This window comes from Lissotriton vulgaris, chromosome 12 (genome assembly GCF_964263255.1).
Source record: "Lissotriton vulgaris chromosome 12, aLisVul1.2, whole genome shotgun sequence".
Taxonomy (NCBI): Eukaryota; Metazoa; Chordata; class Amphibia; order Caudata; family Salamandridae; genus Lissotriton; species Lissotriton vulgaris.
In genome coordinates this window covers 86339083-86411171 of record NC_141700.1, presented here as the reverse complement: position 1 = coordinate 86411171, position 72089 = coordinate 86339083, and the positions used below count along the sequence as shown (strand labels likewise).

Here is a 72089-nt window from a genome sequence, read left to right as displayed (position 1 = left end):
ATATTTACCCCCAAATTCATCAAAGTCCCGTTTTGCGGGTCCTTAATAGCGATTATTAAGGAATCGCTATTAAAGACTCGCAAAACGGGATTCATGTAGGAATCGCAATGATTATAGCGATTTCTACTGCCTCCTTATTTGCGATTCGCTAATTGCTAATCGCAAATAAGGAATAGCTTTCCCATTCATTCCTATGCCCATAGGAATGAATGGGGAGTCATTCCTTATTTGCGATTAGCAATTAGCGAATCGCAAATAAGGAAGCGATTTCAAGGGTGCCAGGGTGTCCAAAGGACACCCTGCAGCACCCCTGAAATGCTCATGTACACTGGTGTTGCGCACACACACATGTCCAAAGGACATGTGTGTGTGTAACATTCAACTACGAAAAATGCACTAAAGTGCATTTTTCTAAGTTTTCGCTATTTACCACAAAGTCAGACTTCGCGGTAAATAGCGGCCCCAGATTGTGAATTCGCAATTTTTAAATGCTTCATGAATTGCATTTAAGGAATCTCTAATTGAGATTCCTTAAATGCAATTATTCGCAAATTTACGATTTCTACAAATGCGATTTTTGCATTTGGGATGATGAATCCCAAATGCAAAAATAGCGCTCGCAAAGGGCCAGATTCTCAATATCTGGCCCTTTGCGAGCCGTTTTCCGCTTGATGAATCTGGCCCTTAGATTCCAATTAAATCAAGAAAAGTGTGAGAGAGCGATAAATAGTTAAAAACATTCAAAGAGTATGATAAAGCACTCACCACTGCCCTAACTGTTTTCCAAAAAGCTTGAGAATCCCTAGCTTGGCAGGCAGCCACTAGGTTGTCCCTCTTCTCAACCCTTGAATCAGCCTTTCTAGTTTTTAAGACAAATTTGTAATCGCCTACACCACTCAAATACTGTTGGGATCAAATACTATTCGTTTGAAAAAACACGTTGTCTGGCACCAGTCTTGCACTGTCATTTCTGATTCTCACATGAGATTAATCTTTGTAGGGGCGTATCTATCAGTAGTAGAATAGGTGCAGTTGCACCAGGGTCTCAGACACCCCTGCTGTGCCACTACTTTTTAGCATGTGTTCAAAATGTCCCTCATGGCAGAAGAAGCCTCACTGTAGACATATGTATACCCATGCTCCCTGTACATTCACACTCTTCTCACCACCACTTATATAAAACATGCCCCCTTAATGTCCCCCTAGATTCACACACTTTTCATCACCCTTTATATGAAGCAGCCATCTCAAATGTCCCAGTACATTCACACAACTCTTCTATGAAACAAACACCCCTTAATGTCCCTGTAGATGCACACACTTCTCACCATCCCTTATATGAAGCAGACACCCCTAAGGATGCTTAAGAGACATTTCACATTTCGTGTCAGAAAGAGGAGATCAAACTAATCCATGCTCCTTTAGCCTCACATCAAATGACAAGTATGTGCCTCGAAAATGAGAGGCAATCAAAAGCTACAAAAGTAGTATTCCATTTTGTTGCTGAAGTATAAAACAAGTCAGTTTGTGCTTGAATTTTTCTTTTTGATTCTTTTCTTTCTTCTTTAGGCAGACAGATAAATGCAGCCAACGCGTTTCGCCCAACACATAGGCTTCTTCAGGGCAGTGTTTATTAAATGGCTATGGTTGTGTGTTGCATGAATGACCCCGTCACACCGAGATTTATAAACGTCTGTTTCATGCTAATTTGAGACCCATGGTCACTTAGGGTGAGATGAGACTCTGCAATGTAATGAACAAACCAGCGCGAGAGCATATAGTAAATACAACTCTCATTCGGTTACAAAGGGTTGTTTAAGATGGTTCCCACGGATCGGAGCCACTCCTGATTTTCATAATAATCTCTAATTATGCACGACTTCCATGTAGAGTTCATTGTGCTCACATTCATCGAAAGTAGAAATTCCGGATATCTTGCATGGCTAGCACCTTCATCTTTTTAGATTTGAAAACAATGACCTACAGAATGCAAAGTGCTAACTAGTTAAACATTTTACGTTTCAGAACCGTGGGGAAAAATGAGGCTAACCTTTCTGTTCCTTCTCAGCATCATGGGAGCTGTTTCCGAAGGCACAAGTAAGTGTTGTTAAAGCAGTGAAGGTGCAGCGGTGGAGGTTTGTGGGGTGTTACTGAAGGGGGCACAATTCTTGATCTAAAGCCTCTAAGCTGTCCTACCTTGCACCCTGGAGTACGACTACATTGGGTAGACATTTCACCTCCTTTTGGTACTCCTCATCTCTTGGAGCTGGGCTGTTCTTATTGGGGCAGGATCAAGACTGATTTACATATTGCTGGGTACAAATGGAGGTGGTATGGTGGATGAAAAACAATAGACTGGGATGGGGCCTGACCGATTGCCCATATTCCATTCATTACTTCTTGTTGTCACACGGGTGTAGGCCATTTCATAACAGTGTGGCAGGTGAGTGGAGACAGTACGTCAGTCGATGGGAGTTGTTGAAGATGCAGGTCAGTGGACGCGAGAGAAGAAAATGTGGGTCAGTGATGGGGGAGCGGAGTAGGTTAATGGAGAGGAGAAAGGGCAGGTCAGTGGAGCAGGTGCGTGACGACATATCAGTGAGGGTACAAGTCACCGAAGGTGGGGCGAGGGTGCAGGTCAGTGGACAGGAGAGGATGTGGATCAGGGATGGGGATGGTGTAGGTCACTGAAGAGGAGAAGGGGCAGGTGAGCGCAGTGGAGGAGAGAAGATGCTTGTCATGAGGTTGCAGAATTGTCAGTGGATGGAGTAGTGCGGATCAATGGAGGGTAGAGGATGTGGGTCAGGGAAGGCAGATGATCCTTGGATCGGAGAAGGAGCAGGTCAGGGGAGTGGAGTGAAGAAGGCCCATGTCAGTAGATAGTAGATTCCACTGGCCATCGCAGGGGGGTTGCAGGCCACAGGAGGAGTTGTTGAGGGTGCAGGTCACTGGAGAACGTATGAGGGTGGATGTCACTCGAGGAAAAATAGGTAGTCAATGGCACCTAGAAAATCAAACATTTCGCACCAATCTTTCAAAACACAGCATTGAATATACATCTCATCCAAAGCGATACAGTGTGTGTCAACCAATACTCGCACTCAGAGTGTCCCGTTACCTTCGGTGGAAAAGACTGATGGGAATAAACTAACGCCAGGAATCTTCTTCCTACAGAGTTAAGACGTGCACATAAGAGCCTCAAATTCTGCCAATAATTGCATAGCTTGCTCTTCTATTTTTTTCAATCTTGCCACTTCACTTGTCATTATTTCCTTCTCTCAGCCTTCCTTCTAAAATGTTTTTGCTCATTAATTGCAAAAATACTGTCTGGTATGTAGAGTATAAAAATGCCTGTGGTATAACATTCCGGTGAAAACTGAAGATGGACCTAGCATAATGCAGTGTATAGCAAGTCTGATAAATTCTTCTCTTGAGTCATAAAGTATTACTAACACCCACAAGACCAGTCTCGCTGAAGATATTCCGCTAACATATTTTTACCCTATTCAATGGAAAAAACTTTTAATGTCTTGATCTGTATTACCCCTATTTCTATTTTAATATTTCTCTAGTCCTACAATTTTAAAACCAAACAAACTTAGCAGAGACTGCCTTCATTTACAAAAAGAATGTATATTTCAGCTTCTAAAATGAGGGCAGTTGTCGTTCAGTGTACACGGTTATACTTTCTTATTCCACAAAGAGCTTGCATGAAGGGAAAAGGCCCAACCACTGCTCTAACTCTCTTTGTCGGTGGTGCAGTGAGAAATATCTTACCAACAGTTCTGAGTTCTCTCTCAGGACAGAAGATGGTGAGCCTGCTCCTGAGATATTTTATGGCCTGAGACACTCAGTCAATTATGGGATAGTGTGAGAATATGAAATGTTGACCTACCTCGAACAGGTGTGGTGCATTTATCGGATTGTTACAATGCTCAATTTTGTAATAGTTATTCTAATAACTAAAACAAGCAAACTCATATTATTTTGAGGTGGAGGACAGAGAAGAAGCCCTAGGGCACACATGGTTTACCAATAATATTACAGATTCACGATTACCCCAAAATGTTTTCTTTGCCTTTGGTGGCTATTTCAGTACCACACACTTTACATCCTGGGTGTGTCTCCTTTCCTTTTTTAAAACTGCATCAATACACAGTATTAGAAATGCAAGCTTAGCTGATTGAAGTTTCCCTTTTGACACCATCCTGCTGGATGCACTTCCAGAGGAAATTAACTGCAATTGAGAAGAGCTAACGGGAATGGAGGAACTCCTGATGAATTCCCAAGGGCATTACCGAGGCCAAGAAGGGAGTTGTTACAGCTCTACCTCGAGACTCTGGGACTGGAAATCTGCTAAAAAGGAGTACCTGTTCTAGCCTCTTTATGCCCCCCCTCAAGGAAACAGGGGTCATGGTCCTATAGTGAAGCCATCTTCTATCTGTTGAATCACTTTCCAGTAGCTGAGAGTGAAGAAGGCCCTTAGAAAATGTGGTGGCCTGCCATGTCGAAACATGTTGACTAGTTATAACTAGAGGTTTCTCTGTCTCTCTTTCTTAAATCTCTCCCCTGTGCATAGGAAGTGTATGAGGTACTGCAGACATATAGTGCTGGTGCTGATGAGAAATCTCAGGAACCAGTTGGAACTTGACATTTTGCTGTGGTTCTGATCTGGATTTATGAGGATTAATGTTGCAACTTGAACCGACTGGTATCGTTGGAACCAGTCAGACGTTTGTAATCTTTTGATGTCCGAAAAGGTGTCAAAACTTATAAAAATGTTATGACTTTATTGTAATTTGTAAAAGACAGGGCAAAGTTGCCTGTTTTACCCACAACAAATGCATTTTAGGTGTAATCAGTTTAGTGTTTTTTTCCTTTTTGACTCTATTGCAGGTAGGAAGTTAATGCAAGACCGCATTAAGCCATTTTAGCTACAGTTTCCGTCGAAACCTCTCTCAGGATTTTCCACCTCCATATTTTTGGGAGATTACAGATGAATTGTTTGACCAAGGTGGACCACCAAGAATTACGTGTATGGGGTCCATCAGAAATAGGTGGCAAAGTGTGTTGACTTCTAATCACCTGCACCTGATAAACTAATATTGGATTTTCCCATTCTTGTTTGTTTTCAATTGAGCACTTTTTGTTCTTGCTATGGGTCTAATCTATTTATCTTATTTTCTTTACTCGTGCCATTGTAAGCATTTTATTGATTTCTTACTTGTGGTTCACTGATAGAATATAAATAGTAAAAATAGCAATAATAAAAATATTAAAGTAAAAATGTAGTTAGTAAAAATATCGACTCTCTACACTTAAACAGTATGTACAAAAATATTGAATCAAAAATATCGAAGTTAAAAATATAGATGTAAATAATATCGATTAAAAAATATAATTGAAATAAAATAATACATATTAGAAATATAAAATATTAATATTATCTTCAACAAAATAAATGACATGCAATATACATTTTAACTAAATATAAAATATAAATCTAATTTGAAAAAAAATAAACACAAACATAATAATTTATGCATATACATGTATTTACTTTAAAAAATAAACTATTATCTTTATTTAATTTTTAACCTTTTAAATTAGCTAAAGAAAAAATATATACATATATCAATCAGTAAAAAAGATTCAGAATTAATTATAACATGAAACTATTCAAACAAAAATAAAACGTACATTTCACAACACAATAAATACAACAGTAGAGAAAATGTTGGATAGCGGAGGTGTAAAAATTACTATTCCCACTCCAGTGAGTGCAACAGTAGGGAAAGTGCTGGATAGCGGAAAGGTAAAAATGACTATTTGCACTTCAAAGAGTGCAACAGTAGGGAAAGTATTGGGTAGCGGGGGGGGGAAACTTACTATTACCACTCCATTGAGTGCAACAGTAGGAAAATGATTAGATAGCAGAGGGGAAAAAATACTATTCTCACTCCAGTGAGTGCAACAGTAGGGAAAATATTGGATAGCGGAGGGGTAAAAATGACTATTCCCACTCCAGTGAGTGCAACAGTAGAGAAAGTATTGGATAGCAGATGGGTGAAACATACTATGCCCACTCCAGTGAGTGCATCAGTAGGGAAAGTGCTGAATAGTGGAAGGGTAAACATTACTATTCCCACTCCAGTGAGTGAAACAGTAGGGAAAGTGCTTACTATTCCCACTCCAGTAAGTAAAACAGTAAGGAAAGTGCTGGATAGTGGAGGGATAAAATATACTATTTCCACTCCAGTGAGTACAACTGTAGGGAAAGTATTGGATAGCAGAAAAACAAAAATTACTAATAACATTTCAACAATTTAAAAAATATACATATTCTTATAAACAAATAATCAATTTAAAAATATACCATTAAATATATTAAACATATAAAAAGAACACATATAATGTTAATTACATATAAAAACCTACAAATATATGAAAAAATAATAAATACATTTACAAACAATATTTATTTAAAAGAAACTACTATTCACAAACAAACAAATTATTTAAAACATAAATGTATTTATTTAACTTCCTACCCTATAACACCACACCAATAAAAAAAGGCATCAACATTTTTAATAACATGTATTTCCATAGTTAACATATTTAAAAATGCATTTAAAATATATCATAATAAAAAAATATATTTAATATTCATTAATTACACATTCTTTAACACTATAATATCCACATCACACACCTAAATTAACTACAGAAGTACTATTAATAATTACTAATTATTTGATTTAAATAAAATAACAAATTATTAATAATTCATCAATAAAAACTAAATCACTTACCACCATTTACACCTATAAACACCACAACACACACCTAAAATTAATTACATAACTACCATAATTAATTATGAATTACATCATTTAAATTAATTAACAACTAATTGTCAAACAATTATTAATACATTAATTTACACATTTAACACTCAAACACCACAATTATACACATATAAATTATTCAATACATGTTATTCAATTTAAATTATTTTAATAACTTCTATAAATAATCAATAAAATATATATGATTAAAATACTTCCCACCCTATTCCCCTATAAACCCACAACCTGCTATGGAACTAATAACGCAAAAATCAATACAAATAATATTTAATAACTACTATAAATAATCAATAAAATGTATATAATTAAATTACTTCCCACCCTATTCCCCTATAACCCCACAACCCGCTACGGAACTAAAAACACAAAATTCCATTAAAAAGAAATCATTAACTATTAAAATTTTAACACATATAATAAAAATACAGATAATTCTTATACAAAAACAAACATCGCATACATATAAAATATATATACAAAAATACATAACATTAATAAAAATCGATATTTTTAACAACTATATATTAACAAATGATATTTAACAGTTTGATATTTTTTACATCGATATTACTTACCTAAAATCGATATACTAGACCACAATATTTTTTCTGTTGATATTTCAGACCCTCGATATTTTTACCTCGATATTTATGCAAATCTCTATTTTTACATCGATATTTTGTCTCTGCACCCTTACTTGTTTATCAAATTCTAAGTTATGTGTTTCTTAGCTGTACTGCCACGTCGGTTTGTTATTTCACATGTACCCAAGAAAGTCTCGTTTTAAGAGACCGGCTACACTAGGAGACCTTGGGATTCATCATAGAGGTCAGTCAAAATGTTTGGGGTTCAGTTACTGCTCATGTCAAGATTGTAACCTACCTATCCTAGTGAAATGATCTGGTTTCCTACAAACACGCATTGCTGTTGCCCTTAATCTGTGAATCAACACAGACCACAAGTTAATGGTATCTGTGCTGCTGATTTAGTGACACAAATTAAATTGTATACGATTGGATCAATAAGTAGTGTGTCTTTTTAGCTCATGAATATTACGTTATTACAAATGGTAACACAACAACACATTTTAAATTAAAGGTTGTTGTCCAATAGATAGTATTTCTCATAATGTAATGACTTCTTTTTTTATCTCTCAGGGTCTTCAAATTTGGGCTCTCTTTGGCATTATTGGAATTTTATAGGAATGCATTGTAGGCAAAAGTGATGAGTTAAAAAACAATGTATAGGGAGGGACAGCTTTCTCTTTCTTCCGCCATCTCAGAATCTATGTGTATTAAAAGTGAGCCTGTTCATTTTGATCTCTGTGCAACCCTCTGTTTGTGTGGAGATGGGAATTCGAAGGAATGAAAAGTTGACCTCACCTGGCATTTTATAGGTGCAAAAAATGATTTCCCCCATACAGTCTCAAGTGGTCAATCTCTCTGACATTTAATGAGAGAAATCCCCGGTTTTCACCTGGACATGTAGAATGTGGTGCAGGAGGCACCAAATGATGCTTCTTACGCCCAACGTTTAGAGTTTGAACTTGGAAAATGATGTGCCTAGAAGCAAATACCGCACCAATGTTCTCCCTCGCTTGTGATCAGGGCTTTAGTCGGCTGCAACTGTGTAAATTTACCGTATTCCATTACACTGCTTTGTTGTTAATTTATCTAGAGGTCTTTGAAGTATCTGAAATGAAACCTGCTTTTGTTATTCAAATGGGTGTATGTTTCCATTCCCTCTTCCATCTTGGATACCACCCACACTGTACCTCCTGTTAGCCACCTCGGTATTAAGAGCCTTATCATGATGGCGGTCAGTCGGACCGCCGACTGCTATCGCAGTGGTCAGGAGTCCATCTGACACACAGTCAGCGGTCTGACCGCCACATTAGGATGCAACCGCTGGGCTGACAGTCGGAAAGTGCTCCTTTACACGGCGGCTTGAGTTGTGGCCCAAGCCACAGAGTTAAAGAGCACTTCGTGCATACCCGTGCACCGTGTGCCATGCACCATGTGGTGCATGGCGCATGGTGCATGAAGGTGCGTGCGGGCACTACATGTGCCCCCAGGGCCACTTTACAGAGGCCCACGATGGCCGGGGACCCTGTTTGAGGCCACCAAAATCCTTTTCCAACGGCCTTTTCATCTTTTCATGGCGGTTTTCCCAACACGAAAAGGCTGTCGGAAAGGGATATTGAAATCCTGAGGCGTTGCCTGCCTCAGCACCGCCTCCATTCGGATTATGATTCCAATCGCCATCCCGTCAGGATCAGATGATCCTGTCAGAAGCGGCAGTCTTCCCCCGACCGCTTAGGGTCTGACAACCTGCATTGAAATGCTGCGGTCGGACCAGAGGCTTGTCGTCGGTCATACTAACGGCCTGTCGGCAGTCGCACCGCCACTGATGGCCTGTCAGTGTACGGTCCGTCTGACATCATAATAAGGCCTTAAGTGTCAGAATGTGACACATTGCAGTGATCCAAGACACAAAAAATATAGAATAAATAAAAAGATATATTAACATATAATAATTGGATAAATAAATTCAAGCATAAATACATTTATGGTTAAAGTGTTATCAATTAAATCAATCAATACACATAGAATATGTACATAAATAAATGTATACATACATATAATACTGGACAAATAAATTGATACATACATAAACTCAATAAGAAATGTATTTGAATAAATGACTCCCATACTTCCATACCATCATCCCTCTTTCAAGGAACAGTACATTCTTAATGCCTCTTTTCTTTTGTTACAGACATGGATGGCCAGGTATTTCTTTTCGCAAGTCGATCTTCCACCAACTACGTGACACTGAAACAACACGTGACCTCGCTGAAAGGTTTTACCGCCTGCCTACGTACATTCACAGAGCTAACGCAGGATTACAGCTACCTTTCTTGCAACAGCCCTACTCAAGACAACAATATTCTACTTTTTAACAGGAATTCTAAGGAAAATCCATTTTCGGTCATTGTGGGTGGCGCGGACACAATCTTCAGAGCTACAAGCCCCGCATTGGACAGAATCCCCCACATATGTGGCACCTGGGATTCATTCACAGGGGTGGTCCAGATGTTTCTCAATGGAAAGCCACTTGCCAGGAAAGTCAATAAAAAAGGCTACACCATTCGGGGTCCTCTAAAATGTATTCTTGGCCAAGAGCAGGACTCTTTCGGAGGAAGCTTTGACATAAACCAGTCTTTAGCGGGTGAAATTGATAATGTGCATGTGTGGGATTATGTTTTGTCACCCGCAGATATACACCAGGTTTTTATGAATAACAAGCACTTAAATGGCAATGTCATCAGCTGGCGGAACCTGTGGTATGACATCACAGGAAATGTGCTGGTGGCGCCGGTACAACAGAATAGTTGTGATAACCAGGCGTGTTAAGAAAGTTCCCCAAGATGTGGCGCAAACCAGTGGCTGTAGGCCATTTTTATAAACATTTACTCTTGGAAACAGACTCATTTAGACTAACCTGTCACTAAGATCTAGCCCCTAGGGTAGTATGGGTGGAACACCAGACAGGCACAGTGCCTCACATTCACAGGGACTCCTAGTACTTCCCTTTCTCTTAATAATTTCATCTGACTTGATATGTACAGTACTCTAAAGTACCAAGAAGTGGCTCGACAGTGTGTTCAAAATATCCCCAAAAATAAATAATTAGATAAATGAAAAAAGAAAAATGCATGAAACATTTACGGATACACTGACCAGGCAGGTGGACTCCAAAATTGGGCTCCTCTGCCCTAGCCCACGAGGGGTTTCTTTGCCCAATGCCTGCCAGCAGAGTCCAGATGTTGTGTTATTTCTTATTTGTATAACTCATTGTCCCATAGGAGCCTTGGCGATGACAGAAATAAACACATTCCCTTCAGAAACAATAACACCGCATGACAAGGGAGGAGAGCCAACTATGTTTGTTAAATGCACATTTACATTTGAATGTGATGGGTTTGTTAGATTTCCTGTTCCTAGGACATGATTAACCATATTAATTTAAGGAATGTGATGCAGAATAAAATAATTATGGGGTTCTATGTCAAGAGGAGTGGCGTTATAAAAGATGGTTCCACACCGGGTTTGTCTGAAAAACATGACATTCTGATACAAAATTGTTTTCTTTCTGCATTTAACTGATTGAGTACTTTTGATCATTGTTGTTATTGAAATGTAATATGCTTTCTGTGAAGTATAATGCTGAATTAATTGTTTGTATGCCATCTTGTATACCACAAACCTAGCTGAGCACCATTCGGAGTCAAAGGCAAAGATATGGTCAGCATGGGATTGTGCTGATTGTCACCAGAGATGGCGAGCTTGTCATTCATTCAAAATAAAAACTCCAGTTGGTAGCCTTTGTTGCATCCTTTATAATAATGTTGTATTGATCAATGTTAAAACATGGAATGTAGGGATAGAATGTTTAGAGTCAATGCAGCAGGACATTTTGGTTCAGAAAGTTGATGTCCACCTGTCGAAGTGGGCGGGCCTCTGCTGAAGTGTTGTTACACCATCAATACATCTTGATACCATCCATGGGCCGTATTACACAAGTGCCCCGGGGGTGCTTTGGGTATTTGCGCCCTCTTTCTCGCCCCCCGGGGCACTTTGGAAGTACAGAAGGGGCCACAAATGCTCGTGCAGCCCCTTCCGGAATACCGATAGTGCTGGCGCACATAAAGTGCCAGCGCTATCATAAACGGGCGTTCCCTCATTGGCATGGGGGAGTGACCCAATGCAATTGAGGGAATTCCTTTGCCTCTGCCCCCGTGCCGTATTATAGACGCGGACACAGAGGCAAAGAAGGTGTCAGGAGGGACATTACCAGTGTTCCCCCACACGGCAGCCCTCTGGAGGGGGTAAAGGGGTCCCATGGACCCCCAGACATCCCCTTGCTGGCGGGTGCAGTCACTCATTGCACCCTCCTGCAAGGGTATCTCTCACCTCTTAAAAGTGGAGGCGGGTTGCTGCCTGCACTGTAAAACAAGGAGCGGCTTCAAGCTGTCCCTAGTGCATCGCGAGTTCACAGCTGCCCCGGGGGCAGCGCATTCATCCTAATTCGGTGCATCTTCCTTGTTTGCACCAGGCCCACCATTTAAAAGGTGCACCCGGCACAAACAAGGAAAATGCGTCACGTGTACGATGGCCCCAAGTCTTGCAAACTGAAGTTATTTTCATGTGTAACAAGGTTTATGTGCCACCAGCATTCTCTCCCTACATGTGATTTCTGGTTGTAAACCTGAAGCAACTGGTACCGTGTCTAACTCTAGACAACCAATTGATTGCGATCAACATGCTACAAACATCCTGTTGTTCTACCTCTTGGGAGTGGAAGACATTGCTGAAATTGATCACTGGTAATTCAGCGAGGTCAAGGTCAAGCCAGGAAGCATGCATCCTGATACACATGGTAACTTCCAAACATACATGTTATGAAACTGTGTTCTAAAGAACATCCAGCAAGAGAGAGCTGGATGTCGCTCGGTGTGCCGGCGTCGTGGTGCAGCCACCATCAAAGTAGATCAAGGCTTTTCACTTGCCTGACAGCGATGCACGGGTCCCCTGGAGTTAGCTTTCTAAGTATTGGCTGGAAAATCTAAAGATTGTCTTCTAGATGCAGTGGTCCCAGTATCTAGATTTGGGGAGTACATTGGATGCACCTTCTACTGACATGGCCTCACCCGTTAAGTCACATTGATCAAGGCTACTGGAACATGACTGGACTGAAGTAATAACAAACTAGTTCTTTTGATTTCGGCCACTTAGACACTGTTGAATGACCCAACATACTGCTGACAAGAGTGGCTACTTTATTTAGGTTTCTTTACAAATTTCCATTTCATCTCAGGAAGTGGAGAGACTATTGTTCCAAATGGCCCGTGGTTGGTTTCCGAGATAAAATCATCTCCCACGATAGGAAGATGTTCATTGGAAGTTGTTACCGTCTATGGTGTCAAATGGAGGACTTTTTAAAGATGTGCGGCATCAAACACCCTCCCACTCTCTTTTATCACATTGGGTGAAAGTTGGCAGCTGATCACCAGAGTGGCATGGGTTGGAAATATGAGATTTGGAGTTTATTGTGAAATGACAGAACCACACAACACTTGACCGTGCGTAAATCAGGGTTTTTGCTGTTGCCTGGTCATGCTCCTTGTTGGAAGGCGTGCCCGGCTTGGATGTTCTGAATTTCCATTGTTTGAAAGGAAAAGAAAAAATCCACTGGGTTTAAAGAGTCTGATTTTGATACTTCGCTTACAAAAGCAGATTAAAAAAGGTGCACTTTTAATTAGAAGAAATCTGAAGCAGGTTTGCATCCTAATGTGTGTTTTATTGAAATTAGCTCATTATGTGAGTAAGAGGAATAGGGCAGAGGCCCGATACTTCCAAGCCTCACAATATATTTCTAAATAGATTATAACTTGTATGGTAATATTTTTGGTATATGTATTGTACTCTTTCATAAGAAGGCAAGGATATCAGTTTTACTTTTAATGTGAAAGAAATAAAGAAAGCCAGAAATGAAAGACTTAAGATTATTTTAAGTCTGAGAGAGCAGTGACCAGACTGCATCACACATGGGGGTCAGCTTTCATTCCTTCCGGCAGTCGTAAAACTGTCGTAAGTATGGGAAAACTGTAGTAAATCAGCGCAACAGTGTTTTATTTATACTTACACAGGCTGTCAGTGGACAGTGTGAATGTGTCTTTCTACCATGGATTAACTGGAGAATTTGATTTCACATGTTCCTGTTTTTTGATAGCGCTTACACCAGCAGATCTGACCACAACAAAATATTTTCCCAAAGCCTAGTATTCAAAATCTTGACCCATATAAATATCTTCCTACAATAGAAACGTGAACTTTGAGTCATGTCTAGCTTTAATTGTTGAGTGGAAAGACATTACAGTAAAGTGAGAAATATGAACCAATTATTAATGCATTAATCATGATATAACGAAGGAAATTGAAATATTTCATGGCAGGTCTGTGTCTCTAAAAATGTTTTGAGAGTGAGGAGGAGTCAGTCGCACTTCAGCTGACTTGAGGGTCTTGGTGCCAACCAGAGCTCCGTTTGAGCGCGTTGCGCAATGCATATTATGCTGAAGTCGCGTGATACTCGCTGAAAAGATGCTCCAACACCCCATCAAGGGTAGCAAGCACTATATAAATGCAAACTTGTCCCCCTTCTATTCCTCCACTATCCTTCTCGATCCAAATAACTGACTAAAATCCACCACTCAAATGACTTCATATTTCACTATACTAATTCACCACTAATCCTTTATGGGTTCCGGAGTAGCGTGCTAATCGCCGAAAAAGTGCTGCAACACCTCATCAAGAGTAGTAAGCGCTATATAAATGCAATTAGAATACAATACAATAGTTCCTCTGCCTCACACTGCCACACCTTTTCGTCATCCTTTTTTCTAAATTTCTTTTTTTATTGGAGGTCCTGGCAGCTGCAATTTGCTGCCAGGCTGCTCCAATTGGAAAAAAACAAATTGGTGCACATTTAACTTATGTTTTCTTTACTGCTAATAGATTGGTAGCCACCAAATTGGCCACCCCACAAAGGTCAATACAAAAATTGTCAGCCATGTCTTGTCAGATGTGTGAGCATGCATGGTTATGCATGTAGACGTATAAGTTATCACGCGGGGACACCATGCAATAGCATTGGCAAAGCCAATAGGTTGGCAGTGTAAACCACAAGAGGTGACCTGTTGGCTTTGCCACTGCTTGGTAAATCTTGGGAATTGAGGTGGAAGGATACTTGCAAGTCTTGCAGACGTTTATTCCAGTGATGTGGGTTTACAGAGAGAAGGACTAGCATCAGGCTGCCCCACATGGAGGCTAAGACAAGCCAAGTTTTTGAAAGCTAAATCTTCCGGGCCAGTCAAAGATTTAAACTGACGGAAGTGCTCCTTTAAGTTGGCAGCACAGTTGAGTAGAAGAGCATACATCATCAAAATCCGATTATTGCTACACGAATCAAGAGTTCTGTCAACGGCCTTCCTTCAAGACACCCGAACGTCCCAAAATGTCCCTTCCTCAATGTTTAAGAACTGGATTGCGAAATATATGGCCCTTTGCCGCTGACACTTGGGCGAATCGGATTGGTTGATTTGTGTCACGTGCATCTCACATGGGGGCAATAAAACGCAGGTGCTGCTACTGTCCAGTCAACAACTTTCTGACAAAAAGTGGGTTTTCAACGACGGTTGCTTCGCATCTGACATGTACGTTTTCATACATCATCAATCGCCCCATTACTATGTCTTCTGTAGCAGTAGCCTTTACATAGCGCTTCCTACTTTCTTGTTGTGTGCCAAGGACTCTGCCACTGTATTACATCAACATTAAAACCCACAAAATATATATCAGTCAGAAAAGGTTACTTTACTTGCCAGATGAGATATATATTCATGAATTTCTCTCTGATTGGGAAGATTGAGCATTTAATAACCAGCACTGCCCAAATCGATAAAGATAATCACAAGACATAGCAATCTTGTCAATGCGTGGTGCGGCTGAAAACACTTGAAGCCACCCAGCCGGCCAGCCGGCCCTTGTGCGCTTATTGGTTTATGAGGACAGTTATTGCGACAGCTATTAAACCAGGGGAGGATGGACTGGCGGGAAACGCTGCAATGGAAATTTTCCTCTGCAACACTGGACTTCCTGGTGGCTAATACAGTGAATACAGGTGGGAGCGATCCCCGGTCGAACAGGCATTAGCAAGTTTGCCGTCCATTCTTTATTGGAACAGTGGCAGGACAGTTGTTTTATTGCCATGTGAGGAGATTGTTAAACGCAGATCGTTCAACTATAGGGTGACCAACTTGCAATTGGTGCAAATTCAGGACGGTGAGTGTAAGAATTCAGGACAAAGGGTCGAAATTCAGGACACAAATTCAGGACAGGAGGTCAAAATTCAGGACAAAACTTCAGGAGAATTGGATACGTTTTACAGACACATCAGAGGTCGCGCAATAGTATAGAAGTAAGCCCAGCCATATCCAAACATATTCAACAATTTGCAAACCTATCCATCATGTATCCTTCCATCTATCATTTCACTCATCCAACCCCTCATCCATCCTTTCACTCATCCATCCATTATCCATCCACCCTTCCACCCTATCCATCTACACTCATCCATCCACTCTTCTACCCAACCATCCATTCACTCATTCATCCAGCCATTTACCCTTTCACCCATCCAGCCATCCTTTCACTTACTCATCCATCCACCCAGTCACTCATCCTTCCACCCTTCCACTCTATCAGTCATCCATCCATCCTTCCTTTCTCTCTCCATCGACCCTTTCACTTAGCAATCCTTCCTTCCTTCCATCCACCCACCCATCCATCTACTGATCCACTCATGAATCCATGCATTGACCCTATCACTCATCCATCCTTTCTCTCATCCATTTATCCTTTTACTCATCTATTCATCCTTTTGTCCATCTACCCTCCCTTTCACTCACTCATCCATCCTTACATCCACCCTTTCACTCATTCGTCCATCCATTCACCCTAGCATTTATCAATTCATCAATCCATCCATCATTTCACTTATCCATCCACCCACTCACTCACTCATCATCATCCACCTTTTCACTCATCTATCCTTTCACTCATCCATCCACCCTTTTACCCATCCAGCTACCCTTCCATCCATACATCCAGCTATTTACCTTTTCTCTCTTCCATCCTTCCAATCACTCATCAAACCATCCACCCTCTCTCATTATCCATCTATTCAATCTTTCATTCATCCATTCATTCTTTCACTAATTCATCTTGCCATCCACTCATCCCTTCACTTACTCACTTGCCCACCTTTTCATATTAATTTTGAGCTGAGCCTTTTTGACAAGAGGCCCTTCAAGAACTTCACCCTCGCTGCAGGGGCCGTTCCAGGACTGGGACAGAAGCCACCCAGGGCAGAGACAGGATCCACCACAGGAGGGGGAACAGGATCCACCAGGGTGGGCACAGGGGGGGCATGCAGTATTCTAGTATAATCTTGGTCTCTTCCAGGGTGGGATAGGGCTCCTCACCCCCTCCTGGACAAGACAACGAGAAGACAGGCTCTTTCCAAAAAGCTAGTTTTACCATACCCCACTGTGATGTACAGTACTTACAGGACATACTCCAAGAGAACTGATTTAACTGGTTGTCCTCCATACTTGGTTAATCAGTGTGGGTGCGATTGTGCCATTTCTTAACTTTATTACATCAAGACTGCATGTTAGAAGAAAGGAGGTTTGTTTACAATTTAGTGACAGTATTTAAGCTCTGTGAAGAGAACCAGTGCTGCGCAGTGTAAACAGGGCCGGTTCTAGGATGTTTGGGGCCCTGGGCAGAAATGGAATGTGTGAAGCCCTCCTAAATCGCAGAGACATGGCGCATCCAGGGCTGTTTGCATCTGAATAGATGCCCCTGCTCCTGAAGCTGCCGCCCCTCCTCTCAGTCACCTTCAAGCACCTCTTAACAGCTCATCAAGGGCTGGAGGTGTGAGGGTTGTCATCCCGCTGTGCCTCTCCAATGCTGCTGGGTATCTGAGCTTTGGTACTGCATTGGAGTCTGTTACACCCGACCTCAGCATCATTGGAGTCAAGAAGGGAGGTGGGCGGAAGCTGTGCCGGCTTTAGGGTGGTGCGACCCGCACCCGGTTAAAATTACGGACAAATGGCGTTCGTTAAAGAATCCTTCACGGACAACGGACAGGCGGCCGAAATTACGGACTGTCCGTGAAATTTACAGACGGTTGGTCACCCTATTCAACTAGGTTTTTAGGGCTAACTGTGGTCTTACAGTCCCCCGGCTGCAGGTAATAAATGACCCCTTCACCTTTGCACGTGCAAATCCCTATTCTGTGATGGCCTCCCCATTGATTTCATGACAGCCTGTGATCTAAAGGGGGCGAGGGAGGGTGGGCACCTCTATTTAATTAGATCATGGGGTCCTGTGCAGGTTGAATGGTTTAGAGCGAGACTGCCAAAGGAAAGCAATCATAAACTAATGGTGAAACAACTAATATATGCAGTATCTAATCGGAGAGGCGCACGTTTCTCTAAATCAAGGCGTTATTTCTTCATTGCACTGGGTTGTGATTGATGGGCCTACGTATGTTCTGGAAATAACTAGGTCGAAGTGGTTTTATTAATCAGAAGAGCTGTGAGAATTCCTGCCAACTCTCACTGAAGCTATTGCTCTTCAGCACCGGACAAAATTACACAGAAAATAGCGAGTTGCTTTTTCTTGTGCACAGCGCATCTGAATTCCATTAATGCTCCGATTTCCCTTCTCGGCCCTTAAAAATGAAGCTGTTTCCCACTCTCACAAAATGTTCGATAAGAAAGTTAACACGTTTATTGTTCTTTCTGCATCCCTTACGTTTCCGTTTGCTTGGTGACAGAGCAAAAGTCCTAAACTAGTAAAGACGAGTGTAATGCTGTGTGGCCATCAGCAGGATATCGGGTAGCCCTTAGCTGATGAAAGGCCCAAAAAATGCGAGACACGGCCGTGAAAAGTGTGAGGCAGGGGGGCGGGGGAGCGGATCCCTTTGAAGCACGGCCTCGCAGCCGTGAAAGTGAAACAGCCTGAGGCCGAGCGCACGCTGGGGGATGCCTGTGGGAGGGAGGCTGATGGATTTGATGAGGATGCACTTTCCGCTCGAGTAATCCAAAGGCACTGTCCAAAATCTGCGATGGTTTCAGAGCTTGAATGGCCCACTATACTCTTGTCTATTTATTCTTTACGGAATATAATAGACGAGACCTAAAAATATTGCATCATGTGAGGTAGGGGTGGGGCATAGGAGGGGGCAGCGCTTCATGCCGAGACCGTCTGAGAGGCTCCTTGCCTCCTCCTCACTGTGACCACCTCTCTTCAAAATAAAATGCTTGCTAAAGCTGCCATCAATATCCTGGGCTGTTTTCACACCTTTTAATGGACATGGGCTGGTTAGGGCCTCGGAAGCCGAACTGGAAACCCATTCCGTTTCCGGCTCACTTTCTGTGTCACCGGGTTTTACTAGGTTCTCACTCGCTGACTGTGATGGGAGTCGATATAGTATGATGCACAGTGACACAGTGTTAGTTGGCAGGTTCCAAAAACCCACACCACCTCTGGCCAGTTTCTTCTAATTGCCTGAGATGGATTTACAGTGTAGCTGCAACAAATGATGGACGGAAGGCTGAAAGATTCAAACATTCTTCCCCAGTCAAGAGATCTGGGTTAAATCCATCGTTATTTTGCGCACTATGCCACCCCAGTTTGGACCCAGCCATATTGGCTGACGAGGGCTGAAAACCCGAAACCGGTCCTAGGTTGCTTGTCTCCAATCCAGGGAGGACCTGGACTGGCAGTTCGAGCTGGACTGTTCCAATAAGGCACAGGGTCAAGACTGTTTTGCATATGGCTGGGTCCAAACTGGAATGGCATGTTGAGCAAAAAAACGATGGATTTAGCCCCTGATCTCTGTACTGAAGTGAATGTATGACATTGTTCTGCATTGTGTCCATCAATTGCTCTTTTTGGATTTACCAACACCGTGTAAGGCAGTGCTCTGCTGGCATCTTGGCTTGGCCTTTTATGGTTGGGTAGGTTTGCCCCTTTCTCAAAAAAAAAGAGCGGCCATTTGTTCTGGTTTTGGGATTCTGGATGCAACAGACACTGGTCAACACACATGAATTTTTGCAAAATCAAGGCATACCTTTTAATGTGGCAATTCTGCCTCTGTTCTAAAAATCATCCACAAATGGTTCACACACCTACAAAAAAAGTTTCAGTGATTTCTTAAGGGAATTATTAAATATGTCCAGATGGCAACTCAAGGAACAGGGCAGGCTAAAATCATCAATTATCGTAATTCTAGCGACTGCGCAATAAAATGGGAGGTGCAGTCTGTGAGAGTTTAGTGTACACAGGACTTTACCATAGTCTTTCTTTCAATGTGCTTCTCAGCCCCGAACCTTCTTTACACTCGATTGCAGAGATCTTAACCTGATCCAGTTTCCCAGTGCTTAATTTGTAAATAAATAAGTGCCAGGGCTCTCGTCAGGCGGCCACTGAAGCTTGCACCACACATCGCCCCGTCGACAGCTACCAATGATAGTAACAGCACAACTATCAACCATCACACTCTTACAACTGTGACAATTCGAACAATTCCAGGCTCCCAAAGCCATTGGGAGGCAGGTAATAATAATTTTGAATATATATTGAATTAACACTTGACTGTTGTTGTGGTCCTATCAGACAGCACCACCTTGTGGCAGAGTGTCACAAGCGCCGGTGTTGAAATTCAAGTTCTGGTGCCGAGCACCACAAGACAGCGGCTCACATTAAGCACTGCAGTTTCAGCCAGTTGATCCAGTCCGTTACAGTTTCCCAGACATCTCATATTAAAATGTTTGCTTTTCTCATGCAAAGGATAGGTTTGGAAGTACAAGGATGCAGACAAAAAGCCAAGGGACCAGGTAATGTATCCACTGCTGTAAAATGAAACCAAATACTTCTGCTTTTTCCATAATAAAGAATGATGTAAAAAGGATATGGCACAGTCTTTATTACATTGATGACAAGGTATTTTAGTAAAGTGAGGGGTCTACCTCTTCTATGGGTAACACTCAAATTAACATGAAGTTATGCAATAGTAGCATCTGTCATTTATGTCACTTAGTAAAATCAAATATAGAAACCCACATTATTATCATATATCAATATTTGCATCTTGTCTGGAATTTAAGAAAAGATTTCAGAAACAATGGCACATCTTTGAAATATCTATTGCTTATGAAACATTATCACTGTGATACACACTTTATAGCAAAGAAATAATCTGATCCATGAATAATGGGGTTACAAAATGGGCCAAGTTAGTTTTTACTATGTTTGTTGGTTTTAAGAATAAGAATGGAGAAACATTGTTTTGCCTCTCACTCAGGTTTAACAATCACTTATTTAAAATGGAGCAAGATGCATTTGTCTTCCTCCTTCTTATGAAAAATGCAGGTAAAATAGAGAAACTCAGGGCCTGCTTTAGGTTTGGAGAACAGGGTATTCTGTTGGAAACATAATGGAGTATCTTGCAAAAATTTGTGGTTGGATGGATGGACCTTAATTATTCCGGTGGCGTAGCCCCATTGGCTCTGTTGACGGAATAGTTTGTCCGAACGCCTGACGGAGCGGCAGTCATCTACTGAAAGATATTACACCGCAAGCCCTAACTTCAGTGGACAGTGTAATGTCTTTTTTATCCTGTCCGTGACCATTAAAACAAAAAAAGTTTGTTTTTTAAAAACTGAAAAAGTTTAAAACTTTTGTGGATTGCCGTCAAAACCAATGGGAGCCACTCACCAAATGTTTAGTGCAGTGAAAGCCACTGGGACCACTGGGTTAGGGGTCATTTCTAAATATGGAAGGCAGTTGTCTGTCAGGGAGGTGGTGGTAATGTCCTCCGCTACTCTAACGGACTGTACACAGCCCGCCAAACTCTAGATCCGCCCAATAGTCCGCCTCTTTTTTGTGTCTTGGTGCTTTAACCTTACTTACTATGGACTTGCAACTTACTCAAGGGAGATAATTTACTTCATCTTTTGCACTAATGCTGGCTTTACGTGGGAGCGCATGAACTATACGCACCTCAACAGTTGCCTAGTGGAAATACTGAATTAAAACATTTATTGGCAAAGTAACAAAAACAGCATTTTTGACTGTTTGTTATTTAATGTTTTAGGATCTAATTCAGAGTTTGGTTGAAGCGATACTCAGTAACAAACATGACCTTATCCTCTCTGCTGTATTATGAGTGCCATGGAAGAATACTTGCGGTACGGAGGACAGGATACCCGGGCTACGTTTGTGAAGGAATATCCCACCCACTGAACTCCAAATCAGCCCCTTTGATACTCTAAGTGTAGTAATTCCACAGAAAAAAAACTCAAGTAATGTTGCCTGCTTTACAAGACCAAACAATTCATAATCAGAGACATGGCTTTACTTTGAATATGTCTAGGTATTTTACTAGGTCGTTAAAGGTATTACTGCACTAAACGTGTAAAGAGAAAGTAAACCTTATAAACATAGCGGGAAAACAATTGAAAGAGGGCAGGGGTTGACCGACGAGAATGAAATATTGATCTAAGTGGGTGTGTTTCAGTCCAAAAAGCATGTCAGTGTATTTCTTTCACAATGTTCACAGGGACTCTTCAACTCTAGGCAATATTAACTAACCTTCATTGGCAAAGCTCAAAGCAGTACTGATACTCAATATAAATAGGTATATATTTTTTGCCCAACTGCAGTAATTTAACGCCATGAGTAGGTGACGTCCTATTCCTACTCCCATCCCTCAAGTTATGGAAGCCCCGGTTCTGCTAAAGGCACATGGTCTCAGGTAGCCAATCAAGTTATTCCAACTGTCAAGTAATTTCCCCAAAAATATATTTAGATTTAAAATGGATTAAATGGGTTCAACAACTACATCGTCTATTAACTCATAGGTCAAGTTTCTCCAATTCAGGATATTTTCTGGATACAAGGGTCTGGATGAATATATGAGCCCTTGGATTTCATCTCTTGACAAAACATGGTCCCACACGGAGACTTCATATATTTCACCAACGTATTGGTCTTCAGAGGGTAGCTTAGTCCTTCTCATCCCAAGCTTAATGCGTGGATTCCCCTGAATGACATATCCTTTGCTCAAGCCTTTCCTTGGTAAATGCAGCCTGTCCACCCAGAGCCGCGCGGTTCCATGTGCAGATTCCCAGCTGAAGCACAGATTCACCGCCCGGTTGATGACTTCCGTTGGGTAGAATTCTGCCCACTCGTCTCCCACAATCAGGATGTATGACTTGGAGTTGCTTTTCAAAACAGTGATCTCAGAGTTATAAGGTGGATCGGATCTGAACTCGAATAGGCTGTAACCCTTTGATGTGTCGGTGAAGGTACTTATACATAGTGTGAAACTGTGCAGCGCTTCCTCCTTCAGCGGCTTCAGGGCCACGTGGGATCGACCAGTATCCTTTCGGAAAACAAAGGCATCTCCAGTCATGTCTGTAAGGAAATAATTAGACAGTAACTATCAGGCAGGTAAGGTTCTACTGTATTACACAATTCTTGCTTTCTAAAGTGTATTGGTTTAGCTAAAAAGGGTAGGGATACTTGTGAGAGCAGGTGAAGACAGTGAATCACTGATTGGTCAACATTACATCCTACATCACTATCCGCAATCCAGGAACCACTCTTGTGTGCTGGGGAATTCCATTTAGGAAGCTCGGGCTCCGCACCGACCGGTCTAGGCGCCTCATGAATCCCAGATCCTACCCGGCTACAAAGTATCAGTTATATTGTAATAATTCAAGGAGATTTGCTACATGATTTGTAACAAATGTTTGTTAAAATTGAAACATACCATTACAGCCTTGAATATCCAGTTGTCGATTACAAATGCAAAAAAAAAAACAAAGGCTGGGGAGTATAGATGGTCGGCATAGAAAAAGAAACAAGTGAATCATTAGATCCACAAAATTCTAAAGGCTGCAAGAAAATGGGTTGGATCTTCATAAATGCAGGCAGCTAAAACCAGAAGTTTGGTTGCATCGAGCAGGCGCTCTAGATTATTAAAGCAGGTTTGGGTGAGTAAGGAAGGGGGTCTGGGAAAGAAAGGAAATTGGAGGATTATCTACTCAAGCCAGAAAAGTAGGTTGAATGAAGAATGTTTAACTGAGTAAGGTGGTAGGTTTGGAGGAATATCGCAATAGGTTTGGGTGGGTAAAGCAGGATGTTTCGCTGAATAAAGCAGGAGGCCAGGCTAATAAATAGGATATTTTACTAAATAAGCCATGAGGTTTGGCTGCATGAAGCAGAGTATATGTCTAAATAACGCAAGTTTGGCTAAACAAAGCCGTGGGTTTGGCTGAATAAAGCAAGAGGTTTGGCTGGTTTGGCAGATAAAAGACAAAATACATATTGCTGATGAGAGCAGAAGGATTGCCTTATTAATGCAGTAGGATTGGCTGTTAAAATATGGCTTCAGGTGAGTAACGCAAGAAAGTTCCTACAATGATACAGGATTTTCGGTGAATAGAGTTTTATGACTAAAATGATTGGTTTGACAGAATGAATTGAAATCTTGGGCTGAATGAATCACACCAGTTTTGCTTCAATAAAGAAGGTGTTTTGACATATTTATAAAGAAGGCCTGGCTTAATAAATCTTGGGATGTTTGACTAAATAAAGTGGAAGATTTCACTGATTAAAGTTGGAAGCTGAAATTCATAACCTAGACGATTGACTACATTTATTTTTCTAATCTTTTGCAAGAATTGAGAATTTTCATAAGAAACTGTTTACATAGTATCAGGACCACAGTTCATATGATTATAAACAGATGAAGAGTTTTCATGGTGGGAGGTTAGACTCTTTCTGGCAAGTCTAGACTCAAGCATTCCAATAGATGCTAAATACAACAATACATAATTGTAGGAAGCTGGCCCTGTATATACTATACCAAAGTAAGGTATTGTGTGCACAGAGTCCAGTGGAACCACAAAGATAGGCAGAACTAAAAGTAGATAGTACCTTAATCTCTATTAGTGGTAGTGTATGTAGGCGAGCAGTTTTCTCAGAGGGTAGTCTTAAGCATTTATTGTACACACGCAGGCAAGAAAGGATTTCACACACTCAAACACTGAACTCAGACACATTTGTATGTATAAAAATATTATTTAGTTGTATTTTATTTTCTAGAACCAAGCCAGGCCTGGTACAGGTAAGTGTAATTGTACTTTGCAAGAATAATGCAGTTAAATACAGTTTGAATGCAGTTGAATGCAATGGGATTGTTTACAGGTAAGTCATTTGTTTGTAAAGCAGTTTGAATTACTTTGTATGATACTTATCAGATTACTTTGTGTGTTACTTTTCAGATTACTTTTTAAGGTACTGTCTCTACTTAATGTGATATGCCTAGATATCACACTTCGACATTTCCTAGAGGAAAGGTAATTAAATCAGTTTTTGAACATTTGCAGTTTCTTAGGGTTTCATACAAACCAACTCCACAGATAATTTTCACAAGAAAGCAGTTAAATGCATTCCTATAGGAGAAAACAATGTTATCGACATAACGGTAAGTACTTAGGCATTGGTTTTCTGGGGTTAGAACCTGGGTTTCCCCAGGGTCGAGATGCATTCTCAAAGCACCCTCAGCTACACTAGGGAGGCCGGGTGCAGAGTGCTGAGGCACAGTGTTATCCAATAGGGGATAGGGGGACTCCATTGGTGGCCGCTCACGAGCAGGCCACAATGTTGTGGGAGTAAAGCTCCTGGTGTTAGGCTCAGAGCAAAGTGGGATCTGATTTAGCACACAAAGTGCACTCACAGTGGCGCAAGGGCGGCCGGGGGCAGGGCGCTGGTTTGGCGTTGGGTGCCCTGTTGATTTCAATGGCCATTCTCCGGTTGGAACAAACACTGCAGGCTCGGGGACGAAGATCTTCTGTAGGCGACCATCAGTTGGTGAAGTAAGTTGGGATCAATTGGGATGTTGGGACAGTGTTGGTTAGGCCACTCAAGGCCGTGGGACGCCGGGTGCAGGGGTGTATTTTGTGGTTGTGTTTTCCTTACCAGCTCCGGTCGCAGTCGGGGTGGATCCTCCAGAAAGGGGCTGCTGGCGTCGATTGGAGACTTGAGGCAGGTCAGGGATCACCATATCCCAGGTCAGGATTGACAGGAGACCTCCTTGTGGTGTTGGGTCCCTCGAACCCAGGCCGTGGGCGCCGGGTGCAGAGTGGTGCAGACTCGTGGATTTGGCCAGAGCCAGAGTCTGTTGGTGAGCCGATCCTGTGCTCACAGGAGACAAAGTCTAGTTTGGGAAGGTAGGACAGGTCCTGCAGGTTCTTGGGGGCAGCTGGCTGCAGGACACACCAGGATTTAACTGGAGCAGGTTGAGGTCGGACAGGCCGGTAGGGCAGGGGCCAAGTTAGTTGGTGTTCTCCGCTTCTTCTTCAGCATGAATCTTAGGTCCTTCTTCTTATTGTTTATTCTGAGGAGGCAAGGTTCAGGACTGCCCCTAAATACTAAATTTAGGGGCGTTGCAGGTAGGTACAGGTCGGGACCAATGAGTCCCTTCCTGGGGGTGGGTACACCCCCTATTATGCCCCTCTCCAGTGGCCGGGGAAATAAGCCTCACTCTTGTTGGCTGGGTCCCCCATCTGCAAGATGGCGGAGACTGAGAGTTGTGCTTCACCTCGCCTCCACAACCTGAGGGGTGGGGTTGGCAAAGGTGGCCACAACTCTCCTCCTAACTTGGTTTTTGTTAGACGGGACCTGGAGGGTCGGCCGAGGACAAGGGGAGAGGCCTCCGGGGAGAGCCGTCTCCAGCGATCTTACAGACGAGTAACTTCCCCCCCACAGATGGACACCACACAAAGATAAAGTTTAACGTTCTTTATAAGCAAATCTTGAAGTACGGTAGTATGGTTCAAGGAGGTCAGGACACAGGGGTCCCCTCGATTCTAGTCTCCTAGAAGGGTAAGGGGGTAGCGGGACAGTCTTGTTACCAATCTTGCAGGAATGATGGTTAGCTCACAATCCAGGTCCCGAGAAGGTCGAAGGTAGCAACGGGCCGCGGCAGCGCCAGCAGGTCCCGACGAAGGTGGTGGTTGCAAGGGGCCGCGGCAGCGCCAGCAGGTCCCGACGAGAACGTAGGTTACAAAGGGCCGCACCAGCAGGTCCCAACGAGGATGAAGGTTGCAGAAGGCCGCGGCAGCGCCAGCAGGCAGGACGACAGTTCACAAGGCAGGGCTGCGGCAGCGCCAACAGTCCGTCAAGGATGAGTTCTTCACAGTGTCTCTCGACTCCAGGATACAACTGTCTTCCTGCTCTGGAGCTGCCCCAGTTATAGGTCTGGCGCCCTTTGATGTCCGGACCCTCGCACTTGGAGGTCAGGAGGTCCGGGATGAGGGAGTCCAGACACCCAGCAGAGGGTGGAGCCAGCGCCCGGGGAGGCTGGGGGCGATCGGCACCTGGCGGGGGAGAGCCATCGACACTTCTTTCTCCTATTGACCTGCCAAGTGGTCCGTTCACCTCCTGGGTGGATGGTGGTGCCGGGATGGCGGCTGGGCCCGGGCAATGGTGCTGACGGTGGCCCGGGCCGATGATACAGCGATGCTCGGGGGCAGGCGTCCCGTAGGGGACGGGTTGCGGGTTGCTGCTGTGGGTAGCACCTGGAGAGCCAGTGTCCGGGCTCCGTCATGCGGGGGGGGGGAGCGAGCCCTGCCTGGGGCCTGTCCAACAGTTTTCCCACGGATTCACCCACCCAAAGTTGGGGTCAGAACCGGTGGGGGCTAGTTGCTGGGAGCAGCAAATGGCTGAGGTAGCTCCCAAAGGCGGCAAGCCTTTGAAGCTTCCCTTTCGTGGACCTTGCCCATCCTGGGGGAGGAGGCTTGGTACCACGTCCCAGTATGGGCTTTGTTTCAGGACCCCGCGAGTGGCAGGCTCTCGACCCAGGGGTCCAGAAACATGTCTGTTGGTGGCAACTTGTGAGCAGCCACTCAGCCAGAACACTAGAATTAGGTAGTTTTTCAGGGGGCATCTCTAAGATGCCCTATGAGTGCATTTTTCATTGAATCCCACACTGGCATCAGTGTGGGTTTAATGTGCTGAGAAGTTTAATACCAAACTTCCCAGTTTTCAGTAATGCCATTAGGGTGCTGAGGAGTTTGTAATGACAAGCTCCCAGCACCATATACTCTTTATGGCATTACTGCACTTGCAATGTCTAAGAATTGACGTAGACACTGTAGGGGTACAGGGCTCGTGCACCTGTATTGAGGTACTGGGTTTTCTCGGAACCGATACTACTACAATAACCCAGCGGTGTCAGGGCAACACCCAAAGACCCCGGATTCCCCTGTCTTGGCAAACAGAGACACGGGATACTGCTTGATGACGTCAAAGACCAAAGTTTATTGGTTGCAACCAGGGACAGAGGTCTACGAAGTACACACGGGTAGTTCGACAGAGACTGCACCACCTCAATGAACGAAACTCGGTCTTTTATGCCGAAAATTACACCTCTGGCAACATTACAATTTACATTTGGTGCATACAAAACTGACCAATGGACAAGTAGCATTTCAAAAAGTAGCGAATCACAACAGTCAAAGTTAATCCCACTTTCCGTTGTCCAGCCCACCAAAACGATCGCACATATGCTAAGTTTCCTGTTCGATCAGGCCGGACAAACCCACCATAAAACCTTCAACTCAGATCGATGAACATGTCGTAAAGGAAAGGCAGAGACAGATGGAAAGGAGATAGAGGAGTGGGAACGGTGTGCCATAAAGTCAAGGCACGTCCTGCTCTTTGATCTTTATCAGGCCAGCTGCTGAACAAGGAACTGGCTCAGCGGGATTCGCCCCAGGCGAGGAGTCAGTTCGGCCAGGTCAACCAGAAGTCAACTAAGGCGTACGTGTCAAGGACACGTTCGGCCATAATCATAGGGCCTATGTTAGGGCAACCATACAAGATGGCTGCCACATACAAGATGGAACCCGAGGGTTCAAACTAAATCCTCAAATGCAGAGTGTTCGTGTATCGATTCATACGAAAACACTCAGACATGTTACACTCGCCATTTGCGGTCTGTAGAGACCAAAATCGTCCATTTCCGACGATCTTTATAAATCGGGTTTCGGAACTATCGAACCCAATTCGGACCACGGAACCACAGACCCTCCTTTTGCTCTATCATAGGCAATAAACCCAGACCCATTTTAATCTGAATCCGGATCTATATTCATCAAGTCATCGATATGCTGTTGTAGCATCATCTTACTACTATGCATTTCTCTCCGGACAGGTTTCCGTACGCACAAAGTAGCACAAAGGCCACAAATAGCCGGAGCACACTGTACACAGATACAAAACATGAACAGAATCGCTAAAACCACACCAATGACCATCAGGATCTTCCAACCCCAAGTGGATATCAATCCCCATAACCATCCCATCAAAGACCAATCCCGTTTGTCCAGATGGACAGAATCGGAGATTTTTTGCAATTTGGAAATGGCGTGGAGGACTGACGGAGCATTGTCAGGAATAAAAACGCAGCAGCTCGATTGAATCAATCTACATACTCCCCCTAAATCTGCCAGAATAACGTCTAGGGCAACTCTATTCTGAAGCGTCATAAGTCTATCCGACTGGAGCTCAGCAGTTAAGTTACCAAGGGCACCGGCAGTCTCAACTATGGTGGATTCAACCACTCTCGTAAACTGACGAATGTTCCTACTGTTAGCCATAGGTCCCCAAAACGGCAGAAAACCCTTGAAGAAATCACCCAATTCTTGTCCTGCAGTGTCTTCTTGGCTAAAGACACCTCTAGCAATTCTCATCTTGTGATAATCTGCCACAGCTGTAAAAGTGGGGGGTAACAGAAAGGAAACAAAACATGTGCTCGAAAAGTCGGCGGGCAACCATGTATACGCTTTGTCATAGCAAACAAAATAAGTACCCTTAGCAGCTAAGAACGCTGGGGAAGACTGAGACGGAAACACATAAGTCTCAGCGCAAACACTCTTCCCTAACTGAGCCTTTGGATTCTTACCGTTGCCCTGCAGACAATAGTAGCCCTTATGGGGTACTATCCAGATCGGTAGGGGACTTTTCGCTCGCTGGTTAATACTCAGACTAACTCCATATCCAGTTACGTTCCAACCACTATATGGTTGCCTCTCATCTTTCGGAATAGTCTCTACTGCATTAGTCCCTTTAATCATGTCGACTATGCCTCTAGCTATAGGACTATTCTTCGGATTATCTCTCGGTGAACGTAAGGGGTCAACACTGTGGGCATATATGAACATGGTTCTATAAGCTCAAATTGAACCATTCAACCTAAAGGGCAAGACCAAATAAGGAATTCCTTTATCGGTTGTATGAGGCATCAAACCACAAATCCAGCAGTTTGTTGTATTGATCACTAACTGATGCTGGTGCAAAAGCTGTATGAAGGAATTATTAGCGAATTCCTTACGCCTGACTACCTCATATTCAGGCAAAGGGTGGAAAGAATGAGAGGAAACAGTAGGTGAAGGTGTAGATTGCACAGTGGAATTAGACGTCATTTTAAAAACAAATGCTACATAACCAATTATGAAAATTACGAAACTTAGTAGCAAAAATATGCATGATATCAAAAAGCATTTCTTCGACATTATTTTGCAAAAGCGTTTTCTAAAACTCAGTGTCTGCACAGGTCTCTCCAACTCAAAGAAATCCATCCTAAACTAAAGTAGCTGCCCGCGGTGGTTGGTTGATTCTGCTTGAGAGTGCCTCTGCTGCACCCAGGAAGACTGCCTCGGACCAACAGAACCCGGGACCTAGTGTCTCAGGCTTACACTCCCAAGACTGGTAGCAACCGCGACCCTAGCAGCAAGAACCGGATGGCAGTTCAGAAAAACAAAAATACGTAGATCCTTGGTGGAGAGTTAACCTGCAAACAGTAAAAAAAATCAACTTTATTAATTTTATTTGTCCTTAGTTCTCGATCTCAAATTGTATCTATTTCTTCCAGGTAACTCTTGATCAGCAAACAAAAGATGAGGCTCAGTAGTGTCCAATCGATATGCAGGAGGTATTGACGCTTGCAAAAGATGGTTACTTTCCTGTTCTGAGTTAGTCCCATTAAAACGAGCATCACTGAACGTTACAAATTTCAGAACAGTTTCAGTTTCAGAATCTGCAAGACCATCTTGAACCCACTTGTCATAAGGCAAAGGTAAGGGTGCTTTCTTCGTGTGGGAGCCGTGTATCCAGTGACGCTTCCCACGTACTCGCACCGCAGATCTCGTCGACAATAGGACCTGGAAGGGTCCAGTCCAGCGGGGCTGATTGTTCTTCGTACGCTGAAAGTTCCTAATGAAGACCCACGATCCAGGTTCGATCGCGTGGCCTGGATCTTCTGTAGCTTGTGGGAGAGAGCTGTATACCTGTTGGCGTAAAACACTCATTTTAGTTATCAATTCACACAAGTAATCAAGCAAAACAGGGTATTCGAGGTTGCTAAACCTCATCGGACTTGGTACGCCCCAAATATTCGCCGGGCGACCAAACACGACCTCATACGGACTCAAACCCATTTGCGAATGCACAGTAATTTGGGTGGACTAAAGTGCTAATGGCAAAGCATCTGGCCATTGTAAACCAGTGCTCTCTTGGATTTTGGCCAACTTTAGTTTCAGAGTGCCATTATAGCACTCGACTAAACCAGCTGATTGGGGATGATTTGCAGCGTGGAATTTCTGCCTAATTCCGAGACCATCACACACTCTCTTCATCACATGACCCACAAACTCACTTCCGTTATCACTCCAAATGATTCTCGGCTAACCAAATCTAGGGAAAAACTCTTTTATCAAAGCTTTTGCGGTGGACAAAGCACTGTTGTCCTTAAGGGGGTAAGCTTCTACCCATCTAGAAAAAGAGCAAGCAACCACTAACACATACTTTAAGTTGTTGCATCTTTCCATATGGATAAAATCTAGCTGCAAGGCCTCAAACGGATACGTAGGAGGAGCAAAATGACCAGCTGGTGTTGGTGTTCCCTTGCCAGGATTATGCATCAAACACACCATACAATTCTTGACCAAATTCTCTGCACATCTGGGTATTCCCACATTCTGCCAAACCGGAGCCAACAACTTGCAAATCCCTTTCACACTAATGTGTGCCAATCCATGCGCCATTGTAACAACTGGAAGCACATACGCGTTTGGCAGCAACCATCTTTGATGTTCTGACAAATCAGTCCAACAACCATTCGAATCCAACCTACCCTTAATCTCTCTCCATTCATCCAACTCTTTCTCTGTTGCCTCACTCTGAATAATCTTCACGCTCTCAATAGTGTCTTCGCACATGCTCTTCTCTGGAACCCATCTCGCAGGACCAACAACATACATTCGACTCGTCACATTCCTAGCAGTTTCTTTCGCAACTTCATCCGCAAACGCATTACCACGACCAACATCATCCGTGATTTTCTTATGGGCACTGCATTTTACGATCGCTATTTGCAAAGGTAGCGTAAGAGATTCAAGAAGTTCATTCACCAGCTGCCCATGCTGGATCTTTGTCCCATGCGATGTCAAAAATCCACGTTCACGCCACAATCGTCCAAAGCTATGAGCCACTCCAAAAGCATACTGACTATCAGTATACACATTCACTTGTTTCCCTTTCACCAACACACATGCTCTCGTAAGTGCAATTAATTCCGCCGCTTGTGCCGAGTTGTGTGGGATACATGCAGCTTCGACAACTGTATGTAAAGTTGTCACGGCATATGCTGCAGTGGTATCACCGTTTGGTAATTTAAAACATGAGCCGTCAACCCACAAAGCATCATTACAATCAGGAAGAGGAGTATCTCTTAAATCTATCCTCCCTTTCGTCTCTTCTTCTGTTCTCAAGAAACAATCGTGTTGCTCTTCGCTATCATCGTCTGTCTCAAGCGAAATCGGCAACAATGTAGCCGGATTTAGGGTATTGCACCTCTTGATGTGCACATGGCTCGCTAACAACGTAAGCTCATACCCTGACAACCGAGCACTAGTCAAGTGCTGTGTCTTCGTCCGATTCAACAAGGTATCCACTGCATGTGGAACCATGACCACTAACGTATTGTCCATAACTAAACCAGCAGATTGTCGAATCGAAACAGCCGCTGCTGCAGTTGCTCTCAAGCAAATCGGCAACGCTCTAGCCACAGGATCTAATGTTGATAAAAAGTACGCACATGGGCGTTGCTTCCCGCCAAATTGCTGAGTCAAAACCGATAATGCACATCCCTCTCTCTCATGAACATATAATGTGAAAGGCTTGCTGTAGTCGGGAGTACCCAACACAGGAGCCGAACACATCGCGTTTCGTAGTTCAGAAAAACTCTTTTGGCATTCCTCAGTCCAAGGAATCGGATTTGGAGTATCCTTAACCGTAAGAGCTATCAAAGGTTTCGCTAAAAGGGAAAAATTTGGGATCCACTGTCTGCAGTACGACGTAATACCCAAAAACGCACGTACTTCTCTCTGTGTCGTAGGGACACTCATTCTCGCAATAGTCTGGATTCTTTCTGGGGTCAGTTTCCTTCCCTCCTTCGATAAGAGGTGACCTAAATAGGTAACTTCTTGGCGACAGAATTGCAATTTCGAGAGAGAAACTTTATGATGGCATTCAGACAAATGAGACAACAAGGACACAGTGGCATCCTTACATATATCTTCTGTATCGGCAGCGACCAACAGATCGTCAACATACTGGATAAGGGCCGCACCATCAGGAAGAGCTAGCAAGTCAAGTTGCGTCTTCAAAGCTTGACTATAGATAGATGGACTCTCGCAATAGCCTTGAGGAGCGCGCTTAAAGCGGAAACTTTGTCCTCTTAAAGAGAATCCAAAAATATCTCTACTCTCTATGGCAATCGGGATGCTGAAGCAAGCATTCTTCAAGTCAATCACCGAAAACCAGGTAGCAGAAGCTGGAATCAATGTCAATAATGCAGTAATGTCGGGTACAACAGGGAATTGTGGAACAACAATTTTGTTCACTTCACGAAGGTCGATAACAAACCTATATACAGGAGGCTGTGAAGAATCAGTTCTCTTCAAGACAGGCAAAACCGGACTATTACACACATTTCCTCGAGTCTCTTCCTTGTCAATCAGATCATAAATGATCGCCAAAAGTGCTCGTTCACCATCACTTGAAATACGATATTGCGGAATGCGTGGTAACTGAGCATTCACCTTCAACGTCACAACATAAGGAGGAATGTCTAACAGGCCCACATCATTTGGACCCGTAGCCCATAATGAATCTGGTAGCGAAGACAATTCAGGTGGTAGACAATCTTTCGAAACATATATCGGGGAAATCACATTCTCACCCAAAGTAAGATGTACTCCTGACGGAGAACAGTACAAAGTCGCATATAATCTCTTCAACAGGTCAAGGCCTAGCAAGTTCTCATTACAACCTGTAGTCAAAAGAAGGGGTGCTTCAAACCTACGAGGACCAACAGAAAGAGGCAATGGAACGGAAATCGGATTCATAACGGGGGCGCCAGAAAAACCTATAGAAACATTATTAAAGCCAGACAAGGGTGCGCCAGGGAGTTTGGAATGCATAATAGAACTCTTTGTAGCACCAGTGTCTAGCAGAAAAGGCTCTGACACACCTGATGCAATCACTTCCACGTAAGGTCCACTCTGATCTAACGGAACTGAAACAACTCCCTCTCTTTGTCCGTGGCTGTCCTAACAATCACTACCTTGCTCTTCGTCACCTTCAGCATAGTAATCATCTACGTAGTACTGTGTAGACCTACCAGGCAGATTCTGCTGTTGATCAAAACTGTTCATTGAATTCTGCGGAGGCAAAGGGCGCGCGTTTTGTCCGCGACCTCTACCTCTAGGCGCTTGTTGAGCACCTCGACCTCTAACACCTGGAGCACTATTAGCATGTTGCAACAAAACCGGGCAACTATTCTTGTAATGGCCCTCTTCTCTACAATACGCACACTGATTAGGACCATACTGAATACGCTGTTGTTGAGGAGTCTCGTCTCTTTGCGAGTTCCTTGAATACTGTGGTGATTGCTGATAATCACGCTGATTATTAACACGAGGTGGATAAGCTTGTTGTAGAAGAACCTTAGTCTTCAATTCCTTAGTCTTCTTATCCGCTCTCTCTAACTCATCCTAACGTCTATTTTCGTAGTACTGAGCCGTAGCAAGAATCTGCGCCGAAGTAGAAACAGGCCAAGCACTCTTGGAATCCTTCAACTTAGTACACAACTCAGGAAGAAGATTGTGCACGAATTTATCAACAAACAATCTCTGGCCACCTTCAGTAGCAATATCTTGACCACTATGATCAACAAACGTTTCCTCGAAACGCGAGAAAAAGTCTGAAACAGACTCGTCTTTCTTCTGCTTACAAGCTGACAATTTGTCCCAATTAACGCGGACTTCAGGCATTAAAGTCTTCATGAAAGTGATAATTCTACCAGGAAGTTCGGCAATAACATCTTCAGGCTTAGCACCTCCAACTTGTCTATCGTTTGCTGCAACAAGGTTCACCCATGAACCGCCTAATTCATTGTCATGATCTGTATATCGAAAAACATTCCAGATGGACTGTGGGACAACATTCCCAAACAACATATCTATATCCGCCAAATTCATGACGCACGAACTCACAGTTTGCGTAAGTTCTTTATAATATCCAGCAGGATTCTTTCGCGGATCTGGTAAAGTCTGCTTAAGTGCTAGAACTTCTGCACGCTTCCATGGAATATGAACCCATACTCGCTGAAAGTGCGCAATAACAGGTGGATTAACAGTAGCATCAGCAGGTCTCCATATCGGAGGAACCTCTCGCATCGGATATTGACGCGCATGTCTCCTAACTGACAAATCTGGCTCAAACAGCCGATCAGTAGGGACATCGCTTCGCAACGACAGTAACGTCGACACCGCTTTCTCGATGTCGTGTAGAGTCACAATCGTCCCTTTAGCAAACTCTGAACGCAATCGAGACAATACTACAGGAACTCTATCCAATTCGTCCATCTATTGTTCATGGAGGAACGCACACATAAGCTCGAAAACATAACGCTGCTTTGGTGCTTCCCATTGTCGGAAAACATCCATAATACCTTCTAGGTCATACTGGGACCTATACGTCACCCATCTACGTGCCATATGGTCCAAAACCACTCGCTCATCTGTATCAAACAATTGGCTACGCGACTGTCTACGCTCACTCACAGGAGACATAACCATTTGTCCCAACAAAGGAGTTAGGAAATTAGAAAAGGCAGTGGTCACCCGCTGTCTAGGAGAAGGAACAGTCGAAAAGACAAGAGGAGACGAAACAGTAGTGGTAGGATTCATAGTCGGAACGGGCATAGAGGCAGTAGTAGCAGGAAAAGGCAAAGTTGGTAACCCTTGAGAAGGCTGCGCATAAGGAACAACAGCCAACGAAGAAACTGGCTGTGGAGGAATAACAGGAGGCAAAGCAATAGGTGCTTGCGCGGCCACAATCGGTTGTGGTGGTGCCGTAGCATCCTGCGCATAAGGTGGTGGTGAATTTAACAAATGCGACATCAAAGGGTCTTTCTCAAGCTCCTTACCGTCTTTCTGCTCTTTAGCCGGCAAGACTGGGTAGCATCTGTCTACCGCTAACTTCCTCACTCTAAGCATCTGCTCGCTGTTTTTCTCTTCTTCATCATTTCTGTATGCAACGGCAGCTTGCACCATTGACATACCCTTTCTAATCTTCTTCGCTAACTTAATTTCTTTCTGTTTGGCTTCTTTGCGCCATATGCGGAAAGAGTCAAACATTGCCGGCCGGGCTTTCTTCTTGAACAACCTCACTTCAAGGTTATCTAAGACTTCTGACTCAAAACTACCATAACGGGGCCACTGTAGGACACCGTCATCCTTCGTATATTTTACCCAAATCTCATTGTAGCTAATAGGACCTACTCCATGTTTCACATACAACTCGTATGTAGGAGTTCCTATCGGAGGAACCGGACACGAATCCTCTAACCGGGAATCCCTCAACGTACCACAACTAAACAAATTCCTAAGACTGCTAAAACCAGGCATCTTGCTCACTAGTCTAGCTTCAAACAACAAGGGTAATCTAAAATCGATAAGCTCGTGAATACACGAATCCCTTGGCTTTGGGGCCTGCAGGTACCAAATCAAAGCTATCCACTAAAGGATACAAAACAAACTAAGAACTAGGAGACTTATACTTAACTGAGTTGTCGATGGCGTCACTAGAAGACCCGTCAATCGTCTCTCTCTACAAACGTCTAAGGCTCCAAAACAGGGCGACAGTCAGGGCAGCAGCCCTTCGTAGCCGTCGGGACGCGGGAAACCTTGCAGCAAACACCTTCGGAACCACGTCGACATACAGGGGTCGCTGAAGTGGCTGGCCAACCTCCGGAATTTTCTCACGAAGCTCCTCACGAACCTCTGGCTTGGACCGGTACCGCTGAAGTCGCCCAACGTTGGGCGCCAATTGAGGTACTGGGTTTTCTCGGAACCGTTACTACTACAATAACCCAGCGGTGTCAGGGTAACACCCAAAGACCCCGGATTCCCCTGTCTTGGCAAACAGAGACACGGGATACTTCTTGATGACGTCAAAGACCAAAGTTTATTGGTTGCAACCAGGGACAGAGGTCTACGAAGTACACACGGGTAGTTCGACAGAGACTACACCACCTCAATGAGCGAAACTCGGTCTTTTATGCCGAAAATTACGCCTCTGGCAACATTACAATTTACATTTGGTGCATGCAAAACTGACCAATGGACAAGTAGCATTTCAAAAAGTAGCGAATCACAATAGTCAAAGTTAATCCCACTTTCCGTTGTCCAGCTCACCAAAACGATCGCACATATGCTAAGTTTCCTGTTCGATCAGGCCGGACAAACCCACCATAAAACCTTCAACTCAGATCGATGAACATGTCGTAAAGGAAAGGCAGAGACAGATGGAAAGGAGATAGAGGAGTGGGAACGGTGTGCCATAAAGTCAAGGCATGTCCTGCTCTTTGATCTTTATCAGGCCAGCTGCTGAACAAGGAACTGGCTCAGCGGGATTCGCCCCAGGCGAGGAGTCAGTTCGGCCAGGTCAACCAGAAGTCAACTAAGGCGTACGTGTCAAAGACTCGTTCGGCCATAATCATAGGGCAACCATACAAGATGGCTGCCACATACAAGATGGAACCCGAGGGTTCAAACTAAATCCTCAAATGCAAAGTGTTCTCCTATATCGATTCATACGAAAACACTCAGACACGTTACACTCGCCATTTGCGGTCTGTAGAGACCAAAATCGTCCATTTCCGACGATCTTTATAAATCGGGATTTGGAACTATCTAACCCAATTCGGACCACGGAACCACAGTACCCTCACCTCTGGTATAGTGCACCCTGCCAGACGGGAGACTGATCTATGCCAGGGCAGTGGTTTGTGGGCATGGCACACAGAGATGTGTGCTATGTCGACTCTTCACTTTGTTCTGCACCAAAACACGCAGCCTGCAATGCCAGTGTGTGTGTATGTAAAGGTACAGGACTTTTGAGGGTGGCACAATAAGTGCTGCAGCCCTTAGAGGCCTTCCCTGGCCACTGTACCCTTGCTACCTATGGTACCAATTCCATGGGGCTTACATGTGTCCAGAGTTGCCAATTGGGTTTTGCAACAGTACAGTTTAGGGAAAGAACATAGGCACTGGTTACCTGGTTGGCAGGAACCCAGGGCACACTCAGTCAAAGTACATCAATATTAGGCAAAAAGTGGGAGGCAACCATGCAAAAAGGGGCACTTTCCTACAATAATATAAAAACATATCTTCATTAAATGGTGTTACGTGGCATGAGTGTACGGATGATTGAACAAGGACTAGTCAATTAGTCTTTGAAGCTGAATGTTTAAGAGACATTAAGGGGCTGATTAAGATGTCGTTAGGAAAGGCTCCTGGATGGGATTCGGTATTTCAGAATCCGATTCGGAACCCTTGTTTACGACTGATTCGTACAGATTTCCCATCGACCGATTACCATGTCCGGAAACTGAACCTGCAGTCCGAATCGGTTCTGAAAGGTATTGGGTCAGTCCGAGTCTTTTGGAGCCGAATCGTGCAGCTCTATGTGCACCGTTTCCGGACAAGCAATTATGATGGCTGATTCGGACAACCGTTCCGATTCAGTTTGCCCGAGATGAACCGGCTTTCGGAATCAGTCTTTGAGGGACCATTGCGTGCCCCCCTTCACCCAGAAGCGTCCGAATTTAGCCCGTTGGGGTACCAAAGGGACCCCCTCTTCCCAACCATGCACAATGTGGCAGGCACCAATGGGTGCCCGTCACAGGGTGCAAGGTTTTCCCCAACCACCTATTTTTCCAATGGGAGCCTGTGTTATTGTTCATTATACAGCCTCCCATTGAAGTTAATGCGATTTCGGCCTAACGATATTGGGAAGCATCGTAATCGGTCGTCCGGTCAAGCAGGACCCGATTCGTTCCTAGAGGAGTCAGGAACAGATTTGCTTGGTACAACTTCCTAACGACATAGTAATCAGCCCCTAAGTTGAAGACAATACGTTGGAGAGTTGGTGGATTGAAAACTGTGCTAGAATTAGAGATGGTGAAGACAGAATGGACATTAAATAGATGAGAAAATTGGATAAAAAAATAAAACTATCTCTCTACTTGCATCCTTGCAGTAGTAGCAGTTCAAAGTGACATTAGCAATTTATATCTATGTACAAAACACTGATGGAGTAGAAATCTAGGTGCAAGGAGGTCTTGAGAAGTGAGACCTGAGGCAAGCAGATCCCATGATTGGCTTAGGGCAAACTCATGGATATGGGCCCCATGAGATGACAGTTTGCGGCACCGTAGGTAATCAAAGCTGGAGGATCTTCTCACTCAAGATGGTGGGTGCTTGTTTGACTAACAACAGGCATGTGCGGAGCAATGATAGCTGCCGTGGAACGCGGGTGCCTGGATGTCAAAAACACTAGGTATAGCAGACCAGGGCTTTATATTAGAAAGCAGGTAGACTAATGTGTGTTTTTTCACAATGCTTATCGTGACAGCTTAGGAATACCACCCTGTAACTCGAGGACCGGTCGTTTGGTTTAAAAGGGTACGAGGCATCGATCGGACAGAATATCGAGGACAGAATATCAAAAATAGAATATCGAGGACAGAATATCAGAAATAGAATATCGAGGACAGAATATCAGAAATAGAATATTGAGGACAGAATACCAATAATAGAATATCGTGGACAGAATATCAAAAATAGAACACCGAAGACAGAATACCAAAAATAAAACCAAAATCCACATATATGTACCTACGAGGTACCTATATCTTCAAGGTACATAGATGTGGAGTTAGGAATAGCAAATCTATACTTTCCTATATGCACTTACCTTTCAATATTGTGTCCCTCGATATTCTGTCCTCGCTATTAGTGTGCCACTATATTGTTGATGTTGATATTCACAAATACAATAGTCTTTTGCACCCTGGGCGCCTCAATCAAAAATGTATACTTTCAAATATTTTTTAAAAAATTGTTAGCATGTAATACTTGCTTAATGGATTCCAACTCAGCCATTATTATAGATGTTTTATATTCAACGGTGCCCAGGTTGTTCATGGAGTTTTGTGCTTTAGGGGGTGATTATGTCTGTGTAGTTTTTTTCTGGAAGGTTGCATTGTGGCATTGTGTGTGGGGGTTATTTGAAACAGTTTTGTTTATCTGCCGCCTCTCTTGCTTTTAGTTTAAAGTACGATATGTGCTTTAGGGTTTTAGTTGCTAAAGTACTGGGGGAGTGAATAAGTAACCTCCAAACCTGTAGTGTCTAGCCAACATGCAGAACATCTATAGGACCACATGGCGCTACTAGGACCGGAGACGGCCTGGATTGTCTTATGGTGTAGGTGCCGGCCCCATCCACAGTGTGATAGAATTGCACATTGGGGTCTAGACCACTGTCTGGTTGGAGCGGTCGGTTCTACAGACAGTGCTTAATCTGAGCCGGTGGTTTACGGTACTCAGCCCCAGCACTTAACGGGCAACATAAGCACTTATGACAGGTGTCGCTGTTTGTCCAATTGAGAGATGAGATCATTAGTTGTTTATTTATTCAATATATATTTAAAACTACCTATACCTGCCACCCAATCCATTCATATCGCTATGGGGTATGGAATAGTGTGAATGTTCACTCTTGTAGGAATATGACTGTGAGTAGTTTTGTTGGTACTGTCATTGGCAGCGCTGGTGGGGGTAATGGGTGCTGCAGGCTGTAGTGGCCTATCTGACGAATGCTTTGGCAATTATTATTTTTTTACTCAATAAGCGATGCCTACAGGGGATGTTTCACAATATTTCAGGCTGAGAGGTTACAAATGCAAAAAAGAACTATTGATGGATAGAATGCTGAGCAATGTCATACATTCATCCCAGTACAGAAATATGGGCATAAATCCATGTTTTTTTGCTCCCCATGCCATTCCAGTTTAAACCCAGCCATATGCAAATGAGTCTTGACCCTGTGCCCAATGCCAACAGTCCAGTCCGAACTGCCAGGCCAGGTCCTCTCTGGACTGGAAACAAGCATCCAAGGACCGGTTTAGGAGTTTCACCCCTCTTCAGCCAGGATAGCTTGAATCCAGTGGCATGGAGAGCACAGGACCCACATCTGGGCATTCCCGTCCCACTCGGGTGACAAATGCAAAAAGAACAATTGATAGACAGAATGCAGAACAATGTCATACATTCACCCCAGTACAGAGATCTGGCCCTAAATCCATGTTTTTTTCTCCCCATGCTACTCCAGTTATAACCCAGCCATATGCAAATCAGTCTTGACCCTGCGCCAATGGGAGCAGTTCAGCCTGAACTGACAAGTCAGGCCGTCTCTGGACTGGAAACAAGTATCCTGGGACTGGTTTCGGCGTTTCACCCCTCATCAGCCAGGCTAGCTTGAGTCCAGTGGCATGGAGAGCACAGGAACACCAATAGGTGCCAGGGCACAGCAATGGGCTGGTGCCACACCTTCCACTTTACCACCTGGGTCACTGGGTATAGAGGGTGGGAAATGGATGACTAGCTGGAATCTCATCAGAGCACCAGTACCATAGGCAACGATGAAAGTAGTTGGGTGGAATTGATCGAGAATGTGTACCGGATTACTGTGTGTGAGACAGCAGCCCATGAGCAGTATTATAAGACCGAAGAGGGTTGTTGTTTGGAAAACAGGGGCGATGATAAGGACGTTCCTGGAGCAAAGTAGATGCCAAGGATATGGGAGCATAACGTGAGAAGATAGTATGGATGACCAAGAAGTGTCTATTAGTGGACATGTCAGGAGGAGGTGTAAAGATCTCAGACATAGTAAGAGATATAGGGCAAGAAAATAAGAAGCTGCAGCGAGGCACTTGCTAAGATAAAATGAAGGTTCTGGGTCTTCTTGACAGAATGGCCAAGACCCCTTCCAAGTGCCACTTATCTAGGGTTAGATTTACTCATAACAAAATATTTTTTTGCAAGACCATAAGACCGTAATGAATTACGCATATCACCTTATCTCAGTAAACAAATTTACAGTTCCCTTACTCTCTCTATGTTTCTGCACATATGGGGGAGGTGGGCTGCAGGGCCTGGCTAAACTGGCCACACCCCTTTGCTAAATGCAGCCAATCAGTAGAATTCCTTGCAGAAACTCTACCAATTCCTTTGAGAACATCTTGTCTGCCTTATCTGAAGGACTCTGCTGCCCTGGGCACTCAGAAAGGATCCACCCACGGTAGCAGGCCTGCCGCTCCAGATCCATGCTGCGATCACTACGGATAGGACAGTAAAGGGGTGGACACTAGCCTCAGATCCTATTCACAGCAACAGCCTTCTCTCTAGGTGACTTTGAGACAATTGCAGCCTAGGTTTATACAGTCTGTCCCCCAACAGTAAGAATGCAGGAATTGTCCTATAGCTTAGCGCGGGTCTCTGCTATCGCCTTATGCGGCTCTCACCTCAATCAGGCAGATTTCAGGATCCATCCATTCCTTCTCTTTTTGGGGACTTGTCCCTAGTGTCTGACTCTGATGCTGAAGTGCTGAATGTCTGGTCATGCCACCACTCTGCCCCATCCTCCATCCCGGCCAGCCAGGGTCGGACTAGGACAGAAAATAAGCCCGGGCAACAAAATCAAACGGGCCCCCATTAGTGAGTCAGATGGCTAAAAAGTGGCCCATGTTTGCAAATTGGAGTCGTTTTGAACTTGTAAAGGCACGCTGTGTTTGTGTTTTGCAAGGCGTAGGCGACTGCATACATTTCAGCTCCCTGTATGCAACGTTTCTTTTAATATCAAGGAAGTCAACAGTAAAAAAAAATGCCCAGCAAACCATAAATTAGGCCCACTAGGGGCCAAAACATGGCCCACACCCAGGGCCGGACTGGGAGCGAATACCGGCCCTGACAAAGTGCTTGGCCATCTCCCCGGGGGGTTGGGGTTGCGGCTGAGCTGTTTGCCAGGGCCGGTTTTGGCCGATTTTGTTACAGGGGCTGCTATTGCAGCTATGCTGCAAAAACGGCCCTTTAACAAAAACGGTCTCCCAGTGGCCGCCCAAAACCGGCCCCCACCCTCGCGGCCCACCGGGGAAATGCCTGGTGCCCGCTACGGCCAGTCTGGCCCTGACCACACCGACCAGCTGGTTGGGTACTGCCTGGTTGCCCTGTTGCCAGCCCAGATATGGCCAGTCCAGCCACTGCAACTGGCTGCATAAAACATCTGCAAACAGAAAGCGCCTAGATAGACAAAAAACTACGAGAGAGCAAACCTGTCATGGAGGACACATGCAGCCGCGAAGTGCTGAAGCACCTGGGTAGCAGTGCAGGGTAAGGTAAGACATTTCTGACCTCTCTCATTTCACCAAGCAAGGGACTTGGACTATCACAGAGTCAGGGGGCTGTACATTCAGGACACTTTCACCCAGTGCTTGGAATGCCATCTTAGACCACAGAGGTCTGCATACTGGCAACTCCCACTGCAAGAGACAAACTACAAGTCCCATAGTGCAATGTGATGTCGAGTTAAAGGTCATAACTGGCATATGGTATCACACTTGATAAAGCATTCCTTGGCATTTAAACATTCTTGTTGACTAAGTATGTTCTGAATAGTTGATAACTGGAACAACAGGAAGTAAAAGGGGCAAGAGGAAACACCGCATCCACGCCATAATGCTGTACATTCCAAGTTAGTATATAATTTTTTTAAACATACTATGGTGCAAAAACACTACCTTGCATGTCCCACTTACTCGCTTTGGATAAATAGATCTATGTTGGTAGGAAAGTAAAAATAAGAATAACACAACACTTCTGGATTTAAACCATGTGTCATGTCTAAGCACCAAAAAGATTGCGGTCGGCGACAGTGTGTGCATTTCATCTACTGTTCTTAATTATTTGCCTACAATACATGTATATTATTTAAAATAAAGTAAACGAATAAAGCAAATGGTTTCCCTCTCGTGCAAGCATAAGTGAGTTGCACAACGTTTCCTGTTAGACGGGGACCCGGAGGGTCGGCCGAGTACAGGGGGAGAGGCCTCCGCTGAGGGCCGTCTCCAGCGATCGTACAGACAAGTAACTTCCCCCCACAGATGAACACCACACAAGGATGAGATCAACACACTTTATATAAGGTTCTTGAGGCAAGGTGATACGATACAGGAGGGTCAGGACACGAGGATCCTCCCAATTCTAGTCTCTGTAGGGGAAAGGGTAGCGGGACAGTCTTAGTACCGGAGCGGTACAGGTGCGGCAAGAGGGAAGCTCACAATCCTCGAGCTTGGGGATCTGCAAGGATGGGCCGCGGCAGCGCCAGCAGGCTAGGATGATAGTTCTCTGCAAGGAAGGGCCGCGGCAGCGCCAGCAGGCTAGGATGATAGTTCTCTGCAAGGAAGGGCCGCGGCAGCGCCAGCAGGCTAGGATGGTAGTTCTCTGCAAGGAAGGGCCGCGGCAGCGCCAGCAGGCTAGGACGAATGCTTACAACGAGGAGGGCCGCGGCAGCGCCAGCAGGCTAGGTTGATGGTTCACGACAAGAAGGGCCGCGGCAGCACCAGCAGGCCAAGACGATGGTTCACGTTGAAGAGGGCCGCGGCAGCGCCAGCAGGCTAGGTTGATGGTTCACGACAAGAAGGGCCGCGGCAGCGCCAGCAGGCCAAGACGATGGTTCACGTTGAAGAGGGCCGCGGCAGCGCCAGCAGGCTAGGTTGATGGTTCACGACAAGAAGGGCCGCGGCAGCGCCAGCAGGCCAAGACGATGGTTCACGTTGAAGAGGGCCGTGGCAGCGCCAGCAGGCTTCGGAGATGGATCACAAGGAAGGGCCGCGGCAGCGCCAGCAGGCCGTCAAGGATGAGTTCTTCACGGTGTCTCTCGACTCCAAGATACAACTGCCTTCCTGCTCTGGAGCTGCCCCAGTTATAGGTCTGGCCTCCTTTGATGTCCGGACCCTCGCGCTTGGAGGTCGGGAGGTCCGGGATGAGGGAGTCCAGACACCCAGCAAGGGGGTGGAGCCAGCACCCGGGGAGGCCGGGGGCGATCGACACCTGGCGGGGGAGAGCCATCGACACTCCTTCTCTCATTGACCTGCCAAGTGGTCTCTTCACCTCCTGGGTGGATGGTGGTGCCTCGATGTCGGGGCCTGGCCAGGCCCAGGGTTGGGGTCGAGCCGAGGCCACGCGGCCTCGTGGTGTAGTGTCCAAAGATGGCGGCTGGGCCGGGGAAATGGTGCTGTCGGGGGCCCGGGCCAGCCGTTACTGGGGTGTTCGGGAGCTGGAGTCCCGTTGGGGACGGGTTGTGGGTTGCCTCGGTGGGTTGCCGGGATGGTTCTTGCTGGGAATACAGGGAGAGCCGGGGTCCGGGCCCTGTCGTGCGGGGAGGGAGCGGGCCTTCCACGAGGCCTGTCCAATATGCGTCCCCCCCAGCTGAAGGCAGGGAGAGTCACCCATCCTCTTGGGTACTCTCCTCGCCGAGGCGGAAGAACCGTGACAGGCCGTCTGCGTTGGCGTGGTCCTGGCCTGGACGATGCTCCACAGTGAAATCCATCCCCTGCAGAGAGATGGACCATTGCAACAGTTTCGGGTTTTCTCCCCGCATCTGCATCAGCCATTGCAGGGGTCGGTGGTCTGTTTGCACCCGGAAGTGGGTACCGAAGAGATAGGGCCGGAGCTTCTTGAGGGCCCATACCACGGCCTAGGCCTCGCGCTCGATGGTGCTCTAGCGCTGTTCTCGGGCCAGCAGGCGTCGGCTGATGAAGGCCACTGGCTGATCGACTCCCTCGGTGTTGAGTTGAGAGAGGACGGCCCCAATGCCATGATCGGAGGCGTCCGTCTGCACTATGAACTCCCGGCTGTAGTCGGGGGCCTGGAGCACGGGGGCGGTGCACACCTTCAATTTGTCAAAGGCCGCTTGACAGTCCGGAGTCCAGCTGACTGTTTTGGGGTTTTTCTTGGATGTGAGTTCTGTGAGGGGCCCCACAATACTGCCATAGTCCTTTACAAACCGCCGGTAGTACCCGGTGAGCCCCAGGAAAGCTCGGACCTCGGTTTGGGTGATAGGTGGTTGCCAGGCCTGGATAGCAGCGATCTTAAGCTGGAGGGGGGCCACCAGACCGCTCCCCACTTGGTGTCCCAGGTAGGTCACGGACCCTTGGCCAATCTGGCACTTGCTGGCTTTGATGGTGAGCCCGGCCTGCCGGAGGGCGTGTAGGACCTCCTGGAGGTGGTGGAGGTGGTCTGCCCAGTTGCGACTGTATACAGCAATGTCGTCCAGATAGGCGGCGCTGAATGCTTCGAGGCCCGCCAGTACCTGGTTCACGAGTCTCTGGAAGGTAGCTGGGGCGTTTTTCAAGGCGAAGGGCATCCCCTTGAAGTGGTAGTGCCCATCTGGGGTAGAGAAGGCAGATCGCTCTTGGGCCCCGGGGGTGAGGCTGATCTGCCAGTAGCCCGCTGTTAGATCGAAGATGCTCAGGTAGCGGGCGGCCCCCATGCGGTCAATCAGCTCATCCGCCCGGGGGATGGGGTGAGCATTGGTTCTGGTAACGGCGTTCAGGCCCCGATAGTCCACACAGAACCGGAGCTCGGGGGCAACGCCCGGGGCGGCAGCCTTGGGGACCAGTACGACCGGGCTGGCCCAGGGGCTGTCAGATGGCTCGATCACTCCTAGAGCCAGCATTTTAGAGACTTCATTCTGGATGCAGGCGCGCACTCGTTCCGGTACTCGGTACGCCCTGTGTCGAATAGGGGGGCTATCCCCGGTGTCCACGTCGTGAAGGCACCAAGGGGAGACCCCGGGGATGAGGGAAAACAGGTCTGCGAATTGTAACAGGAGATCCCGACAGTCTTGGCGTTGTTCCGGGGATAAGGCATCGGAGAGTCTGACCCCTTCCACTGAGCCGTCCTGCTCGAGGGTCCTCAGCAGGTCAGGAAGGGGCTCGGAGTCTTCTTCCGTCCCACTATCAGTAGCCATCAGGAGGCTGAGTTCTGAGCGTACGAAGTGGGGTTTGAGTCTGTTGGCGTGGAGGACCCGTAGGGGGTTCCGGGAGGACTCCATGTCGATCAGGTAGGTGACGGGGCCCTTGCGCTCTATCACCTTGAAGGGTCCTGTCCATTTGTCCTGTAAGGCACAGGGTTCAACCGGGGACATCACCCAAACTTGTTGTCCCGGCTCGAACTTGATGGAGGAGGCATGCTGATCATACCATTTCTTCATGTCCTCCTGACTGGCTTCAAGGTTGGCCTTGGCGAGCTCCCTGAACCGCCGGGTCTGGTTGCGGAGGGTCAGGAGATATTTGTATACATCTGGAGGAGTCTTCTGGGGGGCCATCTCCCACCCTTCTTTGACCAGGCTGAGGGGACCCCGGACGGGGTGTCCATACAGGAGTTCGAATGGGCTGAAGCCTAGGGATTTCTGGGGGACTTCTCGATTTCCTTGCGGGTGATAGGGGGTCGTGAATTTGTAGGTGACCCCGCACTGTTGCCAGAGGGACTTCATATATTTCGAGATAAAGTTCGTGCCCCTGTCGCTGACGACTTCCAGGGGAAAGCCCACCCGGGAGAAGATCCCCATCAGGGCTCGGCCTACCACTGGCGCCGTCACGGTCCGTAGGGGGATGGCCTCGGGATAGCGAGTGGCGTGGTCCACCAGGACCAGGATGAACTGGTGCACTTGTGCCGTTCGGGGGTCCAGGGGCCCCACAATGTCTATTCCTACTCGTTCGAACGGGGTGGTGACGACGGGGAAAGGCTGCAAAGGTGCTTTGGTCTTTCGGCCGCTCTTCCCGCTGGCCTGGCAGGTGGGGCAGGTCCGGCAGTGGTTGGAGACATCATTCCGCATTTTGGGCCAGTAGAAATGGGTTACCAGGCGGCTGTACGTTTTGTCCTGCCCCAGGTGTCCGGCAAGGGGCACATCATGTGCTAGATTCAAGAGGAAGTCTCTGAAGCGGAGGGGGACCACCAGCACCCGGCTGGCCCCCAGCTCAGCAATCCTTTGCTCACTGTAGAGCAGGTCATTGTCCCAATAAATCCAGTGGGCCCCCGAGGTGTCTCCTGCGCTCTGGGCGAGGGCTTGCTGCCGGAGTCCCTCGAGGGAGGGACAGGTTCTCTGCTCCTGTCGGAATTGTTCTTGGGTGGGGCCACCCTCTTGACGCCACTGAGCCATTTCGGGAAGGTCCCGGAGCCGATCGAGTCCTTCTTCTGTTTGTTCCGGAGAACTGGCTTCTAGGGTGGCTCTCTCCGGGACGATCGGGGGAGGAGGCTCTGGCCATTCGGGTTCTTCAGGACTGGGGATGGCGCGGGCGGCCATGGACCGGGTCGTTACGCAGACTCATTCGGGGAGGCCCAGCATCCCCAGGTGCTCTCTTCTCTCGACGGCTGCCCAGGGAGAACTTTCGAGGTTGTTCCCCAGGAGGCAGTCCATGGGGGCATCATCGCGGACAGTCACTTTCAGCATTCCGGATACTCCTCCCCACTCGAAGGGGACGCAGGCCATCCGACATAGGCTTTCTGAGTTGTCGGCCGACCGTACGGGGCAGAGGACGTTTGGCAAGATCTGGTCCGGGGTCACCAGATGACAGCGGACGGCGGTCACACTGGCCCCGGTGTCGCGGAGGGCTTCAGCCCGGTGCCCATTAATGTTGACTCACTGGCTGTACTTCTGCGTGTTGGCGGGAAGGGGTGCCCGCGGGATCAGGTCTCTTTCCCCTAGGCAGACCAGGGACATGGCGGCTGGTTCCCACTCGGGCTGGTCTGGCTCGTACTCTTCCATGTCTTCTTGGGTTTGCTCTTCTCCCAGGGCGGCGGCAGCGACCTGGCGGGGCATAGGGCTCTGGTTCTTTGGGCAGTTGGGATCGTTGGCGTAGTGGCCGGGTCGCTGGCATCGGTGGCAGGTAACGTTGGCGCGGAACCCTGGTCGCATCGGGAGGCTCCCTCTGCCGGCCGGGGGCGGGGTGTTGCTGGCGGGAGCCACCGGGACGGTGTCTCTGCCCCGACCCTGGCCTCCTCCTCCCCCTCGGGGGCGATGGAGCCCTTGAGCGGCTCTGTTCTGTTCGCTGGGCCCGTTTCGGGCAACTCAGGTGCTTTTCCATCGGTCAGCCTCGGCGGCGAGCTGCAGAGGTTCAGTCAGTTTACTGTCCAGGAGATGCTGCCTGAGCTCGACGAAGCAGTTGTTAGAAAGGTGCTCCCATACAATAAGGTCAAAGAGTTGCTCGTAAGTGGTTACCTTGCTGCCCTTGATCCACCCCTCGAAGGCTCGGCTAAAGAAGTTCACGTACTTCACCCAAGTCGTACCCGGGATCCGTTTGCAGTCGCGGAACCTCTGGCGGTACATCTCGGGCGTGAGTCCGTATCGAGTGAGGAGGGCGGCTTTCATATGGTCGTAGGATGTCATCTGATGGTCCGGGAGTTGCAGCAGGGCGTCTCGCCCTTCGTTGACGAACCTCCCCCATAACCCGGCACGCAGTCGCTCCGGGGAATCCGGTGGGAGGTCATGGCCACTTCGTAGGCTTTGAACCATTGCTGGATATCATCATTCCGGTAGTATTCTCTGACGACATCCTTTGGGATGTGGACCTTGGGGTCCGTACTGACAGGGGGTCTCGGGTGCCCGGGGACCCCGAGATCTTTGTTCTGCCTCTGAATCTCTAGTTCCTTTAAGCTGCGCTCATGCTCGTAGGCTAGCTTTTTCTCTTCTAACTCTCTCTGCCTTTGTTTCTCTTCTCGCTCTTCTCGGAGCTGCAAGTGTTCCAGAGTTATTTTTTGTTCCGCCAATTTGAGTTCTCCATCTAAGCGAAGTCGAGCCAGTTCCAATTCGTGGAGCCTGCTCTTTTATCGTTCTCGGGCCTCCTCTGGTGAGAGACCCGGTCTTCTTTCTTCTGTCGGCGCAGTGCTTATTTCGGTTGTATCGAGGCTTTGGTTTTGGGGTACGGCCGTACCCGTCTCCGCCCAGGATTCCAGGGCGTGTTTGAAGTCCTCTTTCGTGCTCAGTCCTGTGGTAGTAATGCCCAGTTCTATGCAGAATTGTTTTAGTTCTCTGTGGCTGTATTCTTCTAGTTTTTCCATCTGGAATTTTTCCGTTGTTCCGCTCTCTTTTGTTGTCATGGTGGTTGTGTGTCGTGGGGTGAGTTACTTTCTGTACAATTATCCGTAGGCTCGGATCGCGCCGCTGGCCACCAATGTTAGACGGGGACCCGGAGGGTCGGCCGAGTACAGGGGGAGAGGCCTCTGCTGAGGGCCGTCTCCAGCGATCGTACAGACAAGTAACTTCCCCCCCACAGATGGACACCACACAAGGATGAGATCAACACACTTTATATAAGGTTCTTGAGGCAAGGTGATACGATACAGGAGGGTCAGGACACGAGGATCCTCCCAATTCTAGTCTCTGTAGGGGAAAGGGTAGCGGGACAGTCTTAGTACCGGAGCGGAACAGGTGCGGCAAGAGGGAAGCTCACAATCCTCGAGCTTGGGGATCTGCAAGGATGGGCTGCGGCAGCGCCAGCAGGCTAGGATGATAGTTCTCTGCAAGGAAGGGCCGCGGCAGCGCCAGCAGGCTAGGATGATAGTTCTCTGCAAGGAAGGGCCGCGGCAGCGCCAGCAGGCTAGGACGAATGCTTACAACGAGGAGGGCCGCGGCAGCGCCAGTAGGCTAGGTTGATGGTTCACGACAAGAAGGGCCGCGGCAGCGCCAGCAGGCCAAGACGATGGTTCACGTTGAAGAGGGCCGCGGCAGCGCCAGCAGGCTAGGTTGATGGTTCACGACAAGAAGGGCCGCGGCAGCGCCAGCAGGCCAAGACGATGGTTCACGTTGAAGAGGGCCACGGCAGCGCCAGCAGGCTAGGTTGATGGTTCACGACAAGAAGGGCCGCGGCAGCGCCAGCAGGCCAAGACGATGGTTCACGTTGAAGAGGGCCGCGGCAGCGCCAGCAGGCTTCGGAGATGGATCACAAGGAAGGGCCGTGGCAGCGCCAGCAGGCCGTCAAGGATGAGTTCTTCACGGTGTCTCTCGACTCCAAGATACAACTGGCTTCCTGCTCTGGAGCTGCCCCAGTTATAGGTCTGGCCTCCTTTGATGTCCGGACCCTCGCGCTTGGAGGTCGGGAGGTCCGGGATGAGGGAGTCCAGACACCCAGCAGGGGGGTGGAGCCAGTACCCGGGGAGGCCGGGGGCGATCGACACCTGGCGGGGGAGAGCCAGCGACACTCCTTCTCTCATTGACCTGCCAAGTGGTCTCTTCACCTCCTGGGTGGATGGTGGTGCCTCGATGTCGGGGCCTGGCCAGGCCCAGGGTTGGGGTCGAGCCGAGGCCACGCGGCCTCGTGGTGTAGTGTCCAAAGATGGCGGCTGGGCCGGGGCAATGGTGCTGTCGGGGGCCCGGGCCAGCTGTTACTGGGGTGTTCGGGAGCTGGAGTCCCGTTGGGGATGGGTTGTGGGTTGCCTCGGTGGGTTGCCGGGATGGTTCTTGCTGGGAATACAGGGAGAGCCGGGGTCCGGGCCCTGTCGTGCGGGGAGGGAGCGGGCCTTCCACGAGGCCTGTCCAACATTTCCTTTTGACAGAGCTCAGGTTTTCTCAGGGCACACAGAGTTCTGCTTATTTTTATGTGCACCCGAGGGATTTTTGTTTAGATTTTTCTGATCTAGGTGCAGGACTACTAGTACCACAATGCACCGGATGAATGTCACCAGTAGTCAATTGAGCAGTGGAAGGCCAGTGTGTAAGGGTGAAATGGAGGATGTCTTGGAAAACTAATGGCACATGACCCTTCTCCTACAGTCTTTCCATTATGAATATTTTTGCTTATTTTGTGGTGAGTCCCCAGCACATGAATGTGCATCAGCGTTGGTTATATTTGTTTTTCCCTGGTTTTCAAAAATGGGATTTACCTTGAGTATGGGGGAGCTGTCAGTGACACTGAAGCATGCAGAGTCTAGGGGCCTGTAGAGAAGGGGACAGTGCACTCATTGTTATTGGGCAGGTGATGGAGTCACGTGACCTTCAGGGATCAGTGCCAGGGGAGCCCTGACGTGATCAAACGTCACAATGTAGTCGATCTGTTCTGCTGGGGGTCCTTGCTGCCAAGACAATCATTTGACTTGGGGTCCCTGTTTATGGTCCTTGGCACATTTCTGCTACAGTTGGATTAAATGACTCTGCCTGGGTTAATAACAAAGTCTGTGATTAGTGTCACTCAAAGTGTCACACATAAGACCTGGAAATGTCACGCACTGGCACAATGCAAATATGAAAACGTCACATGCAAACAGACCCAAAACCTTGGCAGCCCTGTGGAGGACTGTGGGGAGAAAATGAGGATTAAAGAAAAAGTGCTGTATAAAGATGTAGAGACTGAGGAAATAGCAGATGTTACTGGGACTATATTAGAAACCACAGGTGAAGAGGTCAGAGATTTTAAGTGTCTCTGATCAATGTAGGGTGACCAGACGTCCCCGTTTTCCCAGGACGGTCCCTGTTTTTGGAGAAGTGTCCCTGTGTCCCGACACTTTTCTCCAAGTGACTCAAATGTTCCCGTTTTCAACCAGTGTCCCAGGTAAACACAGAAAAGTCCCTGTTTCTCATTGTTCCAGTTGAGCATGCACGCGCATGCTCTCTTTGCACTGGCATTTGCTAGCCTGTGATGTTTTATTGATTTTTGGCAAATATATGCTGTAGTCCTTAAAAGTGTAAATGTAATAAGAAGTACTAATGCTGCTGTGTAAAGGAGAAGGGTGCCAATAAAAGACCTCAGATTTGTTGTCTGTAATGCTTTATCTTGGTCTGTAGAAGGAGCTGTCGTTGTTGTCCTTTTTCTATGTCTATGACAGCTGTCAAATAATCCTACTTTTATGTCTATGACCTGTCCCCGTTTTTTGTTTTAAGAATCTGGTCACCCTAGATCAATGGGAAGAAGCAGTTAGGAATTAAGAAGCCCTGGTGGGATGGCCCAGTTACTTAGGGTGAGAGGAGTGGTACTGAGGGGAGGGAGAGGTATACACCATTACTGAGGGCAGGCTTTGGAACCAGGACAGGCCAAGAGGTGTGTATGAGGGCAGTGGCTGAAATGATGCAAGCTTGCATAAAACAGGGGAGGTGGAGAAAGAAGAAGCAAAGAGGCCAGGGCTCACAGCAGAATTATGAAGAAAGCACAGGCATGCTTCATAGGTTTCATCCACTAATGGTTAGTGTTTTAATACAGACGTTCCCTCTCAGTGGAAGTATCTCAGTGTGCTTTGACAGTGTATCAGGAGACTAACCATTGAAAGGTTGAAGCCTGGCGGCTCTACTCATCTTCGATGAGTCCAGTTTGCCGGGTTGTGATACCAGAGATTGGAGGAAAAGATTCATTTTGTATCGCTTTTGAGGTACAAAAGTTTTTGCGTAAAAAGTTTTTGCCTGCTGAAAGTTGATTCAGAACTTTATTGTGCGGCACGACCTATTTTTGTAGGATTATTCACCTACTTATATATGCTCTACCCCAATTTTCCTTCCAGCTGCCTCACTGTGCATACGCTGCCACCCAGTATCTTACCCAGCCTGGACTGGAACAACATACTCCAGTTCTGTGACTGTTGCGCTTGGTCTGATTCGACTATTTGTAATTACATTCATCGGCATACATTGCTATTACTCACTGTCGGAAATGGGGGTCTCTAGTTGGCAGAGGTAGGTACAAAAGGGCCATTTCCAACACTCACAAGTGCATGTTTCTATTATGTGCCATCAATTATTTAATATTTTAATTGTAGAATATGTCACAGTCTATTGCTTAGTGTCCTACTGTATGTGAATTCATCAGAGACCATTCTTGCACGGCCCTCACCTAATCGTGAGAGCTGTCAAGTAGATCCCGCCACATCATACGTAGAACTAACCAACTCAAAAGAGATCTTTCCCACTAGATTTACTACTTGACTGGAATGCATCGAGCAAACAACCTAAAGCCGGACCAATCTCATAGGGTAATGTAAAAGACGGTATTAGGTCTGAAATGGATACCAACACCAAGGATGTGTAACAAGAGCATTTACGCCTACAATGGGTATATACCATACCATTTGCTGGAATAGAGTTTTGGAGAAGTTAGAAAACACATAGAAGTAGAGTGTCTTTTCATCTTGAGAGTGATTTCCTGAACCCTGACCGACTATTCGAGTGCTGCTTAGCTTTCAGGGCAGGTAGTTTTCACTCAAACCTATTGACCTATGTAGACATGGAAGAAAGACTATTGGTCACATTGAACATCAGGAATCAGCGGGTATCTGAAAAGATGTGAAAAGAGCACGCTTCTGTGCAGCGAGCACTGTCAGAAGTCGAAATATGCCTCATAGAATCCATTTTTATTGTTTCACACTGAGTAGCACGACCACAATACTATGTGTTAATGCGCAAAAAAATTAAAGAAATGCAAATAAAATGTGTACAGTCATTTTCTCTTCTACCCAGTACCCCACTGTACCTCTTTGTACAATAGTCCCATTGCTCCACATGAGGCTGAGAAGTATCAGGACACATTGGAAGTTGTTGTCCATGACTCACACCACCTATTAGAAAGAAATACAGTGTTATCAATCTATGAAACCTGATGTACAGCAGACTGTTGTTTTTGTTGAAGTGGATGCAAACAGAGTGGGGGAACGCAGTGTGGGGGAAACAGAGTCAGGGAAATTTAATTTGAATAGATTTCTTTCAGGCCTGATTTGGTCCTTGACGGATATCTTGTCTGCCTTATTACCAGTGCTATGTGATGTAACACCCTTGAAAAAAAGCAGAGAGGTTATCTGTAATGTTTGTGATGAAGTACAATTCCACCAAACTCTTAGGCCTTATGTCTCATGCCCAATATAGGATATCATAAAGTAAGGAAGGTTTCTCCAAAACAGGACATAATTCCCACTTTCTTTCAAATATCCCACTTGGGGAAGATTTGCTGTAAACACTGGTCAACACAAATAAAGGTAGTTCAAAGATCACGGATGAAAGTTCATTACCTTGATGGGCTATCCTGCAAAGAAGGATGCATCAGGAAGATGAGAGGTGAAACAAGTTCACTTTTTATCAAACTCACACCACAAAATAGATCAACGCGTGACAATTTTTTGTATAACCAGTATTTTTACCGTTCAGTGGGACCCATGCCTAATTTGAGCTGGTGATTTCCGGTGCTCAGCACCGGCACTTAATTGTCAACACCGGACTTGTAACAGTCTGCCACATGGTGGCGCTGTCTGTCTAGCTTAAAGATGGCACAACAACAGTTGTTTATTAAATCAATATACATTAAAAATTACTATTCGCTGAATTGTCACACTTATAGGAGTATGATGGTTAGTATGTGTGTTGGTACTGCCATTGGCAGTACTGGAGTGGGGGGAATGTGTGTTGTAAGCTGCAGTGGCCTCCTGACAAGGGCCCCGGCACTTATTCTTTTACAAATTAAGCACTGAGGGGGCCCAATGTTATTCAGATCAGATTGATATAAGGGCAGTAATTCATGTCTGGATTTAAAAATATGACTTGAAGTTTACACAAAGGTCTCCTCAAAAGGTGTATGTATTTAATAGATGTGAGGAACAGGCTGGTGTAACACTAATAGCCACTGTCTCAACTGACCATTAGCCAACTCTAAGCTTATGTAACATTTTATATTTAAACTTAAATTTAAAAATACAAGAATTTATACTTTCTAATACAAATCTTTCACCTGAACCTGATGGTTGTAACTGTTAAAAAAGCTGCCACGGTTAAAAGTTATGACAGTGGAAACTGTGGGTAATAGTAACATCTGTTATTTACAGCACTTAGAAACAGCAGACGCGCTGTATGATGCTGGTTACAGAAAAACACTAGGCACCTCAAAAGCCTGAGTCTGGCAGAAGACAGTCTGTGCCTCTCAGGAAACTGTGCTGCTGAAAAGACTGTGCCCTTCAAAAGTTGTTCTGAGTAACCAACTCTGACCCCGATAGTATGTGCTTCTCAGAGGTCTATGACTCTAGGCCCGGAGTGACCCTCAAAAGTTTCTGGTCCTTGTTAGTCTCCATACTTCAGACATTTGTGGCTAAAGAAAGGTTCTGCCCCTAAGATAGCTCTGTCCGCTGCGCGAATGGATGTATATAGGGGCATATTTACAATAAGTGGCGCATCCCTGCATATCAGCAGGGATGCGCCACTTATTGTGCGCCATGCCTCCGCCACAATGGATGCGCCACATTTACAATGCGGCGCACCATGAGGTAAAAACGGCACAGATGCGTCACTCATCTGTGCCGTAAAAGTGGTGCATTGCTTGAGTTGCGTCGCAAGCGTGACGCAGCTCCAGCAAGGCTCTAGGGTGCCCTATCCTTCAAATGCTGCGTCAATCCTTACACCTGCTTCAAGCAGGCGCAGGGTTTTGACACAGCATGGGCCCAAAAGTGACTGAGTGAAATCTTGTAGATTTCTCGGAGCCACTTTTAGGAGACGTTCCTGCGCCGGAATGCCCCCCCCTGCGCAGGAACAACTTGTTGTAAATGCCCCGCACCATGGCGCATCTTTTGCGCCACCGCTGCGTCACAAAAGTATTGCAACTGCGGCATAAAAGAGGCGCAAGGGGCTGGTAAATCTGCCCCATAGTATTTAAATAGCGCATACCTAGAAAAAATGAGTGTGGCGCAATGTGAGTTAAAGGGCAAAAATGGATAGGTAACCATTTCACCGAAGGTGCAGCATAATTTGTCTTTAATCAAATAACAAGTGCCATATTTGGACTATTGTTGCTAAAAAAATCAAGAACACCTCCTACAAAATGTGTTCCTGCAGTGGTGCTTTTTTCCCAGTAGCCATAATGATAAAAAAAAAAACAACCACATATGGGTACTGTGGGTAATGTTATGTCAGACAGTTCTATCATTGTTCCTTTTTTCCCTAATCTAAGGAGTATTATCCAGTGGCGGCTAGTGCCATTCACATGTTTCTTCTGTGTCGCTCCACGAATGAACGGAATGCAAACTATTATGACCTCTTTGCATTCCGTTCACCTTTGGAGTGACACAAAAGGAACACATACCTAAATTCAGCAGTGTCGCGTTAACTACCTTTTGACAAGATTGCGACCCCGCTGCTCTGCTCACCTGGGTCCTCCTGTGAGCATTGTTAGTAACCTGGCTTTCCACTTTGCCTATGTCGACCCAGCGCAGCCCAGCCCAGCCCTTCTCAATACTGCTTTTTAAAATACAGAGTATTAGACTCGGATTGCAGTCAGTACTTAATTTGTAACAAAATAGGTGCAAGGGGCCTGTCAGGGTCCTCGTCAGGGGGCCACTGCAGCTGGAGCCGCTTATTGCACCTTCAGGCATCGCCAAAGACAGAAGCCACACAACTATTAACCATCACACCCCACAAGTGTGACAATTCAGACTATTCCAGGCCCCTAAAGCTGTAAAAATGACTTGGGCAGCAGGCATGAGTCATTTTAATGTATATTGAATGAATAATCAATTGCTGTTGTGTGAATCTGTAATTTAGACAAACAGTGACACCATGTGGCAGACTGTCATAAGTACCAGTGTTGAAAATGAAGTGCCGGTGCAGAGCACCCGAAATAATTGACTCAAATTAAGCACTGAAAGGGTATGAGAGCAGCGTTGGGATTGGCTTGAGCAGGACAGCCCATTGCTCCATCGGAGACCAGAGACCTAACGTCTCTGCTCTGCAAGCTCTCTAAACAGTGCAGTATTCATAGACCTTTAAAGTGCGCATGTCAGATTGGACTCACCTGAGCTTTTATCCAGCCTGACATGCACACTTTTAACTTACGGCAGCCCTTTGATCTACGTTACGAGAGGAGTACCATGCCTCCTCCTCCTCTTGCACTATGCAACGCCGGCCGCCGGTGGCGCTGCATCATTTATAAACGTTTTTTTCTGTTTGGCTGTTAAGTGGCATGGCAACACTCATTTGTCATTATGCTTGAGCCGCCGCTGGTATTTCCCCGTCAAAACGGACATGGATGCCTAGCAAGTTGGGAAAAATTGTAAAATGCATGTCTGCGAAATGGTATATTGGTACTGGAAGTGTTTTACGATCTTGAAAAAACTTTTTTAAAAAAGACAAGTCCTAAGGGCTTTAAAGGACGTTACATGTTTCTTCATATGATGTACCTGTAATAGTAACGTGATCCACAGTTCTGCAGCTATGACTGAAAATGACTTGCCACCCAGTGAGTACAGTTGAACAGAAGAACCAGGGGCGGCTCCTCCACGTGGGTGGAGGAGAGTCGCCCATGAATACCATTTTATGTTTCTGCTTCTCCCACTGTGAGAAAGCATAAGGCAGGGTTCGGTTGCGGGCCAGTAGCTGGGCAGTCCTGCTCCAGGCAGGGGTGAGTGGCTAGCCCACTGATGTGGGCGCTGACTGTTTGGTCGGCCCCAGGGCTGACAAAACCAGTCATACGCGCTCTGCATTTTCTCCATGTAGGCTGCATGCAGCCTTCATAGAGAAAATGGCCTCCCCATAGACGCCTGTGGGGTCGGTGTCCAAGCCATTCACAATGATGCCATTGCACCTTTGTGATTGGCTTAGGGGAGGGGAGGGAGACTGCCTGCTTCCTGTGTGGAGAGGAGACAATACTATGGACCGGAGGCGAAGATAATTTTAATTTAAAAATTAACCCCCCGTCCCTGCGCAACCCCTTCTCCACGCGAACTCCCTGCCCTTCCACCCACAAGTCATGCCGGCTGCAACTGAGTAGAACATAAGCTTGGAGACCTGAGCTAGAGCAGAGAGCTTGTATGAGCGTACGTCTTCGCAGTTTACGCTGATATTGCTTGGGTCATGTTCATAAAAGCTCTATGGGCGAAGCCCCAGGACTTAAACAACTATTACTAAAAGACAAGGGGACCCACTAGGTAAGCAAAGACCTGGGGTATCAATTCAACAAAAGACAAAGGTCCTTGACGAAGAGAAATAACACTTCCAATAATTATAGGCCACAATATGCACTATAATAAACAAGCAGTCCAGCCGGACTGTTTAGAATTTATTCGATAATTTAAATAGGTAAAATTTGAGCAAACCAACAATAAAGCAGTGGGACACAGTCCTGTATCCACCAGGACTTAAACAAGACACATTCCAGGAAGGGAGTGAATTTCTCTGCGTACTTGAGGCACCCCGGTCGCGTGTGCGGAAATCATGCACCAACCATACTGCCACACTTGGACACTACAACTGTTGTAACAAATTCCCCTATTGTACACATTCATTGCATTACTTTGTACTCTGTATTGATATCAAGGAAGACTGTAAAATGCTCTAGATTTTACATCATATATTGTCTAACTTTGTATCATGGTGAACTGTTCCATCGAGTCAAGCTGTAGATTTTTTAAATGTAGATGTTGAAAAATGTTCTCCAAGTCCAGTTTGATCCCTTTTGAGATGTGGGCTTCCCCGTCTGTGCTCGTTTAGAGCCAGGATGCTACTAGCACCTCAGAGTGCAACCATTAGATGGATGAGGCGACATTAAGCTGCTCTTCTAACTCTCAGATGGTTGCTTTTCACTCCACCTCCGCCCATGGAGAAGGGGGGAGTGCAGCTCTGGGATATCTCTGTTTGGGCAAAACATGGCAGTGACTCATGTAGCTCTTAATCAGAACATAAACTACAGTGGTGTAGATGCTGGTTTCAATACCTTACTAGAAGCTTGAAATTATGTTTTAGATGTGTATCGGTTTCATTGTTTGATTTGTTTTTCTTTGTGGATAGTCCGAAAAGAAGACACCTCTCCTTCATTAGTTGGAGCACAGGAAGTTCAGTCTATTGACTGTCTTGAACCAGGACAAAAGGCTTCATAATTGGGTGTACTAAGCCTATCTTCAGGGAGTCTTCTGGCTTTCTTAAACGATGATGAAGCATGTCACCGACCAGGTCGGTGAGTGAGGGGTTTATTAATAAAGGAAGGACTCTCCTCTTTTTTTCAGTCATCCCACTCAGACCGCTTTATCTAAGCAGTCTTTGATGGTACTCCTCTTTTGTTTGTTTAATTTCTTAAACCTAGAACACAATTTAGTAAGTCTGGCCAAAGGGATGCAGAATGGCTCTCTGTATATAAATTGTGATTGGAGTCTTCTCACCATGCTACCGTGTGGAGAATATATTTCTCATAATTTCCAGTTTTTCGTACAGTGCTTACTAAAGCAGCTCTTCTGTTTGCTCCTTGTGAAAACATAGACCTCAACAACAGATTTTTGTAAAGACATAGGGCTTATCTACAGTCTGATGAGCAGGTTAGTTGGTCATAACGTCTCATAGCTTATTAAAAGTGCATTATATCCTACGGCACTTGCAATAAGGTGTATAGGGCATATCCGTCACACATTGATGGAGTAACCCAACCCTCCAAGCTCTAAACCATGATCATAGACTCCATAATGTAGATTGCCACAGTATTGACCTTTCAAACCTGACTCGCTACAAAATATTCTACCTGCTTGGTAATTCCTTGATCCCACCATTCTAACCGATCACATATACACCACAGTTGGGCCAGATTACTATTCTAAATCCCAGTTCTAGTATATTTGGAAGCAACAGCTTCCTGGTGGTATTAGGTGAAGAAGGATATATTGACATAAGATCAGGATTTTGGAAGTCTTGGCAGCTTTGGAGCCTTGCAAATGATGATGTTGAGATCCATGTTTGACACGCTGGATATTTATCCACCTCAATGGGCGAGTCACCTTACGGTGATTAGTGAGTGTAACCAGCAGAGTGATGGAGGTGATTGCCACACATGCATTAATACAACAATCATACCAGTATTTGACTTGATAAGTGGATTTTAACCAGTGAGACACATGTGGTTGCCTCTCAACCAGTGGTTGGATTGTCCTAGAGGAGAGTGGAGAAAATTCCTGAAAGGGTGGCGGCTATGAAAAACTGGTGGAGCTTATGAAAACCGTCATGTTTCAGCCTGACATGTGCATCTCGGCCAGCCTCAGCCGGCACGCACAGGTAAGAGCGGTGCGGTGACGGGGCGGGGTGGAAGTCGACAGACGACGGGATAAGTAATATTAAATAAATAAAGCCACTTACTTTGCGCTCGCTGCGTCGCCGTGTTGGAGATGCAGCAAGCACAAAGGGAGTGGTTTTATTGATTTATTTATTTAATATTACTCATCTCGTTGTCTGGCAACTTCACCACCCCTCGCACTGCCTTGCCTCTCCGCTCTTCCCTGTGCGAGCCGCCACTGTTCTGCTCCTTTTAGAGGCAGTGAGTAATCATACTTCATTGGAGGCAGTTTGCCTCTGCTTGAAATGTGTGAATCATTTTTCCAAGCTTGGAGATCCTGATTCATAAAGGAAACCTATAGGTAATAGGTCGGCGGGCAAGCGGTGCAAGCGAGATGGCCCCTTTTATGACTCCGCCCTCTACGGCTATTACAGCATTGGTCATATCTCCCTCTCATGTATTATTCATTTGTTCTCATGGGTCATGTTTTGGGATGAGTTGACTGCTCCCCTCACAGAACAAAAGAAGAGAGAAAGGTAAGAAGGAGAAATAAGATGGGTAGGGGAAGAAAGATTGGAGGGAGAAAGTGGGAAGGATACAGGAGGGGTGAAAGAAAGAAAAGGGTGATAGTAAGAAAATGTGAATGGAAGGAGCCAAGACATGAAGGAAGAAAAAGTGAAAGTGAAAATGAAAGGAAGAACAGAAGCAAGAGTGAAAAGAACAAAGGACGAAATGGGGCACGGGTGGGTGGAATAATGGATAGAATGATAATGGGTAGAAGGGTAGGTCGATGGATGGATGGATGAGTGGCATGACAGAGAAATGTGTGCACAGATGTATGGAGTGGTGAAATGATGGAAGTTTGGAACGGTGAAAGGATGTATGACTGGAGGGTGGGTGGAAGATGAATGAATAGATGGATGAATTTAAGGTGAATGGAACTATTTTAGGAAGGGTCGATTTGTTCACTCTGGGCCTGATTCACAGAACTAACTTAAGAGAATATCCTAAACTTAATACAATTTTGGTATTCACAGAAGGCACTTACTCATTTTGGTATTCACAGAAGGCACTTACTCATTTTGGTATTCACAGAAGACACTTACTCATTTTGGTATTCACAGAAGGCACTTACTCATCAATGAATAAGTGCCTTCTGTGAATACCAAAATGTGTAAGTTACTCAAAATGAGTAAGTTACTAATTTTAGTATTAACAGAAGGCACTTACTCATCAATGAGTTAGTGCCTTCTGTGAATACCAAAATTCGTAAATTACTCAAAATGAGTAAGTTACTAAAAATTAGTAAATTGCTCATTTTGGTATTCACAGAAGGCACTTACTCATCAATGAGTAAGTGCCTTCTGTGAATAACAAAATGAGTAAGTCACATCTGTGAAAAGCGAAATGGTAGCAGGTTTAGGATTTTGTCTTAAGTTAGTTCTGTGAATCGGTCCCTCTGTCAATATAGGGTTAGTTCTACGTGTGGGGTGTTTTAATTTTGTGGCTACTCCCTTGAGTAGCAGCCCAATCTTGTATTCCTCCAAAATCCTTCCTTTGTTGTGTATTTCTTTAGTCACATTATCCTTGCATTTACTATTACTAATGTCGTGGGAACTGGAAGAAGCCTTTTCCTTGTTTTTATTTATTTCTGGACTCAGAATGTGAGACCATGTCTGTGAAGTTTCTTTCATAAATTAAAAAATAAATTCTTAATGTCCACTTGACCATTCTACAACTTGGCCTTTAGTTCAAATACAATTGTCAGCTATAACGTCTTGGTTTCTGACAGTCGACAAAATGACTTCCACTAATAAAGTATAATCCTGCGATTTTCTCCATTTATTATTTCAGCACAATTAATTACAAAAAGTAATGATCAATTAACAATATAAAATATTGGATCAAACTTATGGAACTTACTGTTGTTCGACGTTTTCAGTATTTTTCAGCTGCCTTCTTTGCCCAGCTGCTGAAGGTCGGTGACTTCTTGGAGTCAGGCAGGAGAGAGGCACAGACAGATGTAAATACCATCTATAAACTTTGTTCTGCAAACAGCTTATGTACAGGACCCTTTTTATATTGGAAGGATCAGTGGCCATATGTAGTCAGGGTCAGTGTCCTGGAGGTCGTCACTTCCTGTCAATGATCAACACACTCTACTGTTCAGTGTGCACGTGCAGGAATTGTAACTGGCGCTAAAACAGGATTACATTGTAAATTATGCATGTCTTCAAGGAAACATGTGTTTTTGTCAGTCAGTCAAATAAGCTTCATGATCGGCCATACGGCCATAAAAAGCAATACAAAGATTTCGATAAAAAGCAACATTCAGGGTATTTCATGACCAACAGAAATAAAAAGCAACATTACATACATAAGATATCACAATTAAGTCTCAAACAGTTAAAATATAAAGTTAAAACATGTGTTTTTAATACTGCCTGGATTCATATGTTGTAGATCATGTACAAAATGCACAGGTCGAAGTGAGGGGGAACACCTGGGAACTGCATTCAATTTCTATTTATAATTCTTAAGGCTGGACTTCAAGACTTCGCTGGCAGCTTGGTTTCTTGAAAACCTGCGGATGGCCAACATCCCCAGTAGCCACCTCCATTCTTCACAGAATATACATGAAAGGGAAAGAAAGGCATTTAAAGGCATTGATTAGCCAGGACGTTTATGAATGTATCACCAGCCACAGAGTGGCCCAGTTACCAAGAATGCTGATCAGCCAGCAAAACCCCACCGAGGAAAAAAGAGCTTGAGACAAGCTATGCCAAATGCCATAGGTCTGATCTGTTTATATATAAAAGGTTATGGTAAAGGCTGTGGGCCTGAATTCCTTATTGCTAAAGGCATATGTTAAATCTAACAGGCCTTCCTGGAACTGACTTAAAAAAAAAACATATGGAGTAGTCTTCCATAGTGAGATTTATATTTTTAACTAGCTGACCGATATAAAAAGAACATTTTTACAGTGTAAGCTCTGATAAATGCAATAGGAAGCGGTTTAATGCATAAGGACATTGTTCTGGTTTCGGGAAATGCTTGCTGTCCAGAGACAGAGATTTAAGGTTCATGTAATGTATACTTTGAGTCTGGCTGAATCTTTGATAGCTCGCTGTAGGCTGAAGAAAGTGACCAAACTAGGGCCACCCAGGTCAGTCCCGACCTCCTCTAGCCCTCCAAGAAATGAAGAGTCGATGACGCAGTAGAGCAATGGTGGCTGACGAGGGACTGTCTCTAACAAGCATAAAGTTACATTATGTATGTTGCTCATTGCACCATCAGGATTCAAGCAAGCCGGGCCGACGACGGCTGAAATGCCAGAAACCGGTCCCCGGAAGCTTGTTTCCTTCCCAGTATAAGAATCGGCTTGGTAGTTTGGTTTGCCCTGTTCCCATCATGCACTGGGACAGGAACAGACTCATTTGCATGTAGCCAGGTTCTGAGCTGGGATGGTGCAGTGAGCTAAAAAACAGTGATGGATCAAGTCCTGATCTTTGGACTGGGTAAGAGTATTCTGCATCATTCAGAAACTCTGTCCATCACCACCCCCTTTTCCAAAAGCAGAGCACACAAAGACCTGCCTACTACGGAAAAACACTGGTAGATGTCGTAATACAATGGGGGGTACAGAACATACGTTTCAATTCCGCAGCCTGGTACAAGCTATATACCGGCCAAGGTCGTCTGGCTGATCCTCTCTACTAGGCAGGTGGGAGAAGGCCTCAACTCAGAGAGAAAGGCATGCATTAATGAGCAGGATTCAACATCTACGAAACGAAACTCACCAAGGACCATTTCTCGTGAATGATATAGTAACAGTTTTGCTTATAAGACAAGATGGCATCTACTAACACTAAATGGTGGCACAGATGTCAACCTAACTTACATAACATCTACCTTTGTTAATTGTGTATACATCTAGCAAGATTGTACTATAAGATAGCTAAATAAATGCTAACATGATACCAGATGAAATACAAGTTATATGGCAGTAATACGTTTTAATTCTCACAAGGCGAAGGCCACATCTATGTGTTTACTTAGTTTCATGTTAAAGTGAAAAGGTTTTCCCCTGTGATATTTCTTTAGGGTACGTGGTTTAGATTAGCCATTGAGGCCTCTGTAGGAGAAGTCCCAACTTATAATTCCACCAGAAATCTTTTACATTTTCTTCACTGAGAAATCGTATTTAATTGTGTGTCAATTAAAGTGCTTGGTCATTTATTTGTTGTCGTTTATTGTTGTGTGGTGCTGAGCACTGAGTTTCTAGCCCTTAAATCAGACTTGGACTGTTCTGCCTCTGTATCCTGAGTCGGGGTTTGCATTTTAAACTCCTAGGCAAATGCACTAGGAAGAGGGATTCCATTGTGAGATCTTTGCCAAATGTCAGAGGAAAGAGCTCTTTGTGACAACTACCAGAGGAAGCGCTTCCTGTAGTGAACTCCTCAATGAGGGTTAAACTCGGATTAAAAGACCTCAAAAAGAGCTCTGGCTCAGGTTGTGAGATTATTGGTTTCAATATGTTTATGATTTAGTTTTGTGTAAATTTAAGTACTTTTTTCTTTTAAACCTCAAGACTAAATAGTTATTTACTCAAGATTTATTCTGCACTGTGTAGTTTTTTTTACATTTGTTGAGCCATTTTTGTTCTTTTATCGTCTCTTTTATTTACTTCACTATGCAGAAGTCTCTCCGTGTAATAATATACAGTAATATCTCTGTGCAATAATATACAGTAGTCTCTCTGTGTAATAATATACAGTAATATCTCTGTGCAATAATATACAGTAGTCTCTCTGTGTAATAATATACAGTAGTCTCTCCGTGTAATAATATGCAGTAGTATCTCAGTGTAATAATATGCAGTAGTCTCTCTGTGTAATAATATACAGTAGTCTCTCTGTGTAATAATATACAGTAGTCTCTCCGTGTAATAATATGCAGTAGTATCTCAGTGTAATAATATGCAGTAGTCTCTCCATGTAATAATATACATAGTATCTCAGTGTAATAATATGCAGTAGTCTCTCTGTGTAATAATATACAGTAGTCTCTCCGTGTAATAATATGCAGTAGTATCTCAGTGTAATAATATGCAGTAGTCTCTCCGTGTAATAATTTACAGTAGTCTCTCCGTGTAATAATATGCAATAGTATCTCAGTGTAATAATATACAGTAGTATCTCAGTGTAATAATATGCAGTAGTCTCTCCGTGTAATAATATAGAGTAGTATCTCAGTGTGATAATATGCAGTAGTATCTCATGGTAATAACACACTAAAGTACCTCAGTGTAATAATATGCAGTAGTCTTTCATTGTAATAATCTAAAGTAGTATCTTTTGGTGGAGGGAGAACATGGCGCCCGCGTGCTGAAGCGGTAGCGTGCGTCCTCTAACAAGCAGCCTCTCCTCTTACGCCCTGCTCATGGCGTCATGGTTCAGCCGTAAAATCAAGAATAAGAAAACAAGGAAAAACTCACTTTTTAGGGCTCGGCCTACATTCCACGAAGTGGGTGTGGCTTCAGAGCCTTCTTGAGGCGAGTGCAGCAAGGTGCCCTGGACATTCCAGAGAAGCGCGTGAATTTTCCTCGGAATGTATGGCAGCTGCTTGGCAATTGGCCGGCGCATGGCTGTGTTTTTACAAGCCAGCACGCAATAGGCTATAGGGTTTTGAGCTGCTCTACTTCCTGCATTTTCCGTGCGGAGACGAGCCTGAGAAGTGTATATTTCATCAATTACCAGCTGTCATGGTCCACGGTAATTGAAGCCAGATGTTTTGCGGCCATTCACATCTATGCATTTACTATTTTTTTTTTCTCACATGTGTGTGCGCGCATGCTGGCTCCCTGCCAAAGCTTGTGGGTCCGTGTTAATGGAAGCCAGATGCCGGGCGCACGTGCCCCAATGTTTGCTGTGTCCTCTTCTTAAAATATGAAGATATTAAAATCATCACTCTTTCCGGCGCAACTTTCACCTTGTTCCACTGAATACATGCAGACACTGTCTGCGATTTTCACATTCTGAAATACATATTGTGGGAGTCTTACTTCTGAACATTTATTCAAGGCCAAATTACCAATGCGTGTATCACGCATTTTTTAGGACTCGATTTTTTTTTGCGGGGTGGGGGGGATGGGTGGTGTTAGACGGGACCTGGAGGGTCGGCCGAGGACAAGGGGAGAGGCCTCCGGGGAGAGCCGTCTCCTAGCGGTCGTACAGACAAGTAACTTCCCCCCCACAGATGGACACCACACAGAGATAAGGTTTAACGCTTTTTATATATAGTTCTTGAAGTAAGGTAAGACGGTACAGTGAGATCAGGATACGAGGATCCTCTCAATTCTAGTATCTGGCAGGGAAAGGGGGTAGCGGGACAGTCTTGTTACCAATCTGGCATGATGATAGCTCACAATCCTCGAGCTCGGCGTTCTAGAAGGTCGGGCCGCGGCAGCGCCAGCAGGTCCCGAGGAGGTCGTAGATAGCAACGGGCCGCGGCAGCGCCAGCAGGTCCCGACGAAGATGGTGGTTGCAAGGGGCCGCGGCAGCGCCAGCAGGTCCTGACGAGGACGTAGGTTGCAAAGGGCCGCGGCAGCGCCAGCAGGTCCCTACGAGGATGAAGGTTGCAGAAGGCCGCGGCAGCGCCAGCAGGCAGGACGACAGTTCACAAGGCAGGGCTGCGGCAGCGCCAGCAGTCCGTCAAGGATGAGTTCTTCACGGTGTCTCTCGACTCCAGGATACAACTGCCTTCCTGCTCTGGAGCTGCCCCAGTTATAGGTCTGGCGCCCTTTGATGTCTGGACCCTCGCGCTTGGAGGTCGGGAGGTCCGGGATGAGGGAGTCCAGAAACCCAGCAGGGGGGTGGAGCCAGCGCCCGGGGAGGCTGGGGGCGATCGGCACCTGGCGGGGGAGAGCCATCGACACTCCTCTCTCCCATTGACCTGCCAAGTGGTCCGTTCACCTCCTGGGTGGATGGTGGTGCCGGGATGTCGGGGCCTGGCCAGGCCCAGGGATGGGGTCGGGCTGAGGCCACGCGGCCTCGTGGTGCAGTGTCCAAGATGGCGGCTGGGCCCGGGCAATGGTGCTGACGGTGGCCCGGGCCAGTGACACAGAGATGTTCGAGGGCAGGCGTCCCGTAGGGGACAGGTTGCAGGTTGCTTCTGTGGGTAGCACATGGAGAGCCGGTGTCCGGGCTCCGTCATGCGGGGGGGGGGAGCGAGACCTTCCTGGGGGCCTGTCCAACATGCGTCCCCCCCAGCTGAAGGCGGGGAGAGTCACCCATCCTCTTGGGGACTCTCCTCGTCGAGGCGGAAAAAGCGTGACAGGCCATCCGCGTTGGCGTGGTCTTGGCCCGGGCGATGTTCCACAGTGAAGTCCATCCCCTGCAGGGAGATGGACCAACGCAACAGTTTGGGATTCTCCCCCCGCATCTGCATTAACCATTGCAGGGGGCGATGATCTGTTTGTACCCGACAGTGGGTACCGAAGAGGTAGGGACGGAGCTTCTTGAGGGCCCACACTACTGCAAAGGCCTCCAGCTCGATGGTACTCCAGCGCTGTTCTCGGGCCAGTAGGCGCCGGCTGATGAAGGCCACTGGTTGGTCGACTCCCTCGGGGTTCAGTTGGGAGAGGACGGCCCCAATGCCATGGTCTGAGGCATCAGTCTGGACGATGAACTCACGGCTGTAGTCGGGGGCCTGGAGCACAGGGGCGGTGCACATGGCGGCCTTCAGCTTCTCGAAGGCCGCTTGACAGTCCGGGGTCCAGTTGACTATTTTTGGGTGTTTCTTGGATGTGAGTTCCGTGAGGGGCCCCACAATGCTGCCATAGTCCTTCACAAACCACCGGTAATATCCGGTGAGCCCCAAGAAGGCTCGTACCTCGGTTTGGGTGACGGGGGGCTGCCAGGACTGGATGGCAGCGATCTTGAGCTGGAGAGGGGCCACCAGACCGCTCCCCACTTGGTGCCCGAGGTAGGTCAAGGACCCCTGGCCAATTTGGCACTTGCTGGCCTTGATTGTGAGGCCGGCTCGTTGGAGGGCCTGCAGGACCTCTCGGAGGTGGCGGAGGTGGTCTGCCCAGTGGCGGCTGTATACCGCGATATCGTCCAGGTAGGCGGCGCTGAATTCTTCGAGGCCCGCCAATACCTGGTTCACAAGTCGTTGAAAAGTGGCTGGAGCGTTTTTCATGCCGAATGGCATCACGGTGAACTGGTAGTGTCCATCCGGGGTGGAGAAGGCGGATCGTTCTTGGGCCCTAGGGGTGAGGCCGATCTGCCAGTAGCCCGCTGTCAGGTCGAAGATGCTCAGGTAGCGGGCAGCCCCCATGCGGTCAACCAGTTCATCTGCTCGGGGGATGGGATGAGCATCGGTTCGGGTGACAGCGTTCAGACCCCGATAGTCGACGCAGAATCGGAGCTCGGGGGTGGTGCCCGGGGCAGCCGCTTTGGGGACCAGTACGACTGGGCTGGCCCAGGGGCTGTCGGAGGGCTCGATGACTCCGAGTGTGAGCATTTTGGCGACTTCTTCTTGGATGCAGGCGCGCACCCGATCTGGTACTCGGTATGCCCGGTGTCGTATAGGGGGACTGTCCCCGGTGTCCACGTCGTGAAGGCACCAGGGGGTGACCCCGGGGGTGAGGGAAAACAGGCCTGCAAACTGCAGCAGGAGGGCCCGACAGTCTTGGCGCTGCTCCGGGGTCAGGGCATCGGAGAGTCGGACCCCGTCCACTGAACCATCTTTCTCAACAGGTCAGGGAGGGGCTCGGAGTCTTCTTCCGCCCCACTGTCTGTAGCCATCAGTAGGCTGAGCTCCGAGCGCACGAAGTGTGGTTTGAGTCTGTTGGCGTGGAGGACCCGGAGGGGGTTCCGGGGGGATTCCATGTCGATGAGATAGGTGACAGGGCCCTTGCGTTCGATCACCTTGAAGGGTCCTGTCCATTTATCTTGCAAGGCACAAGGCTCGGTGGGGGACATCACCCACACCTGCTGACCCAGTTCGAACTCGATGGAGGAGGCATGTTGATCGTACCATTTCTTCATGTCCTCCTGACTGGCCTCAAGGTTGGCTTTAGCGATCTCCCTGAATCGCCTGGTCTGATTGCGGAGGGTCAGGAGGTACTTATAGACGTCTGGAGGGGTTTTCAGGGGGGCCATTTCCCATTCTTCTTTCACTAGGCTGAGGGCCCTCGGACAGGGTGTCCGTACAGGAGCTCGAAGGGGCTGAAGCCGAGGGACTTCTGGGGGACTTCTCGGTAGGCGAAGAGGAGGCACGGGAGTAGCACGTCCCACTGGCGGCGTAGGGGTTCCTCTAGCCCCATGATCATCCCCTTGAGAGTGCGGTTGAACCGCTTGACCAGTCCGTTTCCTTGCAGGTGATAGGGGGTTGTGAATCGGTAGGTGACTCCGCACTGCTGCCAGAGGGATTTCATATATTTGGAAATAAAGTTCGTGCCCCTGTCGCTGACGACCTCCCGGGGGAAGCCCACTCGAGAGAAGATCCCCATCAAGGCTCGGCCTACCACTGGTGCTGTCACAGTTCGAAGGGGAACGGCCTCGGGATAGCGGGTGGCGTGGTCCACCAGGACCAGGATGAATCGGTGCCCTTGTGCTGTTCGGGGGTCCAGGGGCCCCACAATGTCTATTCCCACTCTTTCGAACGGGGTGGTGATGACGGGGAATGGTTGCAGGGGTGCCTTGAGTTTTCGGCCGCTCTTTCCGCTGGCCTGGCAGGTGGGGCAGGCCCGGCAGTGGTTGGAGACGTCATTTCTCATCTTTGGCCAGTAAAAGTGGGTTACCAGGCGGTTGTAGGTTTTGTCTTGCCCCAGGTGCCCAGCCAGGGGGACATCATGTGCCAAGTTCAGAAGGAAGTCTCTGAAGCGGAGGGGCACCACCAGCACCCGACTGGCCCCTAATTCCGCTATTCTTTGCTCGCTGTACAATAGGTAATTGTCCCAATAGATCCAGTGGGCCCCTGCGGTGTCTCCCGCGCTCTGGGCGAGTGCTTGCTGCCGGAGTCCCTCGAGGGAGGGACAGGTCTTTTGCTCCTGCCGGAATTGTTCCTGGGTGGGCCCCCCTCTTGGCGCCACTGAGCCAGGTCTGGAAGGTCTTGGGGCTGAGCGGGCCCTTCTTGGGTTTGTTCTGGGGGGTCAGTCTGGACGGTGTCTTCCTCTGGAGCGATCGGGGGAGGAGGTGCTGGCCATTCGGGTTCTTCGGGTCTGGGGATGGTGCGGGCGGCCATGGACCGGGTTGTTACGCACGCCCAGTCCGGGAGGCCCAACATCCCCAGGTGCTCTCTTCTTTCAACGGCCGCCCACGGGGAACTCTCGAGATCGTTCCCCAGGAGGCAGTCCACGGGGGAATCATCGCGGACAGTCACTTTTAGCATGCCGGACACTCCTCCCCATTCGAAGGGGACGCAGGCCATCCGACACAGGCTCTCAGAATTGTCGGCCGATCGGACGGGGCAAAGAACGTTTGGCAGGATTTGTTCTGGGGTCACCAGGTGACAGCGGACAGCCGTCACACTGGCCCCCGTGTCACGCAGGGCTTCGGCCTTGCGCCCATTTATGTTCACCCACTGGCTGTATTTTCTGGTGTTGGCGGGTAGGGGGACCCGCGGGATCATGTCTCTTCCCCCTAGGCAAGCTAGGACCATAGCGGCGGGTTCCCACTCGGGCTGCTCCTGCTCGTACTCTTCATGTTCTTCGGAGATTTGCTCTTCTCCTAGGGCGGCGGCAGCGACCTGGCGGGGCCCGGGAGTCTGGTTCTTTGGGCAGTTCGGGTCGCTGGCATAGTGGCCGATTCGCTGGCACCGGTGGCAAGTAACGTTGGCTCGGAACCCTGGGCGCATCGGGGGGTTTCCCCGACCGGCCGGGGGCGGGGTGGTGTTGGCGGGAGCGGCCGGGACGGCCTCTCTGCCCCGGCCCTGGCCTCCTCCTCCTCCTCGGGGACGATGGTGACCTTGGTTGGTTCTGTTCTGCTCGTTTGG

The 72089-nt window shown here is 46.5% G+C and overlaps 2 protein-coding genes across 2 annotated transcripts in view; one reads left to right on the top strand and one right to left on the bottom strand.

Annotated features, from left to right (window-relative positions):
• Positions 1–11256, top strand: part of LOC147673415 (mucosal pentraxin-like) — a 15823-nt gene extending 4567 nt beyond the window's left edge. Inside the window, exons 2-3 of the mRNA XM_086947280.1 lie at positions 2026–2097; positions 9651–11256. Coding sequence (XP_086803406.1) covers positions 2040–2097; positions 9651–10288 — 696 coding nt within the window. The 5' untranslated portion in view covers positions 2026–2039 and the 3' untranslated portion in view covers positions 10289–11256. The remainder of the gene's footprint in view (positions 1–2025; positions 2098–9650) is intronic.
• Positions 11257–20473: 9217 nt separating this feature from the next.
• Positions 20474–63281, bottom strand: LOC147673414 (mucosal pentraxin-like). Its single transcript, XM_086947282.1, has 3 exons — positions 63012–63281; positions 54558–54642; positions 20474–22984 (listed from the first exon to the last, which is right to left on the bottom strand). The coding sequence occupies exons 2-3, from the start codon at positions 54628–54630 to the stop codon at positions 22389–22391; spliced, it is 669 nt and encodes a 222-aa protein (XP_086803408.1). The 5' UTR covers positions 54631–54642; positions 63012–63281; the 3' UTR covers positions 20474–22388.
• Positions 63282–72089: the final 8808 nt, after the last annotated feature.

Excerpts from the sequence above, each read along its gene's own strand:
- LOC147673414 (XM_086947282.1), bottom strand. The coding sequence starts at position 54,630 with ATGGACAACAACTTCCAATGTGTCCTGATACTTCTCAGCCTCATGTGG. Across the intron at positions 22,985-54,557 it reads TGGGACTATTGTACAAAGAG|ACATGACTGGAGATGCCTTT; the intron begins GTACAGTGGGGT and ends ATTTCCTTACAG.